The sequence below is a fragment of the Pseudophryne corroboree genome, chromosome 3 (genome assembly GCF_028390025.1).
Source record: "Pseudophryne corroboree isolate aPseCor3 chromosome 3, aPseCor3.hap2, whole genome shotgun sequence".
Lineage (NCBI taxonomy): Eukaryota > Metazoa > Chordata > Amphibia > Anura > Myobatrachidae > Pseudophryne > Pseudophryne corroboree.
The window spans coordinates 423954433-424026521 of NC_086446.1; the positions used below are offsets into that span (position 1 = coordinate 423954433).

General features: G+C 45.1%; 1 long non-coding RNA gene across 1 annotated transcript; it reads left to right on the forward strand.

Moving 5' to 3' along the window:
• The first annotated feature begins 1323 nt into the window (after window positions 1-1323).
• On the forward strand, window positions 1324-35022 carry LOC135057855 (uncharacterized). The gene is made up of 5 exons (XR_010244417.1): window positions 1324-1409; window positions 2121-2225; window positions 4515-4582; window positions 9403-9680; window positions 34948-35022. It is a non-coding gene; the product is annotated as an uncharacterized LOC135057855 (long non-coding RNA).
• The last annotated feature ends 37067 nt before the right edge of the window (window positions 35023-72089 follow it).

A 72089-nucleotide genomic window follows, 5' to 3' on the forward strand; every position in this document is an offset into this window, starting at 1 on the left:
GTTTGCTCCTAATTGTAAATGAGGCTCAGTATGAGGTCAAAGGGAAAGAAAGAAGATAGAAATGAGACTACCTAAACAGAGTGAAAAGGGAAGCTAAGAGACAAAGAAAAAGATGCATATAAAAAATAGAAAAAAGATTGTGGAGCAAGAAAAAAAAAATGATTATCAGGAGGGAATAGCAGGCACAAAACAGAAGAAACAAAACCAATCTTCATGAAAAAGGATTAATGAAGAAGGAAAGATGTGACATGAGTGTGCTAGCAGAGGATGTGTACGATTATTCTGCATGGGTTAAATGCAAGTCATTCCTATATTAGTCCCATGGCTCTAATTGCCTCTCTCCTCCTGTGGTCTGCAAGAGGTAATGAACTTGGGGTTGTAGAAATGAGCCAGGGACCCTCGCTGTCTACTGTTTAGAGGGAATAAATGCTAATTAGCAAGGATTGAAGAGGCGCAGGCAGAAGGAGGGGGTTAAGAGATTTGTTTTCTTGAGTCTTTGGGAAATACCAGATCATTAATTTGCTTTATGATTAGTGTAAAGGGATTGACACACTAACCTCTTTTTATATTATCCCGGAGGGATGTGTGGGTGAGAAGCAGATTTCGATCCTTACTTGAACATTGACAGTGCCATTTACCTCTTTAATACTGAAATATTGGCAAAGCTGCATGGCCTGCATGTTAATACCTGCAATGTTAATAGTGATTATTACAGTAAACTTGTACAGACAGACACCTGCTATTATGTTAACAATGTAGACTATTCAATTGCTTTTTCAACCACTCTTGCACCCAATCTCCGTCACTTTAGAGGGTTTGATGTTTAATTGTTGTGCCGGCGGGTGCAAGTAGCTGGGCACCCTGTAACTGGGTGTGCTGCGTTTGGTTGTCAAAAAGTCTGACTTTTCACTGATTTCTGCTCGCCACCTTAGGAGGGTGCGAACAGAAATCATGGGAGCTTGCGGCACTCATGCCCGGTTGGCAGAACAACCTGAATTGCTCTGTCAGGTGCCATGTACCCAAAAAACAATTGAATTCCCACAATTTGTCTGAATGAATGTTATGTCAGTTTGAAATCAGTATTGGGTACAGGGTCAGTGTTTAAGATGTGTCAGTCCAATACTTCTGTATCTCTTTGAATATATATAATAGTCAATAGCAACTCTAATTACTATATAGCATATCTAATACATTAAACTTTGCGGTATATGTGGACATCTTCAAAACACTTGATAGAAGATAACAAAAATAAAATCAGTATACTAAATTGTATTTGCTTAGAGTTATAGATTTTTACTTGCCACTTTTCACTCCTACAGATATAGAAGACGTGCTTGCCATAATGTAATGATGCCAAACTACAAGCTCAGTACACACCGCTAGACAGTGCCAACCTCTTGAAGACACTGGTATGCCAGACTGTATATTATTTTGAACACAAATAAACGTGCAGTGACAGCTTTCACACAACAGTACGAAGTACCGCAGTCATGTGTGTACACCACAGGTTCTCAAACTCGGTCCTCAGGACCCCACACGGTGCATGTTTTGCAGGTCTCCTCACAGAATCAAAAGTGAAATAATTAGCTCCACCTGTGGACCTTTTAAAATGTGTCTGTGAGTAATTAATACACCTGTGCACCTGCTGGGTTACCTGCAAAACATGCACTGTGTGGGGTCCTGAGGACCGAGTTTGAGAACCCCTGGTGTACACAATCCTACCATGCCAGCCTCTTCGGAGAAAAAAAATCCCATGCCAAACCACACTGCCAGATAAGGAGTAAATTAATAAATAACATGGTCAGTCTCTCATTTAAACTCTCATTTCCGCATTCATATATTGACGCAATGAGAAAAGTCCTGTCAGAAATATTGATGTTGTAACGACAGTTATTCTGTCATGGAAAAGAGCGAGAAGAAACTGATTAGCTGTAAATTAGTTAGCAGATAGCAGAGCAGAGGAGAGAGAAGGAACATAGAAGATAGCATTTTTTGAGCTTCATTAAAAAACATATTTTGTCGAAAGAGTTAAATCTGCTGCACTGCTGCAAAGCAACATAATTAACAGTCATTATTTTAAAATGTCATCTCATAATTGGAAAAATCTCTGTTGTGTTTAGATATGAGATCTGCGAAGGTATAAAAGTGAGAAGTTTTAATGTAAAAATAACCAACATTCTAATCTAAATGGAAAAGGACAACCCAAAATGAAAAAGGAAAGCAAGGTAAGAGATGTAAGGTAGCTGCCTAATATACAGGAATAATATCAGTCTGAAAGAAGGTAAATACAAGCAGAAGTATTTTGGAAAAATAATGAACAGGAAAAGGTGGTGTTTTCATTATCAATCATTAACAGGGACGTCAAGAAAGGGAGGGGAGTGGGTATAGATTACCCAAGTCTCTGTAAGGGCCCAGGAGTGCAAAGAAGGCATAACTAAGTCCCTCATTGATGCTTAATCAACCACCAATGGTACCATCGATGGTTAATCCACCAATGGTTATCCCTAGATGTAGGCAGTTGGGTTATAAGATAAATGTTGAGATACTTGGCTACATAGAAACATAGAATTTGACATCAGTTAAGAACCACCTGACCCATCAAGACTGCCCTTTAGGGTTAAGGTATTAATGCTATGGTATTAGGGTTAGATTTGGGGTTTGGATTAGGATAGTAGGGTTAGTATAGCCATTTAGGTTAGGGTATTAGGGATAAGGCAGTAGGGTTGGTGTAGGATATTAGGGTTAGGGGTTATGGTTAGGGCTAGGTTAGGATTGAGTTAGGATCAGGGTTTAGGGGTGTTAGGGTCAGGAAAAGGGTAGGGATGCTATGCACACCAGATTTACTGGTATTGTACCACATGTCTATTATGTGACCCAACATCCCAGAAATAAATGTTTTGCACCTTTAAAATGTAAGCTGTATTTATTTCTATTTTGTGAGAGGTCAAGGGACAGGGCTGTAGCTTGTTGCATTGTGTGATCTTGCTATATAAAGGGCTATTGTGGCTTTGAGTTTAGATATTCTCTGATTCTGAGAGTGGACTGACTTCTGTAACATCTTGTATGCTGTGGAGCAATAAACATCTACTCGCTTACAAAAATCTTCACCTGCTTTATCCTTTCACCAAAATTACGCAAATGCTGTTCCATTTTGTTGTTCTGCATTGATCCCAGTGTCTCCAAGCTCAAGTCCTCTGCCAGCTACCCTGCAGAGGGTGGCACTCGTTATACCGGCTGTTGGGATCCCGGCGCTCAGCATACTGGCGTCGGGATCCAGACCGCCGGTATGCCGACAACTTTTCTCCCTTTTGGGGTGTCCACGACACCCCTGGAGGGAGATTAAATGGCGTGGCATGTGTGCCCGTAGCGTGGTGAGCTCAGCGAGCCCAAAAGGGGCTCTTTTGCGCTCACCCCGGTGACTGTATGCTGGGCACCGGGATCCTGACAGCCGGCAATTCGTACTACACCCACTGCAGAGGCTGGTCAATGGTGATGGACTAGTGGGAATTAGCAGACACCACCTTGGAGGTGTTGCAGTAGAAGTTTGTGGTTCCAGGTGACAATCATAGGAGCCTATTGGGGGCAATAATTTACCCACTTACTGTACCGTGGGTTGAGTAACAGACAGTTACTGATGGTAATAGGGAATCACCTTTTTTTTTTTTTGTATAATCTGTTTTTATTGAAAGAGTAAAGAAGTACGTAACAGAGAATTAAGGAAGAGAATAAAAAAAAAATAAGGAGGCAGTCATCATGGCAAGGAAAAAGAATAGCAGTACCCAGCACAGTGAGCAATAAGAATTTACATATACAATCGAAACAGAAAGACATATTGAAGTTTGCAATCTAAGTATATTGTTAATACAACCAAAATCTGTCACAATACCTTTGAAAACTAAATGTACTTCAATTAAGAGAATAAAGTAGGACTAGAGAGGGGTTTGGGAAGAAAATGTAGAAAGAAGGATCAGAGGACAGAAGAAAGAGAATAGTGACCTAGACCAGGGAAAGTTTACGGTGAGTAGTTATATCAGGAGCTTCTAAGATACATTCCCTGAGTTCAATTCTGTCATTGAGAAAACATAATCTTTATAAGCTGAGGTAGATTTATAGTCTAGCCAAAGAAGCCATATGTCAATGAACTCAGACAATCTTTCTCTCGAGGCTATAAGGGTATCATCCATGTTCATATAGAAATTAATTCTAGAACCCCCGTGCTCCCTTTATTTGTGATTTAGTATATAATGATCATAACTTGTGTAGTGGTCCTTGATTGGGACCTTATGTTTTAGGGTTTTTTCCCGTATGGGTTTCCTATTACTTTCTCTTTTTCTGCATCTCTGTTCCTTTTTTCTTGCTGTTCCTTTTCTTCTTTCTTTTTTCTTCTTCCCTGGGATGGGTCTCCATTGATCCTCTTTCACACTTTAATATCACATGGCTCTTAAATTGTTTTCTGTAAATGTTAATGGGCTTAATTCTCACAAGAAACGTACAGTAACTTTGTCCGCCTGTAGGAGAGAAAGAGCAGATATTGTTTTCCTTCAGGAGACCCACTTCACTGGTACACACTCTCGACTTCAAGGTAAGCAGTTTACCCAAACCTTTTTTGCTTCTGATAACTGTAAGAAAAGGGGGGTGGCTATTTTGATTCACCGTAACATCCCATTTGTACATACTACAACCATAGCTGACCCTGTGGGCTGGTACATCATAGCGATCGGTACACTCCGCACGGAGATTCTAACACTTGTGTCAGTATACGCCCCTAATCAAGACCAATCATCTTTTTTCCGCACACTCTTTCTACGTCTCAATAGAGTAGCACAGGGCCACATTATTTTAGGTGGGGACTTTAATACCGTTATGGATCCTGTCTTAGATAAATCTAACCCACCAAAAAACAAGAAGGAAGCAACCCCAACTGAGGCCTCTCTCACGCTAACATCCTCCCTCAAACAGCTTAATCTACATGACACCTGGCATATTAAACATTCCACTGCTAGGGATTATGCCCCCTTCTCTGCACCACATCAACATTACTCTCGAATAGATATGGTCCAAGTGTCTCAATCACTCATGACACTGATCTCTGATGCAGGCATCTGATGCAGGTTCATGGACGGATCATGCAGGAGTTTATATTCTGGTAGAGCTCTACAGAACTCCTAATAGGACGCATAAATGGCGCTTAGACGACACTCTTCTTTCACATCCCTCCACTCTTTCAGACACTAAATCAACCCTGCAATTTTTTTTAAGGAAAATGTCTCCCCATAGGTCTCTCCTAGCCTTGTTTGGGAAGCAAACAAAGCCACTATTCATGGTCATTTCATGTACAAAGCTTCAGCCATTCGTAAAAAGGCGGCACAGTAAGTTTCCTCATTGGAATCTCAAATCTGTGCGCTTTTAGCCCAACATAAAAATGACCCGAGTGGCTCCCTACTTTACCAGATAGATAACCTCAGGGGTCAGTTAAATACTCTCTTGTCGCGACGTACGGCTGCTATATTACAGAAGCTACATCAAAAATTCTACGTTAAAGAAATTTATTCTAGAGAACCATAATCTTTGGGTAGGAGGGGTTGTGAATCTCCAGAAGATAGGAAGATTGCACAAGCTGCATTGCTCAAGTAGCAAAATAAAGACAGTTTATATTCGACAATGATATTGGTGAATGGTTCAACAGCCAAAAGAATGGGATGACAGTAACAGTAGTTTTAATTATATCTTGTGAGACAGCTATAACAGAATTCCAAAAGGGGCAAAGTCAGGGGCAATTCCACCAAATATGCAATAGGGAGCCAATAGCATTTTGACATCGCCAACATTTATCAGACACAGTTGGATACACAGCATGCAAAAGGGAGGGATGCCATTGCCTATACCATCTCACTAAAATTTTATATTGTGTTTCTCTCACTTGTACACAAATAGAGCTTTGGTGCGCTTTGAGGAATATAGCTTTCCATTCGGTGTCTGAGAGTGATATATTTAAAAAAAAAATTTCCAAGCTGAGATAAAGCAGGGGGGTGCCTGGGAAGTGGGGTTCTGTAAAATAACTTATATAAGGTGGAAACCGTATGCATTGGGCTACAGGGAGCGACACGAAAGTCTCTAAAATTATGTAAATTCTCGAGAGGCATGAAAGGCATTATCACCCCAGTTTAAGAAGTGTCTGACCTGTACGTATTTCCAGAAATCAAAATGTGGAATTTCTCAGTTTGTTCTAATATCTGAGAATTGTTTAACTCCCAATGATGTTACCAGCTTGACACCCCTGAAGAGTCCCTCCACCGCACATGCATGGAAGTGGGAAAAAGTAAAAGCAGGTATGAATTCCATGTTAGCAAGGAAAGAGGACAAAGGGCCGAATACAGAAGAAATGTGTGGCCAGCGATATGTTGTCTACCAGAAATAAAGGGGGTCTTTCCTAGTTGTTCGCTCGCAAGCGGATTTTAGCAGATTTGCTAATGCTAAGCCGCCGCCTACTGGGAGTGAATCTTAGCATCTTAAAATTGCGAACGATGTATTCGCAATATTGTGATTACACACCTCGTAGCAGTTTCTGAGTAGCTCCAGACTTACTCTGCATCTGCGATCATTTCACTGCTTGTCGTTCCTAATTTGACGTCACAAACACACCCAGCGTTCGCCCAGACACTCCCCCGTTTCTCCGGCCACTCCTGCGTTTTTTCCGGAAACGGTAGCGTTTTTTCCCACACGCCCATAAAACGGCCTGTTTCCGCCCAGTAACACCCATTTCCTGTCAATCACATTACGATCGCCAGAACGATGAAAATTCCTAAGTGCATAGCAAATTTACTTGGCGCAGTCGCAGTGCGGACATTGCGCATGCGCATTAAGCGGAAAATCGCTGCGATGCGAAGATTTTTACCGAGCGAACAACTCGGAATGACCCCCAAAGAGTAGGAGAGATAGTCGGGTGAACAAAAAGGGGTTTAGGAATCAAGGGGAGCCAAGGAAATATTTCTGAATATTATTGCATATATAGGGCTTCCAACTCTACCCACTGTTTAGATTCCCGATTTCTGGTCCAGTCCAAAATTCTGTTAAGTAATATTGCATGGTAGTACATTTTTATATCTGGCAGTTGAATACCACCGCAACAAACAGGTCTTGTAAGAACAACTCGGCTTATCTAAGGTCTCAGTCCAAAATTCTGTTAAGTAATATTGCATGGTAGTACATTTTTATATCTGGCAGTTGAATACCACCGCAACAAACAGGTCTTGTAAGAACAACTCGGCTTATCTAAGGTCTGCTGCAAAACCATATGAATTACTGTATTAACAATTACATGGACAGGAATCAAGAATCTGGAACTGTAATCGGCAAAGCCTGAAGTATATATAGAAGTTTAGGAAGAGAATTCATCTTGACAACATTCATCCTACCTAGCCAAAAGAGTTGCTTAAAATGCCACTTGTTATAGTCAGCCTTCATTACCTGAAGAAGTGGGCTGTAATGGGAATCACCTTTTAGCCCAAATCAAGTGAGATGAAACAAATTTGTGATCACCTGGCGTAGCAAGGTGCAGCTGGTCACACACATCCAATACCTCTCACAGATCCTGGAGATCCAGGATGCACCCTGGATGCCACCAAGACCCTCATCTACTCACTGGTCAACTCCAGACTTTACTACTTCAACCTCCTCCTAACTGGCCTCCCTGACTACAACCACCTTCCAATCAAATCTATCCTCCATTCTGCTGCCCTCCTACAAGGCATATCCTACCCTAACTCTGCGCATAATACCCTAACACTCACCCTTAAATTTAACCCCTAACACTAATACACTCACCCAGGGGGATATTAACAGAGGAGGGGGCCCGTGTGCAACTGGGAGCCCCTCCTCTCTCTTGCTGGCAGCAGGACAGCGTAATCAGTGTCACAGCGCCAGACAATAGTAGACTCTAGAGTGGTGCTAGAGTCTACTGCACATGTGAGGAACACAATTTGCCCAGTGATTTTGCAGTGCTGCCATAGCATCACTGGACTTTGGAGAGCTGAGTATTGAAAAAATGGGTTCAGGGGGCCCACACCGCACACACTGCACCCATTATATATATGCCACTGCCCTCACCCTTAATCCTAATAGCCTAACACTAGTACCCTAACCCTGCAGTCAGCTCTGTAATACTAAAATTGTACCGGTCCGTGGGACAGATGGCACCCTGCCCCCCAGTCCAGCCCACCCCTGGTTCTGAAACAGCTGGGCAGCAACCCCACCTCCCACATTGACCACCAAGCCCTACCCCTCACAGAAAGGAGTGCTCAAAAGAGAATTACCCAGCTCCCCTGCCCCAAAGTCAAACTTTGGGCATAGCTACCCACCTACCTTCAACCACCTCACAGAAAAGTGGCCAGATCCCCCTCATCCTGCCACTTCCTAGTAAAGTGGGCAGGATGAGGAGATTATACCCAGGATTTGCGGCTTTGCATGGTTTTCTGTAACACAGATTTCTTAAAGTACACTCAGGCTTTCTAGAGACCTGGGGGTACCGATGAAGCTGCTTAGCATTAAAATATAATATATAAGTTACCAACCTGCACTTTCACTAGGTTTCAATTCCAGACGTGGCACCAAAAATGCCTAGAATTGCAGCAGGCCAGGCAATGGTGCTCATCCCCTCCCTCCCAGTGAGTCACTGAGTCAGAATATGTCTGTTCCCAAAAGAACTACTCTGGAAGTGATTTTGCAGTATGTTGTTGCTGGGTAATAAGGTTTCAATTCTTGCTGCTTCAGTGATGAGCTCCAGCTATTCTTTCTATATTCCTTTCCTTGGCAAAGGGATACCTACATGAGGGTAAAGCATTTCTAGGCTGCAATATACTGTAGAGACAGACTGCTGAGACAGGAGAATAAACATGAGCCACAGAGGGGAAAGAGTGTCCAGAGACGAAGTAAGTGGAGATAATATAATAGAAAAGGAGAGGTAGTAGGTGCTTCATATCTACCAACTGCTCCTGTTAATGAATAAACCACAAAATAAAAGTTTAAATCAGCATACGATATAAATGCGAATAGTTAACATGTGAGCTGCGGTACAAAGAATATACTGTACTTTCTTCAGTTAGGCCAAAATGTTAACAATAGGGGTATATTCAGTAATGTTCAATATTGTGTTTGATTTTAAGGACAATTTGGGGGAGATTCAAATGTTTGAAAAGTCGGTTGGGTGTCTGTGTTATCCTGTCTATTAGATAGGAAAAAACAGACTCCCAACTGACTTTTCAAACATTTGAATCTCCCCCTTTAAATCCAATCAAATCAACATTCTTTTTCACTGTCCAAATCGATCACTTACTAACATTCAAATTTGGAATCCATTTCAAAATCAAATTTAATTATTATTATTTTTTTAAATCATGTAATTAGGACCTGTCACATAGAGCCGTTACAGTATAAAGAGACGCCCAGCTGAGCAATCGCAAAGGCAAAGCAACTGCATGCTCATTCCGAGCGCACATCCTTCGATAATCGTCAGCTCGATTATATCAATGGCCATGCGGCATGGCAGCCTGAACAGAGATGCCGAAGTGCAGATGCACCTGGCGAAATACTCCAAAAACGGTGGTGACAGACATGCTTTTTTGCCATCACTCCCTCGTCAACGCCCACAAACAGTACCTGACTGTTAATCACTCTACATAAAGGTATACACTGCAAGCGGCATAACTGTTAGAATTTGGCGCATGAGCAGTGTGAAGCGTATGCATGCACAATTTACCAATAATAGCTCAATTGCAAAAACATCGGTATAGTGTCCATCACCTCTACTTAATGTTATCTAGAGGCTAAAATTGCCTGTCTGTTATTTGTATATTATTTTGGGGATTTGTATGTGTCGATTTTGTGTTCGGTTTTATTTTTTCCTGATTTTCAAATCAAATGACAGTAAATCAGGGGATCCTATGTTTGTCGAGGTAAAAGTACCATGGTTTGCCAAGATTACATTTTGAATGGGGTTTGGTTTTACATTCAATTTTACATCTTTAAATTTCAAAATATAATGTTAATCGAATACAAAATTCAATTCGAACATTTAGTAAATATTAGAGATGAGCGGGTTCGGTTTCTCTGAATCCGAACCCGCACGAACTTCATGTTTTTTTTCACGGGTCCGAGCGACTCGGATCTTCCCGCCTTGCTCGGTTAACCCGAGCGCGCCCGAACGTCATCATGACGCTGTCGGATTCTCGCGAAACTCGGATTCTATATAAGGAGCCGCGCGTCGCCGCCATTTTCACACGTGCATTGAGATTGATAGGGAGAGGACGTGGCTGGCGTCCTCTCCATTTAGATTAGAAGAGAGAGAGAGAGAGAGATTGACCTGATTTACTGGAGCTTAGGAGTACTGTAGAAGTGTAGAGAGTGCAGAGTTTACTAGTGACTGACCACAGTGACCACCAGACAGTGCAGTTTTATTTAATATATCCGTTCTCTGCCTGAAAAAAACGATACACACAGTGACTCAGTCACATACCATATCTGTGTGCACTGCTCAGCCCAGTGTGCTGCATCATCTATGTATATATATCTGACTGTGCTCAGCTCACACAGCTTATAATTGTGGGGGAGACTGGGGAGCACTGCAGTGCCAGTTAATAGTTATAGGTTATAGCAGGAGCCAGGAGTACATATTATATTAAAATTAAACAGTGCACACTTTTGCTGCAGGAGTGCCACTGCCAGTGTGACTGACCAGTGACCTGACCACACTGACCACCAGTATAGTTAGTTAGTAGTATACTATATTGTGTGATTGCCTGAAAAAGTTAAACACTCGTCGTGTGACTTCACTTGTATGGTGTTTTTTTTTTTATTCTATAAAAAACTCATTCTGCTGACAGACAGTGTCCAGCAGGTCCGTCATTATATAATATATATACCTGTCCGGCTGCAGTAGTGATATATATATTTTTTTTATATCATTATTTATCATCCAGTCGCAGCAGACACAGTACGGTAGTTCACGGCTGTAGCTACCTCTGTGTCGGCACTCGGCAGTCTGTCCATAATTGTATACCACCTACCCGAGGTTTTTTTTTCTTTCTTCTTTATACATACATACTACTACATCTCTTTATCAACCAGTCTATATTAGCAGCAGACACAGTACGGTAGTTCACGGCTGTAGCTACCTCTGTGTCGGCACTCGGCAGTCCGTCCATAATTGTATACCACCTACCCGTGGTTTTTTTTTCTTTCTTCTTTATACATACATACTACTACATCTCTTTATCAACCAGTCTATATTAGCAGCAGACACAGTACAGTACGGTAGTTCACGGCTGTAGCTACCTCTGTGTCGGCACTCGGCAGTCCGTCCATAATTGTATACCACCTACCCGTGGTTTTTTTTTCTTTCTTCTTTATACATACATACTACTACATCTCTTTATCAACCAGTCTATATTAGCAGCAGACACAGTACAGTACGGTAGTTCACGGCTGTAGCTACCTCTGTGTCGGCACTCGGCAGTCCGTCCATAATTGTATACCACCTACCCGTGGTTTTTTTTTCTTTCTTCTTTATACATACATACTACTACATCTCTTTATCAACCAGTCTATATTAGCAGCAGACACAGTACGGTAGTTCACGGCTGTAGCTACCTCTGTGTCGGCACTCGGCAGTCCGTCCATAATTGTATACCACCTACCCGTGGTTTTTTTTTCTTTCTTCTTTATACATACATACTACTACATCTCTTTATCAACCAGTCTATATTAGCAGCAGACACAGTACGGTAGTTCACGGCTGTAGCTACCTCTGTGTCGGCACTCGGCAGTCCGTCCATAATTGTATACCACCTACCCGTGTTTTTTTTTCTTTCTTCTTTATACATACATACTACTACATCTCTTTATCAACCAGTCTATATTAGCAGCAGACACAGTACAGTACGGTAGTTCACGGCTGTAGCTACCTCTGTGTCGGCACTCGGCAGTCCGTCCATAATTGTATACCACCTACCCGTGGTTTTTTTTTCTTTCTTCTTTATACATACATACTACTACATCTCTTTATCAACCAGTCTATATTAGCAGCAGACACAGTACGGTAGTTCACGGCTGTAGCTACCTCTGTGTCGGCACTCGGCAGTCCGTCCATAATTGTATACCACCTACCCGTGGTTTTTTTTTCTTTCTTCTTTATACATACATACTACTACATCTCTTTATCAACCAGTCTATATTAGCAGCAGACACAGTACAGTACGGTAGTTCACGGCTGTAGCTACCTCTGTGTCGGCACTCGGCAGTCCGTCCATAATTGTATACCACCTACCCGTGGTTTTTTTTTCTTTCTTCTTTATACATACATACTACTACATCTCTTTATCAACCAGTCTATATTAGCAGCAGACACAGTACAGTACGGTAGTTCACGGCTGTAGCTACCTCTGTTTCGGCACTCGGCAGTCCGTCCATAATTGTATACCACCTACCCGTGGTTTTTTTTTCTTTCTTCTTTATACATACATACTACTACATCTCTTTATCAACCAGTCTATATTAGCAGCAGACACAGTACAGTACGGTAGTTCACGGCTGTAGCTACCTCTGTGTCGGCACTCGGCAGTCCGTCCATAATTGTATACCACCTACCCGTGGTTTTTTTTTCTTTCTTCTTTATACATACATACTACTACATCTCTTTATCAACCAGTCTATATTAGCAGCAGACACAGTACGGTAGTTCACGGCTGTAGCTACCTCTGTGTCGGCACTCGGCAGTCCGTCCATAATTGTATACCACCTACCCGTGGTTTTTTTTTCATTCTTCTTTATACATACATACTACTACATCTCTTTATCAACCAGTCTATATTAGCAGCAGACACAGTACAGTACGGTAGTTCACGGCTGTAGCTACCTCTGTGTCGGCACTCGGCAGTCCGTCCATAATTGTATACTAGTATCCATCCATCTCCATTGTTTACCTGAGGTGCCTTTTAGTTGTGCCTATTAAAATATGGAGAACAAAAATGTTGAGGTTCCAAAATTAGGGAAAGATCAAGATCCACTTCCACCTCGTGCTGAAGCTGCTGCCACTAGTCATGGCCGAGACGATGAAATGCCAGCAACGTCGTCTGCCAAGGCCGATGCCCAATGTCATAGTACAGAGCATGTCAAATCCAAAACACCAAATATCAGTAAAAAAAGGACTCCAAAACCTAAAATAAAATTGTCGGAGGAGAAGCGTAAACTTGCCAATATGCCATTTACCACACGGAGTCGCAAGGAACGGCTGAGGCCCTGGCCTCTGTTCATGGCTAGTGGTTCAGCTTCACATGAGGATGGAGGCACTCAGCCTCTCGCTAGAAAAATGAAAAGACTCAAGCTGGCAAAAGCAGTAGCACCGCAAAGAACTGTGCGTTCTTCGAAATCCCAAATCCACAAGGAGAGTCCAATTGTGTCGGTTGCGATGCCTGACCTTCCCAACACTGGACGTGAAGAGCATGCGCCTTCCACCATTTGCACGCCCCCTGCAAGTGCTGGAAGGAGCACCCGCAGTCCAGTTCCTGATAGTCAGATTGAAGATGTCAGTGTTGAAGTACACCAGGATGAGGAGGATATGGGTGTTGCTGGCGCTGGGGAGGAAATTGACCAGGAGGATTCTGATGGTGAGGTGGTTTGTTTAAGTCAGGCACCCGGGGAGACACCTGTTGTCCGTGGGAGGAATATGGCCGTTGACATGCTGGCGCTGCTGTTGTTGCTGCTGGGAGTCGATGGTCATCCCAGAGGGGAAGTCGTAAGACCACTTTTACTACTTCCACCAAGCAATTGACTGTCCAACAGTCCTTTGCGAGGAAGATGAAATATCACAGCAGTCATCCTACTGCAAAGCGGATAACTGAGGCCTTGGCATCCTGGGTGGTGAGAACCGTGGTTCCGGTATCCATCATAACTGCAGAGCCAACTAGAGACTTGTTGGAGGTACTGTGTCCCCGGTACCAAATACCATCTAGGTTCCATTTCTCTAGGCAGGCGATACCGAAAATTTACACAGACCTCAGAAAAAGAGTCACCAGTGTCCTAAAAAATGCAGCTGTACCCAATGTCCACTTAACCACGGACATGTGGACAAGTGGAGCAGGGCAGGGTCAGGACTATATGACTGTGACAGCCCACTGGGTAGATGTATGGACTCCCGCCGCAAGAACAGCAGCGGCGGCACCAGTAGCAGCATCTCGCAAACGCCAACTCTTTCCTAGGCAGGCTACGCTTTGTATCACCGGTTTCCAGAATACGCACACAGCTGAAAACCTCTTACGGCAACTGAGGAAGATTATCGCGGAATGGCTTACCCCAATTGGACTCTCCTGTGGATTTGTGGCATCGGACAACGCCAGCAATATTGTGTGTGCATTAAATATGGGCAAATTCCAGCACGTCCCATGTTTTGCACATACCTTGAATTTGGTGGTGCAGAATTATTTAAAAAACGACAGGGGCGTGCAAGAGATGCTGTCGGTGGCCAGAAGAATTGCGGGACACTTTCGGCGTACAGGCACCACGTACAGAAGACTGGAGCACCACCAAAAACTACTGAACCTGCCCTGCCATCATCTGAAGCAAGAAGTGGTAACGAGGTGGAATTCAACCCTCTATATGCTTCAGAGGTTGGAGGAGCAGCAAAAGGCCATTCAAGCCTATACAATTGAGCACGATATAGGAGGTGGAATGCACCTGTCTCAAGCGCAGTGGAGAATGATTTCAACGTTGTGCAAGGTTCTGCTGCCCTTTGAACTTGCCACACGTGAAGTCAGTTCAGACACTGCCAGCCTGAGTCAGGTCATTCCCCTCATCAGGCTTTTGCAGAAGAAGCTGGAGACATTGAAGGAGGAGCTAACACAGAGCGATTCCGCTAGGCATGTGGGACTTGTGGATGGAGCCCTTAATTCGCTTAACAAGGATTCACGGGTGGTCAATCTGTTGAAATCAGAGCACTACATTTTGGCCACCGTGCTCGATCCTAGATTTAAAGCCTACCTTGGATCTCTCTTTCCGGCAGACACAAGTCTGCTGGGGTTGAAAGACCTGCTGGTGAGAAAATTGTCAAGTCAAGCGGAACGCGACCTGTCAACATCTCCTCCTTCACATTCTCCCGCAACTGGGGGTGCGAGGAAAAGGCTCAGAATTCCGAGCCCACCCGCTGGCGGTGATGCAGGGCAGTCTGGAGCGACTGCTGATGCTGACATCTGGTCCGGACTGAAGGACCTGACAACGATTACGGACATGTCGTCTACTGTCACTGCATATGATTCTCTCACCATTGAAAGAATGGTGGAGGATTATATGAGTGACCGCATCCAAGTAGGCACGTCACACAGTCCATACTTATACTGGCAGGAAAAAGAGGCAATTTGGAGGCCATTGCACAAACTGGCTTTATTCTACCTAAGTTGCCCTCCCACAAGTGTGTACTCCGAAAGAGTGTTTAGTGCCGCCGCTCACCTTGTCAGCAATCGGCGTACGAGGTTACATCCAGAAAATGTGGAGAAGATGATGTTCATTAAAATGAATTATAATCAATTCCTCCGCGGAGACATTGACCAGCAGCAATTGCCTCCACAAAGTACACAGGGAGCTGAGATGGTGGATTCCAGTGGGGACGAATTGATAATCTGTGAGGAGGGGGATGTACACGGTGATATATCGGAGGATGATGATGAGGTGGACATCTTGCCTCTGTAGAGCCAGTTTGTGCAAGGAGAGATTAATTGCTTCTTTTTTTGGGGGGGTCCAAACCAACCCGTCATATCAGTCACAGTCGTGTGGCAGACCCTGTCACTGAAATGATGGGTTAGTTAAAGTGTGCATGTCCTGTTTTGTTTATACAACATAAGGGTGGGTGGGAGGGCCCAAGGAGAATTCCATCTTGCACCTCTTTTTTCTTTTATTTTTCTTTGCGTCATGTGCTGTTTGGGGAGGGTTTTTTGGAAGGGACATCCTGCATGACACTGCAGTGCCACTCCTAAATGGGCCCGGTGTTTGTGTCGGCCACTAGGGTCGCTTATGTTACTCACACAGTCAGCTACCTCATTGCGCCTCTTTTTTTCTTTGCGTCATGTGCTGTTTGGGGAGTGTTTTTTGGAAGGGCCATCCTGCGTGACACTGCAGTGCCACTCCTAGATGGGCCCGGTGTTTGTGTCGGCCACTAGGGTCGCTAATCTTACTCACACAGCTACCTCATTGCGCCTCTTATTTTCTTTGCGTCATGTGCTGTTTGGGGAGGGTTTTTTGGAAGGGACATCCTGCGTGACACTGCAGTGACACTCCTAAATGGGCCCGGTGTTTGTGTCGGCCACTAGGGTCGCTAATCTTACTCACACAGCTACCTCATTGCGCCTCTTTTTTTCTTTGCGTCATGTGCTGTTTGGGGAGGGTTTTTTGGAAGGGACATCCTGCGTGACACTGCAGTGCCACTCCTAGATGGGCCCGGTGTTTGTGTCGGCCACTAGGGTCGCTTATCTTACTCACACAGTCAGCTACCTCATTGCGCCTCTTTTTTTCTTTGCGTCATGTGCTGTTTGGGGAGTGTTTTTTGGAAGGGCCATCCTGCGTGACACTGCAGTGCCACTCCTAGATGGGCCCGGTGTTTGTGTCGGCCACTAGGGTCGCTAATCTTACTCACACAGCTACCTCATTGCGCCTCTTATTTTCTTTGCGTCATGTGCTGTTTGGGGAGGGTTTTTTGGAAGGGACATCCTGCGTGACACTGCAGTGACACTCCTAAATGGGCCCGGTGTTTGTGTCGGCCACTAGGGTCGCTAATCTTACTCACACAGCTACCTCATTGCGCCTCTTTTTTTCTTTGCGTCATGTGCTGTTTGGGGAGGGTTTTTTGGAAGGGACATCCTGCGTGACACTGCAGTGCCACTCCTAGATGGGCCCGGTGTTTGTGTCGGCCACTAGGGTCGCTAATCTTACTCACACAGCTACCTCATTGCGCCTCTTATTTTCTTTGCGTCATGTGCTGTTTGGGGAGGGTTTTTTGGAAGGGACATCCTGCGTGACACTGCAGTGACACTCCTAAATGGGCCCGGTGTTTGTGTCGGCCACTAGGGTCGCTAATCTTACTCACACAGCTACCTCATTGCGCCTCTTTTTTTCTTTGCGTCATGTGCTGTTTGGGGAGGGTTTTTTGGAAGGGACATCCTGCGTGACACTGCAGTGCCACTCCTAGATGGGCCCGGTGTTTGTGTCGGCCACTAGGGTCGCTTATCTTACTCACACAGTCAGCTACCTCATTGCTCCTCTTTTTTTCTTTGCGTCATGTGCTGTTTGGGGAGTGTTTTTTGGAAGGGCCATCCTGCGTGACACTGCAGTGCCACTCCTAGATGGGCCCGGTGTTTGTGTCGGCCACTAGGGTCGCTAATCTTACTCACACAGCTACCTCATTGCGCCTCTTATTTTCTTTGCGTCATGTGCTGTTTGGGGAGGGTTTTTTGGAAGGGACATCCTGCGTGACACTGCAGTGACACTCCTAAATGGGCCCGGTGTTTGTGTCGGCCACTAGGGTCGCTAATCTTACTCACACAGCTACCTCATTGCGCCTCTTTTTTTCTTTGCGTCATGTGCTGTTTGGGGAGGGTTTTTTGGAAGGGACATCCTGCGTGACACTGCAGTGACACTCCTAAATGGGCCAGGTGTTTGTGTCGGCCACTAGGGTCGCTTATCTTACTCACACAGTCAGCTACCTCATTGCGCCTCTTATTTTCTTTGTGTCATGTGCTGTTTGGGGAGGGTTTTTTGGAAGGGACATCCTGCGTGACACTGCAGTGACACTCCTAAATGGGCCCGGTGTTTGTGTCGGCCACTAGGGTCGCTAATCTTACTCACACAGCTACCTCATTGCGCCTCTTATTTTCTTTGCGTCATGTGCTGTTTGGGGAGTGTTTTTTGGAAGGGACATCCTGCGTGACACTGCAGTGACACTCCTAGATGGGCCCGGTGTTTGTGTCGGCCACTAGGGTCGCTAATCTTACTCACACAGCTACCTCATTGCGCCTCTTATTTTCTTTGCGTCATGTGCTGTTTGGGGAGGGTTTTTTGGAAGGGACATCCTGCGTGACACTGCAGTGACACTCCTAAATGGGCCCGGTGTTTGTGTCGGCCACTAGGGTCGCTAATCTTACTCACACAGCTACCTCATTGCGCCTCTTTTTTTCTTTGCGTCATGTGCTGTTTGGGGAGGGTTTTTTGGAAGGGACATCCTGCGTGACACTGCAGTGCCACTCCTAGATGGGCCCGGTGTTTGTGTCGGCCACTAGGGTCGCTAATCTTACTCACACAGCTACCTCATTGCGCCTCTTATTTTCTTTGCGTCATGTGCTGTTTGGGGAGGGTTTTTTGGAAGGGACATCCTGCGTGACACTGCAGTGACACTCCTAAATGGGCCCGGTGTTTGTGTCGGCCACTAGGGTCGCTAATCTTACTCACACAGCTACCTCATTGCGCCTCTTTTTTTCTTTGCGTCATGTGCTGTTTGGGGAGGGTTTTTTGGAAGGGACATCCTGCGTGACACTGCAGTGCCACTCCTAGATGGGCCCGGTGTTTGTGTCGGCCACTAGGGTCGCTAATCTTACTCACACAGCTACCTCATTGCGCCTCTTTTTTTCTTTGCGTCATGTGCTGTTTGGGGAGGGTTTTTTGGAAGGGACATCCTGCGTGACACTGCAGTGCCACTCCTAGATGGGCCCGGTGTTTGTGTCGGCCACTAGGGTCGCTTATCTTACTCACACAGTCAGCTACCTCATTGCGCCTCTTTTTTTCTTTGCGTCATGTGCTGTTTGGGGAGTGTTTTTTGGAAGGGCCATCCTGCGTGACACTGCAGTGCCACTCCTAGATGGGCCCGGTGTTTGTGTCGGCCACTAGGGTCGCTTATCTTACTCACACAGTCAGCTACCTCATTGCGCCTCTTTTTTTCTTTGCGTCATGTGCTGTTTGGGGAGTGTTTTTTGGAAGGGCCATCCTGCGTGACACTGCAGTGCCACTCCTAGATGGGCCCGGTGTTTGTGTCGGCCACTAGGGTCGCTAATCTTACTCACACAGCTACCTCATTGCGCCTCTTATTTTCTTTGCGTCATGTGCTGTTTGGGGAGGGTTTTTTGGAAGGGACATCCTGCGTGACACTGCAGTGACACTCCTAAATGGGCCCGGTGTTTGTGTCGGCCACTAGGGTCGCTAATCTTACTCACACAGCTACCTCATTGCGCCTCTTTTTTTCTTTGCGTCATGTGCTGTTTGGGGAGGGTTTTTTGGAAGGGACATCCTGCGTGACACTGCAGTGCCACTCCTAGATGGGCCCGGTGTTTGTGTCGGCCACTAGGGTCGCTTATCTTACTCACACAGTCAGCTACCTCATTGCGCCTCTTTTTTTCTTTGCGTCATGTGCTGTTTGGGGAGTGTTTTTTGGAAGGGCCATCCTGCGTGACACTGCAGTGCCACTCCTAGATGGGCCCGGTGTTTGTGTCGGCCACTAGGGTCGCTAATCTTACTCACACAGCTACCTCATTGCGCCTCTTTTTTTCTTTGCGTCATGTGCTGTTTGGGGAGGGTTTTTTGGAAGGGACATCCTGCGTGACACTGCAGTGCCACTCCTAGATGGGCCCGGTGTTTGTGTCGGCCACTAGGGTCGCTAATCTTACTCACACAGCTACCTCATTGCGCCTCTTATTTTCTTTGCGTCATGTGCTGTTTGGGGAGGGTTTTTTGGAAGGGACATCCTGCGTGACACTGCAGTGACACTCCTAAATGGGCCCGGTGTTTGTGTCGGCCACTAGGGTCGCTAATCTTACTCACACAGCTACCTCATTGCGCCTCTTTTTTTCTTTGCGTCATGTGCTGTTTGGGGAGGGTTTTTTGGAAGGGACATCCTGCGTGACACTGCAGTGCCACTCCTAGATGGGCCCGGTGTTTGTGTCGGCCACTAGGGTCGCTAATCTTACTCACACAGCTACCTCATTGCGCCTCTTATTTTCTTTGCGTCATGTGCTGTTTGGGGAGGGTTTTTTGGAAGGGACATCCTGCGTGACACTGCAGTGACACTCCTAAATGGGCCCGGTGTTTGTGTCGGCCACTAGGGTCGCTAATCTTACTCACACAGCTACCTCATTGCGCCTCTTTTTTTCTTTGCGTCATGTGCTGTTTGGGGAGGGTTTTTTGGAAGGGACATCCTGCGTGACACTGCAGTGCCACTCCTAGATGGGCCCGGTGTTTGTGTCGGCCACTAGGGTCGCTTATCTTACTCACACAGTCAGCTACCTCATTGCGCCTCTTTTTTTCTTTGCGTCATGTGCTGTTTGGGGAGTGTTTTTTGGAAGGGCCATCCTGCGTGACACTGCAGTGCCACTCCTAGATGGGCCCGGTGTTTGTGTCGGCCACTAGGGTCGCTAATCTTACTCACACAGCTACCTCATTGCGCCTCTTATTTTCTTTGCGTCATGTGCTATTTGGGGAGGGTTTTTTGGAAGGGACATCCTGCGTGACACTGCAGTGACACTCCTAAATGGGCCCGGTGTTTGTGTCGGCCACTAGGGTCGCTAATCTTACTCACACAGCTACCTCATTGCGCCTCTTTTTTTCTTTGCGTCATGTGCTGTTTGGGGAGGGTTTTTTGGAAGGGACATCCTGCGTGACACTGCAGTGACACTCCTAAATGGGCCAGGTGTTTGTGTCGGCCACTAGGGTCGCTTATCTTACTCACACAGTCAGCTACCTCATTGCGCCTCTTATTTTCTTTGTGTCATGTGCTGTTTGGGGAGGGTTTTTTGGAAGGGACATCCTGCGTGACACTGCAGTGACACTCCTAAATGGGCCCGGTGTTTGTGTCGGCCACTAGGGTCGCTAATCTTACTCACACAGCTACCTCATTGCGCCTCTTATTTTCTTTGCGTCATGTGCTGTTTGGGGAGGGTTTTTTGGAAGGGACATCCTGCGTGACACTGCAGTGACACTCCTAGATGGGCCCGGTGTTTGTGTCGGCCACTAGGGTCGCTAATCTTACTCACACAGCTACCTCATTGCGCCTCTTATTTTCTTTGCGTCATGTGCTGTTTGGGGAGGGTTTTTTGGAAGGGACATCCTGCGTGACACTGCAGTGACACTCCTAAATGGGCCCGGTGTTTGTGTCGGCCACTAGGGTCGCTAATCTTACTCACACAGCTACCTCATTGCGCCTCTTTTTTTCTTTGCGTCATGTGCTGTTTGGGGAGGGTTTTTTGGAAGGGACATCCTGCGTGACACTGCAGTGCCACTCCTAGATGGGCCCGGTGTTTGTGTCGGCCACTAGGGTCGCTAATCTTACTCACACAGCTACCTCATTGCGCCTCTTATTTTCTTTGCGTCATGTGCTGTTTGGGGAGGGTTTTTTGGAAGGGACATCCTGCGTGACACTGCAGTGACACTCCTAAATGGGCCCGGTGTTTGTGTCGGCCACTAGGGTCGCTAATCTTACTCACACAGCTACCTCATTGCGCCTCTTTTTTTCTTTGCGTCATGTGCTGTTTGGGGAGGGTTTTTTGGAAGGGACATCCTGCGTGACACTGCAGTGCCACTCCTAGATGGGCCCGGTGTTTGTGTCGGCCACTAGGGTCGCTAATCTTACTCACACAGCTACCTCATTGCGCCTCTTTTTTTCTTTGCGTCATGTGCTGTTTGGGGAGGGTTTTTTGGAAGGGACATCCTGCGTGACACTGCAGTGCCACTCCTAGATGGGCCCGGTGTTTGTGTCGGCCACTAGGGTCGCTTATCTTACTCACACAGTCAGCTACCTCATTGCGCCTCTTTTTTTCTTTGCGTCATGTGCTGTTTGGGGAGTGTTTTTTGGAAGGGCCATCCTGCGTGACACTGCAGTGCCACTCCTAGATGGGCCCGGTGTTTGTGTCGGCCACTAGGGTCGCTTATCTTACTCACACAGTCAGCTACCTCATTGCGCCTCTTTTTTTCTTTGCGTCATGTGCTGTTTGGGGAGTGTTTTTTGGAAGGGCCATCCTGCGTGACACTGCAGTGCCACTCCTAGATGGGCCCGGTGTTTGTGTCGGCCACTAGGGTCGCTAATCTTACTCACACAGCTACCTCATTGCGCCTCTTATTTTCTTTGCGTCATGTGCTGTTTGGGGAGGGTTTTTTGGAAGGGACATCCTGCGTGACACTGCAGTGACACTCCTAAATGGGCCCGGTGTTTGTGTCGGCCACTAGGGTCGCTAATCTTACTCACACAGCTACCTCATTGCGCCTCTTTTTTTCTTTGCGTCATGTGCTGTTTGGGGAGGGTTTTTTGGAAGGGACATCCTGCGTGACACTGCAGTGCCACTCCTAGATGGGCCCGGTGTTTGTGTCGGCCACTAGGGTCGCTTATCTTACTCACACAGTCAGCTACCTCATTGCGCCTCTTTTTTTCTTTGCGTCATGTGCTGTTTGGGGAGTGTTTTTTGGAAGGGCCATCCTGCGTGACACTGCAGTGCCACTCCTAGATGGGCCCGGTGTTTGTGTCGGCCACTAGGGTCGCTAATCTTACTCACACAGCTACCTCATTGGGCCTCTTATTTTCTTTGCGTCATGTGCTGTTTGGGGAGGGTTTTTTGGAAGGGACATCCTGCGTGACACTGCAGTGACACTCCTAAATGGGCCAGGTGTTTGTGTCGGCCACTAGGGTCGCTTATCTTACTCACACAGTCAGCTACCTCATTGCGCCTCTTATTTTCTTTGTGTCATGTGCTGTTTGGGGAGGGTTTTTTGGAAGGGACATCCTGCGTGACACTGCAGTGACACTCCTAAATGGGCCCGGTGTTTGTGTCGGCCACTAGGGTCGCTAATCTTACTCACACAGCTACCTCATTGCGCCTCTTATTTTCTTTGCGTCATGTGCTGTTTGGGGAGGGTTTTTTGGAAGGGACATCCTGCGTGACACTGCAGTGACACTCCTAGATGGGCCCGGTGTTTGTGTCGGCCACTAGGGTCGCTAATCTTACTCACACAGCTACCTCATTGCGCCTCTTATTTTCTTTGCGTCATGTGCTGTTTGGGGAGGGTTTTTTGGAAGGGACATCCTGCGTGACACTGCAGTGACACTCCTAAATGGGCCCGGTGTTTGTGTCGGCCACTAGGGTCGCTAATCTTACTCACACAGCTACCTCATTGCGCCTCTTTTTTTCTTTGCGTCATGTGCTGTTTGGGGAGGGTTTTTTGGAAGGGACATCCTGCGTGACACTGCAGTGCCACTCCTAGATGGGCCCGGTGTTTGTGTCGGCCACTAGGGTCGCTAATCTTACTCACACAGCTACCTCATTGCGCCTCTTATTTTCTTTGCGTCATGTGCTGTTTGGGGAGGGTTTTTTGGAAGGGACATCCTGCGTGACACTGCAGTGACACTCCTAAATGGGCCCGGTGTTTGTGTCGGCCACTAGGGTCGCTAATCTTACTCACACAGCTACCTCATTGCGCCTCTTTTTTTCTTTGCGTCATGTGCTGTTTGGGGAGGGTTTTTTGGAAGGGACATCCTGCGTGACACTGCAGTGCCACTCCTAGATGGGCCCAGTGTTTGTGTCGGCCACTAGGGTCGCTTATCTTACTCACACAGTCAGCTACCTCATTGCGCCTCTTTTTTTCTTTGCGTCATGTGCTGTTTGGGGAGTGTTTTTTGGAAGGGCCATCCTGCGTGACACTGCAGTGCCACTCCTAGATGGGCCCGGTGTTTGTGTCGGCCACTAGGGTCGCTAATCTTACTCACACAGCTACCTCATTGCGCCTCTTATTTTCTTTGCGTCATGTGCTGTTTGGGGAGGGTTTTTTGGAAGGGACATCCTGCGTGACACTGCAGTGACACTCCTAAATGGGCCCGGTGTTTGTGTCGGCCACTAGGGTCGCTAATCTTACTCACACAGCTACCTCATTGCGCCTCTTTTTTTCTTTGCGTCATGTGCTGTTTGGGGAGGGTTTTTTGGAAGGGACATCCTGCGTGACACTGCAGTGCCACTCCTAGATGGGCCCGGTGTTTGTGTCGGCCACTAGGGTCGCTTATCTTACTCACACATTCAGCTACCTCATTGCGCCTCTTTTTTTCTTTGCGTCATGTGCTGTTTGGGGAGTGTTTTTTGGAAGGGCCATCCTGCGTGACACTGCAGTGCCACTCCTAGATGGGCCCGGTGTTTGTGTCGGCCACTAGGGTCGCTAATCTTACTCACACAGCTACCTCATTGCGCCTCTTATTTTCTTTGCGTCATGTGCTGTTTGGGGAGGGTTTTTTGGAAGGGACATCCTGCGTGACACTGCAGTGACACTCCTAAATGGGCCAGGTGTTTGTGTCGGCCACTAGGGTCGCTTATCTTACTCACACAGTCAGCTACCTCATTGCGCCTCTTATTTTCTTTGCGTCATGTGCTGTTTGGGGAGGGTTTTTTGGAAGGGACATCCTGCGTGACACTGCAGTGACACTCCTAAATGGGCCCGGTGTTTGTGTCGGCCACTAGGGTCGCTAATCTTACTCACACAGCTACCTCATTGCGCCTCTTTTTTTCTTTGCGTCATGTGCTGTTTGGGGAGGGTTTTTTGGAAGGGACATCCTGCGTGACACTGCAGTGCCACTCCTAGATGGGCCCGGTGTTTGTGTCGGCCACTAGGGTCGCTAATCTTACTCACACAGCTACCTCATTGCGCCTCTTTTTTTCTTTGCGTCATGTGCTGTTTGGGGAGGGTTTTTTGGAAGGGACATCCTGCGTGACACTGCAGTGCCACTCCTAGATGGGCCCGGTGTTTGTGTCGGCCACTAGGGTCGCTTATCTTACTCACACAGTCAGCTACCTCATTGCGCCTCTTTTTTTCTTTGCGTCATGTGCTGTTTGGGGAGTGTTTTTTGGAAGGGCCATCCTGCGTGACACTGCAGTGCCACTCCTAGATGGGCCCGGTGTTTGTGTCGGCCACTAGGGTCGCTTATCTTACTCACACAGTCAGCTACCTCATTGCGCCTCTTTTTTTCTTTGCGTCATGTGCTGTTTGGGGAGTGTTTTTTGGAAGGGCCATCCTGCGTGACACTGCAGTGCCACTCCTAGATGGGCCCGGTGTTTGTGTCGGCCACTAGGGTCGCTAATCTTACTCACACAGCTACATCATTGCGCCTCTTATTTTCTTTGCGTCATGTGCTGTTTGGGGAGGGTTTTTTGGAAGGGACATCCTGCGTGACACTGCAGTGACACTCCTAAATGGGCCCGGTGTTTGTGTCGGCCACTAGGGTCGCTAATCTTACTCACACAGCTACCTCATTGCGCCTCTTTTTTTCTTTGCGTCATGTGCTGTTTGGGGAGGGTTTTTTGGAAGGGACATCCTGCGTGACACTGCAGTGCCACTCCTAGATGGGCCCGGTGTTTGTGTCGGCCACTAGGGTCGCTTATCTTACTCACACAGTCAGCTACCTCATTGCGCCTCTTTTTTTCTTTGCGTCATGTGCTGTTTGGGGAGTGTTTTTTGGAAGGGCCATCCTGCGTGACACTGCAGTGCCACTCCTAGATGGGCCCGGTGTTTGTGTCGGCCACTAGGGTCGCTAATCTTACTCACACAGCTACCTCATTGCGCCTCTTATTTTCTTTGCGTCATGTGCTGTTTGGGGAGGGTTTTTTGGAAGGGACATCCTGCGTGACACTGCAGTGACACTCCTAAATGGGCCAGGTGTTTGTGTCGGCCACTAGGGTCGCTTATCTTACTCACACAGTCAGCTACCTCATTGCGCCTCTTATTTTCTTTGTGTCATGTGCTGTTTGGGGAGGGTTTTTTGGAAGGGACATCCTGCGTGACACTGCAGTGACACTCCTAAATGGGCCCGGTGTTTGTGTCGGCCACTAGGGTCGCTAATCTTACTCACACAGCTACCTCATTGCGCCTCTTATTTTCTTTGCGTCATGTGCTGTTTGGGGAGGGTTTTTTGGAAGGGACATCCTGCGTGACACTGCAGTGACACTCCTAGATGGGCCCGGTGTTTGTGTCGGCCACTAGGGTCGCTAATCTTACTCACACAGCTACCTCATTGCGCCTCTTATTTTCTTTGCGTCATGTGCTGTTTGGGGAGGGTTTTTTGGAAGGGACATCCTGCGTGACACTGCAGTGACACTCCTAAATGGGCCCGGTGTTTGTGTCGGCCACTAGGGTCGCTAATCTTACTCACACAGCTACCTCATTGCGCCTCTTTTTTTCTTTGCGTCATGTGCTGTTTGGGGAGGGTTTTTTGGAAGGGACATCCTGCGTGACACTGCAGTGCCACTCCTAGATGGGCCCGGTGTTTGTGTCGGCCACTAGGGTCGCTAATCTTACTCACACAGCTACCTCATTGCGCCTCTTATTTTCTTTGCGTCATGTGCTGTTTGGGGAGGGTTTTTTGGAAGGGACATCCTGCGTGACACTGCAGTGACACTCCTAAATGGGCCCGGTGTTTGTGTCGGCCACTAGGGTCGCTAATCTTACTCACACAGCTACCTCATTGCGCCTCTTTTTTTCTTTGCGTCATGTGCTGTTTGGGGAGGGTTTTTTGGAAGGGACGTCCTGCGTGACACTGCAGTGCCACTCCTAGATGGGCCCAGTGTTTGTGTCGGCCACTAGGGTCGCTTATCTTACTCACACAGTCAGCTACCTCATTGCGCCTCTTTTTTTCTTTGCGTCATGTGCTGTTTGGGGAGTGTTTTTTGGAAGGGCCATCCTGCGTGACACTGCAGTGCCACTCCTAGATGGGCCCGGTGTTTGTGTCGGCCACTAGGGTCGCTAATCTTACTCACACAGCTACCTCATTGCGCCTCTTATTTTCTTTGCGTCATGTGCTGTTTGGGGAGGGTTTTTTGGAAGGGACATCCTGCGTGACACTGCAGTGACACTCCTAAATGGGCCCGGTGTTTGTGTCGGCCACTAGGGTCGCTAATCTTACTCACACAGCTACCTCATTGCGCCTCTTTTTTTCTTTGCGTCATGTGCTGTTTGGGGAGGGTTTTTTGGAAGGGACATCCTGCGTGACACTGCAGTGCCACTCCTAGATGGGCCCGGTGTTTGTGTCGGCCACTAGGGTCGCTTATCTTACTCACACATTCAGCTACCTCATTGCGCCTCTTTTTTTCTTTGCGTCATGTGCTGTTTGAGGAGTGTTTTTTGGAAGGGCCATCCTGCGTGACACTGCAGTGCCACTCCTAGATGGGCCCGGTGTTTGTGTCGGCCACTAGGGTCGCTAATCTTACTCACACAGCTACCTCATTGCGCCTCTTATTTTCTTTGCGTCATGTGCTGTTTGGGGAGGGTTTTTTGGAAGGGACATCCTGCGTGACACTGCAGTGACACTCCTAAATGGGCCAGGTGTTTGTGTCGGCCACTAGGGTCGCTTATCTTACTCACACAGTCAGCTACCTCATTGCGCCTCTTATTTTCTTTGCGTCATGTGCTGTTTGGGGAGGGTTTTTTGGAAGGGACATCCTGCGTGACACTGCAGTGACACTCCTAAATGGGCCCGGTGTTTGTGTCGGCCACTAGGGTCGCTAATCTTACTCACACAGCTACCTCATTGCGCCTCTTATTTTCTTTGCGTCATGTGCTGTTTGGGGAGGGTTTTTTGGAAGGGACATCCTGCGTGACACTGCAGTGACACTCCTAGATGGGCCCGGTGTTTGTGTCGGCCACTAGGGTCGCTAATCTTACTCACACAGCTACCTCATTGCGCCTCTTATTTTCTTTGCGTCATGTGCTGTTTGGGGAGGGTTTTTTGGAAGGGACATCCTGCGTGACACTGCAGTGACACTCCTAAATGGGCCCGGTGTTTGTGTCGGCCACTAGGGTCGCTTATCTTACTCACACAGTCAGCTACCTCATTGCGCCTCTTTTTTTCTTTGCGTCATGTGCTGTTTGGGGAGGGTTTTTTGGAAGGGCCATCCTGCGTGACACTGCAGTGCCACTCCTAGATGGGCCCGGTGTTTGTGTCGGCCACTAGGGTCGCTTATCTTACTCACACAGTCAGCTACCTCATTGCGCCTCTTTTTTTCTTTGCGTCATGTGCTGTTTGGGGAGGGTTTTTTGGAAGGGACATCCTGCGTGACACTGCAGTGCCACTCCTAGATGGGCCAGGTGTTTGTGTCGGCCACTAGGGTCGCTTAGCTTAGTCATCCAGCGACCTCGGTGCAAATTTTAGGACTAAAAATAATATTGTGAGGTGTGAGGTATTCAGAATAGACTGAAAATGAGTGGAAATTATGGTTTTTGAGTTTAATAATAATATGGGATCAAAATGACCCCCAAATTCTATGATTTAAGCTGTTTTTTAGGTTTTTTTGAAAAAAACACCCGAATCCAAAACACACCCGAATCCGACAAAAAAAATTCGGTGAGGTTTTGCCAAAACGCGGTCGAACCCAAAACACGGCCGCGGAACCGAACCCAAAACCAAAACACAAAACCCGAAAAATTTCAGGCGCTCATCTCTAGTAAATATACCCCTTAATGTGTGCAAATAAAAATTAGTGATGTGCACAGGAAATTTTTCGGGTTTTGTGTTTTGGTTTTGGATTCGGTTCCGCAGCCGTGTTTTGGATTCGGACGCGTTTTGGCAAAACCTCTCTGAAATTTTTTTGTCGGACTCGGGTGTGTTTTGGATTCGGGTGTTTTTTTACAAAAAACCCTCAAAAACAGCTTAAATCATAGAATTTTGGGGTCATTTTGATCCCATAGTATTATTAACCTCAATAACCATAATTTCCACTCATTTCCAGTCTATTCTGAACACCTCACAATATTATTTTTAGTCCTAAAATTTGAACCGAGGTCGCTGGATGACTAAGCTAAGCGACCCAAGTGGCCGACACAAACACCTGGCCCATCTAGGAGTGGCACTGCAGTGTCAGACAGGATGGCAGTTCCAAAAAATAGTCCCCAAACAGCACATGATGCAAAGAAAAAAAGAAGCGCAATGAGGTAGCTGTGTGACTAAGCTAAGCGACCCAAGTGGCTGACACAAAGACCTGGCCCATCTAGGAGTGGCACTGCAGTGTCAGACAGGATGGCACTTCCAAAAAATAGTCCCTAAACAGCACATGATGCAAAGAAAAAAGAGGCGCAATGAGGTCGCTGGATGACTAAGCTAAGCGACCCAAGTGGCCGACACAAACACCTGGCCCATCTAGGAGTGGCACTGCAGTGTCAGACAGGATGGCAGATTTAAAAAATAGTCCCCAAACAGCACATGATGCAAAGAAAAAAAGCGGTGCACCAAGGTCGCTGGATGGCTAAGCTAAGCGACACAAGTGGCCGACACAAACACCTGGCCCATCTAGTAGTGGCACTGCAGTGTCAGACAGGATGGCAGATTTAAAAAATAGTCCCCAAACAGCACATGATGCAAAGAAAAAAAGAGGTGCACCAAGGTCGCTGGATGGCTAAGCTAAGCGACACAAGTAGCCGACACAAACACCTGGCCCATCTAGGAGTGGCACTGCAGTGTCAGACAGGATGGCAGATTTAAAAAATAGTCCCCAAACAGCACATGATGCAAAGAAAAAAAGAGGTGCACCAAGGTCGCTGGATGGCTAAGCTAAGCGACACAAGTGGCCGACACAAACACCTGGCCCATCTAGGAGTGGCACTGCAGTGTCAAACAGGATGGCAGGTTTAAAAAATAGTCCTCAAACAGCACATGGTGCAAAGAAAAAAAGAGGTGCACCAAGGTCGCTGGATGGCTAAGCTAAGCGACACAAGTGGCCGACACAAACACCTGGCCCATCTAGGAGTGGCACTGCAGTGTCAGACAGGATGGCAGATTTAAAAAATAGTCCACAAACAGCACATGATGCAAAGAAAAAAAGAGGTGCACCAAGGTCGCTGGATGGCTAAGCTAAGCGACACAAGTGGCCGACACAAACACCTGGCCCATCTAGGAGTGGCACTGCAGTATCAGACAGGATGGCAGATTTAAAAAAATAGTCCCCAAACAGCACATGATGCAAAGAAAAATGAAAGGAAAAAGAGGTGCAAGATGGAATTGTCCTTGGGCCCTCTCCCACCCACCCTTATGTTGTATAAATAGGACATGCACACTTTAACGAACCCATCATTTCAGCGACAGGGTCTGCCACACGACTGTGACTGAAATGACTGGTTGGTTTGGGCCCCCACCAAAAAAGAAGCAATCAATCTCTCCTTGCACAAACTGGCTCTCCAGAGGCAAGATGTCCACCTCCTCCTCATCGTCCGATTCCTCACCCCTTTCACTGTGTACATCCCCCTCCTCACAGATTATTAATTCGCCCCCACTGGAATCCACCATCTCAGGTCCCTGTGTACTTTCTGGAGGCAATTGCTGGTGAATGTCTCCACGGAGGAATTGATTATAATTCATTTTGATGAACATCATCTTCTCCACATTTTCTGGAAGTAACCTCGTACGCCGATTGTTGACAAGGTGAGCGGCTGCACTAAACACTCTTTCAGAGTACACACTGGAGGGGGGGGGGCAACTTAGGTAAAATTAAGCCAGTTTCTGCAAGGGCCTCCAAATTGCCTCTTTTTCCTGCCAGTATACGTACGGACTGTCGGACGTGCCTACTTGGATGCGGTCACTCATATAATCCTCCACCATTCTTTCAATGGTGACAGAATCATATGCAGTGACAGTAGACGATATGTCAGTAATCGTTGGCAGGTCCTTCAGTCCGGACCAGATGTCAGCACTCGCTCCAGACTGCCCTGCATCACCGCCAGCGGGTGGGCTCGGAATTATTAGCCTTTTCCTCGCAGCCCCAGTTGCGGGAGAATGTGAAGGAGGAGCTGTTGACGGGTCACGTTCCGCTTGACTTGACAATTTTCTCACCAGCAGGTCTTTGAACCTCTGCAGACTTGTGTCTGCCGGAAAGAGAGATACAACGTAGATTTTAAATCTAGGATCGAGCACGGTGGCCAAAATGTAGTGCTCTGATTTCAACAGATTGACCACCCGTGAATCCTGGTTAAGCGAATTAAGGGCTCCATCCACAAGTCCCACATGCCTAGCAGAATCACTCTGTTTTAGCTCCTCCTTCAATGTCTCCAGCTTCTTCTGCAAAAGCCTGATGAGGGGAATGACCTGACTCAGGCTGGCAGTGTCTGAACTGACTTCACGTGTGGCAAGTTCAAAGGGTTGCAGAACCTTGCACAACGTTGAAATCATTCTCCACTGCGCTTGAGTCAGGTGCATTCCCCCTCCTTTGCCTATATCGTGGGCAGATGTATAGGCTTGAATGGCCTTTTGCTGCTCCTCCATCCTCTGAAGCATATAGAGGGTTGAATTCCACCTCGTTACCACCTCTTGCTTCAGATGATGGCAGGGCAGGTTCAGGAGTGTTTGCTGGTGCTCCAGTCTTCGGCACGCGGTGGCTGAATGCCGAAAGTGGCCCGCAATTCTTCGGGCCACCGACAGCATCTCTTGCACGCCCCTGTCGTTTTTTTAATAATTCTGCACCACCAAATTCAATGTATGTGCAAAACATGGTACGTGCTGGAATTTGCCCAGATGTAATGCACGCACAATATTGGTGGCGTTGTCCGATGTCACAAATCCCCAGGAGAGTCCAATTGGGGTAAGCCATTCTGCGATGATGTTCCTCAGTTTCCGTAAGAGGTTGTCAGCTGTGTGCCTCTTATGGAAAGCGGTGATACAAAGCGTAGCCTGCCTAGGAACGAGTTGGCGTTTGCGAGATGCTGCTACTGGTGCCGCCGCTGCTGTTCTTGCTGCGGGAGGCAATACATCTACCCAGTGGGCTGTCACAGTCATATAGTCCTGAGTCTGCCCTGCTCCACTTGTCAACATGTCCGTGGTTAAGTGGACATTGGGTACAACTGCATTTTTTAGGACACTGGTGACTCTTTTTCTGTCGTCTGTGTACATTTTCGGTATCGCCTGCCTAGAGAAATGGAACCTAGATGGTATTTGGTACCGAGGACACAGTACCTCAATCAAGTCTCTAGTTGCCTGTGAATTAACGGTGGATACCGGAAATACGTTTCTCACCACCCAGGCTGCCAAGGCCTGAGTTATCTGCTTTGCAGCAGGATGACTGCTGTGATATTTCATCTTCCTCGCAAAGGACTTTTGGACAGTCAATTGCTTACTGGAAGTAGTACAAGTGGTCTTCCGACTTCCCCTCTGGGTTGAAGATCGACTCCCAGCAGCAACAACAGCAGCGCCAGCAGCAGTAGGCATTACACTCAAGGATGCATCAGAGCAATCCCAGGCAGGAGAGGACTCGTCAGACTTGACAGTGACATGGCCTGCAGGACTAAAGGCTTTCCTGTCTAAGGAGGAAATTGACACTGAGGGAGTTGGTGGTGTGGTTTGCAGGAGCTTGGTTACAAGAGGAAGGGATTTAGTGGTCAGTGGACTGCTTCCGCTGTCATCCAAAGTTTTTTAACTTGTCACTGACTTCTGATGAATGCGGTCCAGGTGACGTATAAGGGAGGATGTTCCTAGGGGGTTAACGTCCTTACCCCTACTTATTACAGCTTGACAAAGGCAACACACGGCTTGACACCAGTTGTCCGCATTTCTGTTGAAATAATTCCACACCGAAGAGGTGATTTTTTTTTGTATTTTGACCAGGCATGTCAATGGCCATATTCGTCCCACGGACAACAGGTGTCTCCCCGGGTGCCTGACTTAAACAAACCACCTCACCATCAGAATCCTCCTTGTCAATTTCCTCCCCAGCGCCAGCAACACCCATATCCTCATCCTGGTGTTCTTCAACAGTGACATCTTCAATTTGACTATCAGGAACTGGACTGCGGGTGCTCCTTCCAGCATTTGCAGGGGGCGTGCAAATGGTGGAAGGCGCAACCTCTTCCCGTCCAGTGTTGGGAAGGTCAGGCATCGCAAAGAACACAATTGGACTCTCCTTGGGGATTTGTGATTTAGAAGAACGCACAGTTCTTTGCTGTGCTTTTGCCAGCTTAACTCTTTTAAGTTTTCTAGCAGGAGGATGAGTGCTTCCATCCTCAGGTGAAGCTGAACCACTAGCCTTGAACATAGGCCAACGCCTCAGCCGTTCCTTGCCACTCCGTGTCGTAAATGGCACATTGGCAAGTTTACGCTTCTCCTCAGACGATTTTGATTTAGATTTTTGGGTCATTTTACTGAGCTTTATTTTTTGGGATTTTACATGGTCTCTATTATGACATTGGGCATCGGCCTTGGCAGACGACGTTGATGGCATTTCATCGTCTCGGCCATGACTAGTGGCAGCAGCTTCAGCACGAGGTGGAAGTGGATCTTGATCTTTCCCTATTTTACCCTCCACATTTTTGTTCTCCATTTTTTAATGTGTGGAATTATATGCCAGTAATATATCAATAGCAATGGCCTACTACTATACATACTGCGCACAACTGAAATGCACCACAGGTATGGATGGATAGTATACTTGACGACACAGAGGTAGGTAGAGCAGTGACCTACTGTACCGTACTGCTATATAGTATATACTGGTGGTCAGCAAACTGTGCAAAACTGAAATGTAACACAGGTATGGATGGATAGTATACTTGATGACACAGAGGTAGGTAAAGCAGTGGCCTACTGTACCGTACTGCTATATATTATATACTGGTGGACAGCAAACTGTGCAAAACTGAAATGCACCACAGGTATGGATGGATAGTATACTTGACGACACAGAGGTAGGTAAAGCAGTGGCCTACTGTACCGTACTGCTATATAGTATATACTGGTGGTCAGCAAACTGTGCAAAACTGAAATGCACCACAGGTATGGATGGATAGTACACTTGACGACACAGAGGTAGGTAGAGCAGTGGCCTACTGTACCGTACTGCTATATAGTATATACTGGTGGACAGCAAACTGTGCAAAACTGAAATGCACCACAGGTATGGATGGATACTAGTATACTTGACGACACAGAGGTAGGTAGAGCAGTGGCCTACTGTACCGTACTGCTATATAGTATATACTGGTGGTCAGCAAACTGTGCAAAACTGAAATGCACCACAGGTATGGATGGATAGTATACTTGATGACACAGAGGTAGGTAGAGCAGTGGACTACTGTACCGTACTGCTATATATATATAGTTATACTGGTGGTCAGCAAAATTCTGCGCTGTCCTCCTACTATATCCTACAATGCAGCACAGATATGGAGTGTTTTTCAGGCAGAGAACGTATAATACTGGTGGTCACTGGTCACTGGTCAGCAAAACTCTGCACTGTCCTCCTACTATATAATACTGCTGGTCCCCAGTCCCCACAATAAACCAATTAGCACACTGAGCACAGATATTTGCAGCACACTGAGCACAGTCAGATATGGAGCGTTTTTCAGGCAGAGAACGTAGATATTTGCACTTGCAGCACACTGAGCACAGATATTTGCAGCACAATTTGCAGCCCACTAAACATAGAAACTGAGACGACGCCAGCCACGTCCTCTCACAATCATCTCCAATGCACGAGTGAAAAATGGCGGCGACGCGCGGCTCCTTATATAGAATACGAATCTCGCGAGAATCCGACCGCGGGATGATGACGTTCGGGCGCGTTCGGGTTAACCGAGCAAGGCGGGAGGATCCGAGTCTGCCTCGGACCCGTGTAAAATGGATGAAGTTCGGGGGGGTTCGGATCCCGAGGATCCGAACCCGCTCATCACTAAAAAAATATCAGTCCAAACTGTCTCCTATAATCACTTGACATAACTTTACGAGGAAACTAGGAATTAGTGATATTGCCACCTCCTAATTGATAGGTGGAATGTTCATTCTGCTCACTGGCTGCCTCCGCTTTGTATTTTTGTATAAATCTTTCCTTATTCCCAATACCACTTACAGAGCATTTTTATAGACAAAAAAATAATCAAACAACAAAACCCAATAGTCAGTTGATGGTGATCTCATCCTTTTTCTCTTTACAGAATGAAAGTGTAGAATTCTCTTCATTGATTGCGCTTTTTTTTTTACATATTATTCTTCGTTCTTTGGTGTTTTCATTATGCATTAACATTATACTGTTACTTCTTGTGTAACCAGCTTATAGTATAATGGCACTTAAAAATAAAAAAAATTATTGTACTGTATACATCTTAGACATATCATAATTTATTTTCTCTGTGAATTCATTACTTGACATGGTCTGATGTGTCTTTACGAGAACAAAAGGGTCAATTGTGAATTTAGGTGAACCAACACAATCGCTAAATTGAATGTCTCAGAGATGAAAATGTGGCTCAGCAGCAACATTCATTACTTAAATCCGCTCTTCAAACCTCCATCAAAACAGGACATTAATAGATTCAGCTGGTATACCAGGCCGCTGTAAATTCCATGTGTTAGAGGAAAAGGGAGGCACTGAAAAATGAATTGCATCAGCCTTGGTTCTTTAGATGATAAAATGTAATTATCATGTTAATAAAAGCTATAAACAATTAAAATCAGTGCACAGAATAAAAAACAGGCACATAGCCTGGTTGTTCAGGACACCTGCATTTAGTATGGGTGGCTGTAATACAGCACAGTGAGGGTATTTTTTTTAGATACAATTAATACTAACAGCATTTTAATATATCTTTAACAGTGTTTGCTGATAAACTCAAATAAAATCATGCTGCCCATTCAAATATCTGTTTCCACCAACACAAAAAACTTTCTGCACCCACACTGCGCCAGACCTCTACACCGTCTAAGACATTGGTGCCATAACCTATTCTAACACTTATATTCCCCTGCGCTGCTATAATACCGTACCCTATGCACCTACTGTATGTACTGCTACCTTGATCAAAACATTTATAGGCCTTTAACCTACTCTATCCCTTACATGCCCCAATCCTGCTCTATCACGTATGCACTGCTGCCAGGCTGAAACATGTATGCGTTTTTGTCTCATTCAGATTCAGACACCTACATGTCTATCCTGCTCAAACACTTGTGTACTGCTACCTTGATCAAAACATTTATAGGCCTATAACCTACTCCATCCCTTACATGCCCCAATCCTGCTCTATCACGTATGCACTGCTGCCAGGCTGAAACATGTATGCGTTTTTGTCTCATTCAGATTCAGACACCTACATGTCTACCCTGCTCCAACACTTGTGTACTGCTACCATGATCAAACATTTGTACACTCATATCAAACACTATGGTACTATATACATCACTATCAACTTCAAAGCAATATGTACTTAATGACCTTAGGAGGTCATTCCGAGTTGTTCGCTCGCAAGGCAATTTTAGCAGTATTGCACACGCTAAGCCGCCGCCTACTGCGAGTGAATCTTAGCTTCTTAAAATTGCGAACGAAAGATTCGCAACATTGCGATAAGACATCTCGTAGCAGTTTCTGAGTAGCTTCAGACTTACTCGGCATCTGCGATCAGTTCAGTGCTTGTCGTTCCTGGTTTGACGTCACAAACACACCCAGCGTTCGCCCAGACACTCCTCCGTTTCTCCAGCCACTCCCGCGTTTTTTCCGGAAACGGCAGCGTTTTTTCCCACACGCCCATAAAACGGCCTGTTTCCGCCCAGTAACACCCATTTCCTGTCAATCACACTACGATCGCCTGAGCGATGAAAAAGCCGTGAGTAAAAATCCTAACTTCTTAGCAAATTTACTTGGCGCAGTCGCAGTGCGGACAGTGCGCATGCGCACTAAGCGGAAAATCGCTGCGATGCGAAGAAATTTACCGAGCGAACGACTCGGAATGACCACCTTAATGAGCTACAATTTACATACCTGCAACACATGTTAATCCATGCACCTGAAATAGTGCAGCATACACAGTGCTGTATGCTGTATAGTATATGTCTTTAACATGCCCTTACTCTACTTTGATAGCTATATGGCTAACATGCCTCATCCATCACATACATTTCTTCAAGTACCTCCAATATGTGCCCTGTTCCTGCATTTCATGGTGAGTCAGTAGTGTGCATTCATGTAGAAATAACATTATTTCACTATTTATCTTCTCACCATTAAAAGGTTAAATGTAGAGCTGGCAGTTTGGGCCAGCCCTGTATTGTGCCTGGCAGTGAAGGGCACAGGGATATAAATTAGTGTCTCGGCCAGGGGCAGAGGAACATTTTATGTGTGTGCACGTGTTCAATCAATAGGGCTGAAATGGGCCATAAATCACAGTCTGCAACTATCCTCTAGTTCCTCTGCTGGTGGTTAAGAGAGACGGGGACTGGAAAGAGTTATAGGCAACAATTTTATGGGGTAATATGAGGCATTAGATGGAGGAAGCAATCTGAGTTTATATTTAGAGATTGCGCAGTTTCAGGGAAGAGCTATATATAAACAATTAGGACAGAACTAGGAAAGGGATGTTTGAAGCAAATGCTTACAATTTACAGAGCAGTTTATAAGTAGCTCATATGATATGTATTGTGGAGACTTTCCATGTAGGCAACACATGGTGCCACGGGAGTAGAGCTTCAAATCCTGGAAAGTACATCCTCTCGTTGGTAGGGTATCATGGGACCTATAGTTCCACAGCAGCTGGAGAGTTACAGGTTGCTTAAGCCTGCCTTAAGTGACCTACTAAATGATGCACATTAGCATATGTTTTAGATCCCTACTAACGATGAAAGATAGGTGAATGATCCTGTTGTTCTAAAATGTATAGCTGTAAACATATTGCTTATTGAGGAGTCCAGTGTGGCATGTAACAGGTTAATGATTGTTGATGTCCGTAGCTACCCAGGCTGAGTTAACCTGCAGGCCTGCTGTTGTACAGCTGTTAGGATAATGCTGTAGAGCGGTGTGTAAATTCTGCTGGCTCAGACACATTTTAGTGAGTCCCATAAGCCCAGACAGCCCCTTTATAGCCGTTCAATAACTGGAATGAAGCGCGCACATTTTTCTCCCTTCACATTAAAGACACATCTGTATCTCTTGGCTGCTGTAGGCGAAGTGCCTGGTCCGCACACTCATGCCATAAGCTAGGGTTATGACTGCAGATGGTTATACAGACTCATAGTCTTGGATTTTGTATGTACGGTACACAAATATACATGGTCATATCATATGTAGGTGGGTAAGGTCGTACAAGCACCTCGATATCAATTTCAGTGTGACATGTAGAAACAAATCACAGAAAAGTTACTGAGCCAGAAAACATCTATGGTAAGTGATCACTACTAGGTATTACAGAACAGATATCTTGTCCAGTCTGTTAGGGGATTAGTGACAGACATACAGATGGGCACCTTTATGGTTGGGTAGCGGACTTGCTGTTACTAAGACATGTGCGGTACGTTAGAGGAAGATGTTATTACGCTGAATAACAAGGCCATCTAATCTTGTTAATTATGTTAATCACCTGAGCTGAGACACATCAGATTAGACTGCTAGGAAACAGCGGAGAGGAAGTGGTGGGGAGGGGGTAACAGCAGCAGCAATTTGTCTATCTCATGTACAGGGTGACATTGCACTAAGGGTTTGTGGGATATGCACAAACAAGTCATTACTGAGCAGATACACAGCTTAATTTATGGTAAAAAATCCTACACATTGGAGAAATTGGTTAATAGTATTATGGGGTGCAGACAAAAATGGCACTACAGCAGCAATGGCTGGGCATACCACTATCATTAGGGATGCCATAATATCCCTTTAATCTGGCACTTGATTTACACAGGTTCTGTGGATGATTGTAATGCTGGCTTGACATTAGTCAGCCACAGAACTTGTGTAATTCATAGGTGTCCCGGATTAAATAGATATTATGGCAACCCTATGATGCATTAGCACACAAAGCGAGAGCTAAGTCTTTACTAATCAGTATTTATATTGCTAAAGATGGAGTATCCCAACATATGTGCATTTAAACTCTTGCAATATATATATTACGATTATATCATGTTATGTCGGACATATAATAATCTATGAAGAGTGGATAGATATTATACACAAACTCACAATTCTCTGCAATGTGCTGCGGAGTGACTCAGGAACGAGCGGTGAAGGCACTATGCAGTGATATATCTATCTACAATCAATTTTTCCTCACACCCCGTGGAGTTGCACATGAAAATGAGTGGCGACTCCTTAACGTAACAAGCAATATTGTGCATCTTCATACAATGCGTGATGTCTGGCGGCACATCAAAGTCTGACGGTCATATTCAATTAGTCGAGTATACACCGCGGCTAATTTACGGCATGACTGAAACACTGCACACTGGCCCTCATTCCGAGTTGATCGGTCGCAAGGCGAATTTAGCAGAGTTACACACGCTAAGCCGCCGCCTACTGGGAGTGAATCTTAGCTTCTTAAAATTGCGACCGATGTATTCGCAATATTGCGATTACTAACTACTTAGCAGTTTCAGAGTAGCTTCAGACTTACTCTGCCTGTGCGATCATTTCAGTGCTTGTCGTTCCTGGTTGACGTCACAAACACACCCAGCGTTCGCCCAGGCACTCCCACCGTTTCCCCGGCCACTCCTGCGTTTTTTCCGGAAACGGTAGCGTTTTCAGCCACACGCCCCTGAAACGCCGTGTTTCCGCCCAGTAACACCCATTTCCTGTCAATCACATTACGATCGCCGGAGCGAAGAAAAAGCCGTGAGTAAAATTACTTTCTTCATAGTAAAGTTACTTGGCGCAGTCGCAGTGCGAACATTGCGCATGCGTACTAAGCGGATTTTCACTGCGATGCGATGAAAAATACCGAGCGAACAACTCGGAATGAGGGCCACTAATCCCCTGAAGAAGTATTTTTCCTCACAGCCTCAAGAGCTGCAAGGAAAATCTGTGTTAAATGCACCCCTCTGCACTTAATGCGCGGCAACCCTTTAGATTCCGCATTTTAGTTGGAATCAGTGGGTTTACGCACGTTACCAGGGGCTTTAACACTTGAGGAAAAGGCAAAATAATTGAATAGCTCCAGGCATTAAACCGGAGCTTTCCCTGTGCCTATGCCTTTAAGTATTCTTTGTATACAGGGCTGGTGCAAGGTTTCTCAAAACCCTAGGCAAAACTTCTGCCTACTGCCCCTTCCCCCTACCCGCCCTTCAGGCGAAAGACATGCTGCTGCTCTCCCCCACCCCCAGTCTGTTGCATGGCTGCTCTCTTCTCCTCATCTCCCCAGTCTGTGTGGGTGCCTGCAGCTCTCACCCCCCCCCCACTCTATTAAATGTCTGCTGTTCTATCTCCTCCACATCTGTGTGCGTGCTGCTGCTCATCCCCCCCCCCCCCCACCAGACTGTGTGCATGACTGCTGCTCTGCTGCTCTCACCCGCTTTCCTTATCAAATGCAGAGAGTGCACTGTGCAGCCACCTTACCTGTGGGATGCGATGCAGAGTTGGGACTGAGTAGTCTGCGAAAGAGCCTGCAATGAAGAGCAGCGCCACATGTCACCCCCAGCCAGGACTCCAGGAGCTGTCAAAGAAACTTCTTGTGCCAGGTGGAGGCGGAGCTGGAGGCTGCAATACGGGAGCTTGCCAGTTGCGACTACTGTAAGATACGAGTGCCGGGGGATTGCGACGACTGTGAGGTAGGACCATGCTACCTTTTTCAGGCAGCTGTAGAAGGCCGCCCCCTCAGGATCCGGCGCCCCTAGGCAGCTGCCTAAAGCTGCCTAGTGGAAGCTCCGGCCCTGTTTGTATATAGTGCAAGGGCATCCATTGCCAGATTTACAAGTGCAATGCAACAATCATGAATGTCAAGAGAACTACGCATTATACTGTATGTTCTTTGAGTGGCTCTTTCTCCTCTAAATATTACATTAATAATGTGGATCCCAATCACCTGTGTTCTATTACAAGTATATATTTAGTGCAATGAAGCTATTCCTCATTAAGGCCTAATTGCCTACTCTGTAATGTTGGACAAATATAATAACATACTGAATGTTGCAATAAGAATGAAAAAATACAGTTTCTGACATTTGTTTTAGTGATTGCACCTTACAGTGTTACATTTTGGTTCTGTATTAGGAGATATGACTTTGGATCACTCTGTGCCCTTTCTCCCACATAAGCATTTCCCACAATGATGACCTAGATGTGAAGATAGAGGGTAATTACAGATGCTGATGAATGTCATTATCACAAGAATAGGGTTGTAGAGAAGATGAACTGAATACCATTGGAGTTATGCTCAGAATCCGCCGATCAGCTCATGTCAGTGAGTCATATGCAGTCCGTGAGACTGCACTGGCTTCACTGTGACTGGCTATGACTTCCTATTTGAAGTCCTACCTGCCAGTTACAGACACTTCAGGCAGTCCCATTGGGAGGTGTGATTAGCAGAGAGTTAGCTTCCTACAGGAAATCACTCTCTGCCTTTCGTACAGCTCTAGCCAGCTTCTATGGACTGCAGCCGATGCAGTCCATAGAAGCCTGGGTTTTGCGCATGCGCAGTACTGTCACTGATACTGCGCATGCCCGGTCCCAGCTTCTATCAACTACATTGTTCAGGTGCCGGAACGTGGCCAGCGGCAGGGACCCGGCAGCACGGTCAGCGGCAGCCCCCCTACTCCACCCTGGTAGGAGCCACCGGTGCTGCTAATGCTAGTGAGTTCAACTGTCATTGCTCTTGCTATTTCTCATCCTCTTGTGGAGATGTCCTCTGGCTTCTAGATGGAAGTAGCTGCCCTCTGCTGTGGAGAAATTGGGGACCTGGCTCTGTTTCCTGCAACCAGTGTTCCAGGCAACACTACTACACCTGGCTGGCTTGTGAAAGTAAAATACTTCTCCAGAACCTGATGAAGAAAGAGATTCAGTTAAGGTAAATGTTGAAAGTCAGTCATAAATACCAGCAGCTGATTGTCTATGTTCATTTTTCATGTCATGGCTCAAAAATTTCAGTTTACAATGGCTGCATTAATATTGGTGGCTGGAAATGCTTCAGCGTGTACTGGAAATGTTTCAGTATGTACAGTAACTGCAAGCTTTAAGTATCCACACACTTTCCACACAAAACATTACAATTGTTACTCTGCTACCTTATGTATTTAGTGTTCCCTTCACTTAATTTCAAGCCAATTTAGGGGAAGCTAGCATTACTCTTTCTTAGTGTCAGACTGAGACATGAAGGTCCCACAGGAGGAATGCAGTGGTAGGGGCCCATGTTTAGGGGAGTGGCCAGTACAGAGGCTTGTCTAGCCATTAGAGAGCGCATGGTCTGGGCTCCTTGATCTATCTATCTATCTATCTATCTATCTATCTATCTATCTATCTATCTATCTATCTATCTATCCATCCATCCATCCATCCATCCATCCATCCATCCATCCATCCATCCATCCATCCATCCATCCATCCATCCATCCATCCATCCATCCATCCATCCATCCATCCATCCATCCATCCATCCATCCATCCATCCATCCATCCATCCATCCATCCATCCATCCATCTATCTAATACTTCTAGTGCATGCAAGATAATGTAAGATTAATAACTGCGTTTCACTGTAAAAAATACACTATAGTCCTGTGCAGTATAAGGTAACATATCATATCTATAATGTATAATTCAAGTGCAAAGTCTGGAACCTGATCCCTAGAGGAGGGGGTGGGGGCCCCAGGTAGTGGGGCCAACCGGGATTTTCCCATGAACCCAGGGAAGGACTGGGACTGTTTTTCAGCACTGGCATTTCTATGCATGTGTGCATGAAAGGGGGCGCAGCCACTGAGTTCATGGCATGCCCCCATATTTCTTTGAAACAGGCACTTCATGCAGGACGTGGGGCAAAATGGATAGCCAGAATCTGCACTGCTCGCAGCCTTTCTAGCTCTCTGTGTGACTGGACTGGCCCACCAGACCACCGGCCCTTCTGGCATATGCCAGACATGCCATATGGGTAGTCCGGCCCTGCCTATACCCCTCTGGGCCATCATGTAATTGTATCATTGCATCAAATGTGTTTGTGTCATGACCCACTGAATGTATATCACTGTGTAATAATATGTAAGCTCTATTTAAAGAATAATAACAATAACAACAACAACAATAATAATAATAATAATAATAATAATAATAACAACATAATTTGTCATTAGGTTACTGGTTAGAGATTGCATTAAAATAACGAGTATTTCTACAGCTTATAGACATCCATTCACCTCAGTTTTGTGGGACTTAATCTGCAGTCTTTAGCTTTCCTGCTGCATACAGCTAGGGTTACTACCTCATCCCTTTAATTCTGGACACATATTAATTACATAGGTTCTGTGGCTGATTAAAACCAGGTAAAATGGAGTCTTGAAGTCAGCCAGCCACAGAACCTGTGTAATTAATATGTATCCAGAATTAAAGGGATGAGGAGATAACCCTACATACACCCCACCATGGAGACTGTTACTGCTACATGGTTATTTCTGTAGAACAATACCCAGGAGATACTGCACAACCCAGGAAAAAAACCTGGTACGCAGTGATCAAGACGTGGTCTGTGATCTCTATGGAGATAGTAGAAAGCAATACATGACTGACAGGGCCTATGGCGAAGAATTTGGGAATAGGATTCCATCTCATACAACTAGGTAAACCTACAATGTTACTACAGCAGTACACTGGAATTGGAACTTAAAGTGTTATTTCTAATACATATGGTAACAGCAGTTTTGTTGTAGTTTGGAAACCAAAGAATCAAACAAGCTAGTTCATGTACAAAACCACAGTTTTTGATCCCCAAATGCTGTCACCACTGCAAAGCTGAATTTTTTGTTCTTAAGTGCAGAGCAGCGGTTTCGACCGGGAAAAACAATTTAGTCTCACCATTTAGTACATTTAACCCAGAGACAAAAGAGACCATGGGGGTAATTCCAAGTTGATCGCAGCAGGATTTTTGTTAGCAAATGGGCAAAACCATGTGCACTGCAGGGGAGGCAGATTTAACATGTGCAGAGAGAGTTAGATTTGGGTGTGGTGTGTTCAATCTGCAATCTAATTTGCAGTGTAAAAATAAAGCAGCCAGTATTTACCCTGCACAGAAACAAAATAACCCACCCAAATCTAACTCTCTCTGCAAATGTTATATCTGCCCCCCCTGCAGTGCACATGGTTTTGCCCATTTGCTAACAAAAATCCTGCTGCGATCAACTTGGAATTACCCCCCATGAACAGATAGGCACAAGTAGGACTTGTTAATTCTACAAATAACAAGGGTATATTAAGAGAGATGTGTAAATATCATACTGCATAACCATAAAACCTACTTTTTCATAACCTACTTATTCAAATCTACTTCTTGAGGTACGTATACCACATAGTCCATAACAAAACAAATAACTCTGCAATCCACTTGACTGTTTCTCAAATGGAATATACAGTGACAAGAACACTGGCATAGTGTTTGAGTTCTGAGGTATATTTGTCCCAGGTTTCTGACCTACATGTTTTAAAACACCAGGAAAATGTTTTGTTGTTGTGTTGCTAAGGGGTGTTGGGCTGTGGTAAAAGCCACCTAAGGGTTTCTGGGGTTATGGATGGAGAGTGAGGATACATTTATATGGTGTTTATTTTGATATCTTATTATTTTACTGTTCTGCATAATAAAACTGTCTGAGGCCATAGATACACATTCACAAAGTGTACTAGGGTAAAGTACACAAAATAGTACAAACACTAGTACGGATGGTGTAATGGTTAGCATTACTGCCTCACATCACTGAGGTCATGGGTTTGATTCCCACCTTGGCCCTAACTGTGTGGAGTTTGTATATTCTCCCTGTACGTGCGTGGGTTTCCTCCAGGTACTCCGGTTTCCTCCCACAATCCAGAAATATACTGGTAGGTTAATTGGATCCCAACAAAATTAACCCTAGTGTGTAATGTGTCTGTGTGTACATGTGATAGGGAAAAATAGATTGTAAGCTCCACTGGGGCAGGGACTGATGTGAATGGCCAAATATTCTCTGTAAAAGCGCTGTGGAATATTTGTGCGCTATATAAATAACTGGTAATAAATAAATAATATATATATTTTGTTTCTATTTTTAACTTGCAACTTAGTTTAAACTGTGTGGAGTCACAAAGCTTATATATGCAGATGAACAAAGTGCAATAGGGTATAGTGCACCAAACAGTACAAACAATAGAAATATTTATGACACACAATACAAATACAGCAGCATGCCCTCTATGCACTGACTATATACAGAGCACAGCCACTTGTAAGTCTGGAGTGTGGACAGTGGACACAGCACAGCCAATACAGCAGAGTACAGCACAGCATACGGCAGCATGCCTGAGAGTGAAATGGCGTAGAGTCCTGGCCGTGACGCCTTAAATAGAATCCAAAACCCACGAGAATATGGTAATCTAAGTAGAATCCGAGCAGAGGCGGGAAAACCCATCTGCTGCTTGGGAATACTCAGATCCCAGAAGTTTGGAGTGGCTCAGATTCCAAGGAATCCAAACCGCTCATTTCTACTATATACTAGAGATGTGTGGCAGGCACTTTTCGGGTATTCTGTTTTGGTTTTAGATCTTGATCTCCATTCGTGTTTTGGATCTGGATTGGTTTTACCAAAACCACCCTTTCGAGTTTTTGTTTTGGTTTTGGATCTGGATTTTTTTTTTAAACATAAAATCAGCTAAAATCACAGAATGTGGGGGTCTATTTGATACTACAGTATTATTAACCTCAATAACATTCATTTCCACTCAGTTCCAGTCAATTCTGACACCTCACACCTTACAATATTGTTTTTAGGCCAAAAGGTAGCACCGAGGTAGTTGGATGACTAAACTAAGCGACACAAGTGGGTGGCATAAACATGTGGCCCATCTAGGAGTGGCACTGCAGTGGCAGACAGGGTGGCAGTTTTAAAAACTAGGCCACAAAGAGCACATAATGTAAAGAGAAAAAAAAGAGGTGCAAGATGGAATTGTCTTTGGGTTCTCCCACCCACCCTTATGTTATTTAAATAGGACATGCACAGTTTAATAAAGCCATAATTTCAGCGACAGGTGGTCCCCCTGGAAAAAGCTCGCCAAGTTCTGCGAATCATATCTAGCTACAAACATACCACCTCCATATTTGATGACTTTTCACATTATGAGATGAGGCAAGAGGAAGTGGACAGTGTCAAGATGGTGATTAAAAATTATAGAGGCACAGGAATCAGGAACAACACACAGGCTTTCAAGTCCACTTCCTTGGTGTGGAACGGAGAGGACTGTAACCAAGCAATTATATTGTAACCAAGCAATTATATAACTACCACATTACTAGACAAACTGAAAAACTAGGGGCCAAAGCCTCCAAATTTGTACCCCCTTCTCTATTTTCAGGGATTAAGATAATCTCGGATTTAAGGCTGGGATGCAAATAAACTGGTGGATACCACAAGATAAAGATTGGATATTTTCCCCTCCACAGAGTCTGAAGACTTATTTTGTGAAAATCTCGTGGGTTTCTTTTTCCCCATTTTTTATTGCATTTTTATTTTTGTTTTTAACAGCTCCCAGTTAAATGCATGCAAGCATACCTGTGTGTCTTGTTTATTTTATTTATATTTAATTTTTAAATAAAGCAGCCACTTAGATGTTTTAGCAGCCCCTCGTGAGCCCCCACAGTAGACCTGGATAGGACAAATTGAGTTTAGGTGGGTTCGGTACAGTACTAAGCAGGACTTTCCAGTGATTTTTTTGTTATTCAACCCCTGCCCTAGTGGAGCTTACTACTCTAGTCAAAACTCATTTCATATTACAAGTAGGACTCAGCCTGGCAAGCCAGACATCTTCCTGGCTTTAAGCCACTATGAGACTCCATACTGGGCCCTTATTCAGTAACTGTTTGTGCCTCACAGGAGCTCCTGGCCATCTAGTGCTGCAGTGCAATGGAGAGCTGATGCAATGCAAGATCACTGAAACTCTGTTTTTCTAACACCGTGAGGTCTTGCGATAACCCTATGCAGTTCTTACATTGTACAATTATTAAGGTGAAAACATTTACAAAATAAAGGAACAGAACCTTGTACAATAAATGCACATCTTGTAAATAATCCCAAAATGTGGAACATTAATAATAAATCAAAATTAAGGTTGACTAATTGGAGCCATTCATTTGAGTTCCTAACATGAAATAATTGAGAAGAACCTCTCTCTAATGCTGGGTAAACAGTGCACACTAGAAGATATATCTATTAGAGATGAACGGGTTCAGACTGGGCACCCCTGAAATTATATGGCAGACATATAGACATAGGTGTGTTTGGAAAATCTAGTTTTCTTCGGCAGTTGCAAGGGAATATGAAGTAGGAGATGTTGCCATTTCATATTCCGCTGAATTATGATTCTGTCTCTTCTGAGCCTGACTGACTTTGTCCTCAAATGTGGTCTCTCCCCACTTTATTGAAAAGCACTTCATCAAAATTGCAATTTCCATTTCCACTTGGAATTATATGGCAGCGCGTCTGGACTTATACACCAGTTAGGCAGCACCCCTGGACTTATACAGCAGATAGGCAACACCCCTGGACTTATACAGCATAGGCAGCACCCCTGGAGAATTACACAGCACAGCACAGCAGACAGACAACAGCACCCCTGGACTTAAACAACAGTAGGGCAGCACCCCTGGACTAATAGGGCATAGGGGCAGCACTCCATGTAAGGCAGCAACCCTGGAATAATGTGGCAGACAAAGAAAAGACGTGCAAGATGGAATTGTCCTTGGGCCCTCCCACCCACCCTTATGTTGTATAAACAGGACATGCACACTTTAACAAACCAATCATTTCTCTTGCATCCATAAGGGAGACTTAGTACGATGGGGTATAGATGGGGTCCAAACAAGCCAGTGCACTTTAAATTTCTTCACTGGGTGTGCTGGCTCCTCTCCTCTATGCCCCCTCCCACAGGCAGTTTAGAAAAAAGTGCCCTCAGGAGAGGATGCACATCTCTGCAGCACCAGACAGTTTTCTTTAGTTTATTTTAAATATTTATTTTCAGTATGCTGTTTGGACAACACCATACCTGCACCGTGGGAGTTAGGGGGGGGGGGCAGTCACTGGCCTTGTGAGGTGTCAGAGCCGCTTCCCCGCTGCAGGACCACCATCCTGAGAGGTTGTTTGCTTAGCGGGGCACTGCACCTTAGCTGTAGCAATCGCAGCATGCCGCACACTCCTAACACTAGCCTGAAGATAACTACAGTGGTGAGTACAAACCGGGGGCCCCGCTTGTGCCTTCCTCTGCTTACTGCAGCAGCAGCAGGCTCACACAGCTCCTCCTGACACTCAACACATGCTGGAAAACTGGTACAGGATGTAGCAAAGGGGGAGAGCTGCTATTGTACACAATCTGTGTCCTATGCAGGACAGAAATCATAAGTTTTCACTGTGATAAAATAAGCTGAGAGCCTCACTGGGGCTGTGTAGCTGGGGTGTGCTGGTCTTCTCTCTCTATATATCTCCCTCTCACATACAGTAAGGGCAGGCTTGATAAGTATCACTGTCTGTGTGTATGTGTATGTCATTGTGATTTACTGTGAACATGGGTAAACACAAACGATGCAGTGTATGCCACACCAGATTCTCTTCCTTATCATCTGATTCTGTTTCATGTGAACAATGCAGCCAATCTTCACAACTCAGTGAGGGGGCTGGGGGGAAGTTAAGAGCCTTCCAAAATATGATGTCAAATATGTCATCACAACTCACTGCTACTGTTCAAAAAACTCAGCTACTACAACAGGCTGTTGCAGACTTAGCTGCCAGGGCAGATGATACACAGCCCCCTCTCTCACTCAGGACCACAAAGCGTGGTTTACCTGCTCTATTCTCTGATTCAGATGAGGATGTACAGGACGATGGGGAGGACTTGGATCCCATTAATTGGGATTCCACTTCTGCTCTGGGTATTGAACTCCTCATTCTGGCTATACGGGAAATGTTAAAACTCCCTCTAGAGGATGCTGCATCACAGCAGTAGTTTTTCTTTACACAGAACAAGCCTAATGTCAATTTCCCTGATTCTGCAGAGTTAGATGACCTGTTTAAGTTAGCCTGGAAAAATCCAGACAAAAAAATTGTCCAAAAGATTTTTGCACACTTTCCCATTTGCTCCTGAAGGTAGGAAATTCTGGGCAGAACCCCTGGGGTTGATGTATCAGTCTCTCGACTGTCAAAAAAGGTGGTGCTACCTGCCCCGGGCTCCTTAACCATAAAGGATCCTGGGGACAGAAAAATAGAGCCTACACTAAAGTCTGTCTACACAGCAGCAGGTGTATCGCAAAGGCCGGTCATAGCGGGTTGCTGGATGACCCATGCCATTCACACATGGGCTTCTCAAATTCAGGAGTGCCTCTCCGGGGATATGCCTCTGGTCTCTGCGGTGACTCTCCTGAAGCACATTGAGGCGTCCTGTGTGACTTGCTCAAAGAGATGGGCAATATTAATGCTAGGACCTCTGCCATGGCAGTGTCGGCACGCAGGGCCTTGTGGTTGTGGCAATAGATGGTGGACGCTGAGTCCAAACGCAGTGTGGAAGCTCTCCCCTTTTCTTAGGAATGGCTCTTTGGGGTTGAGTTGGATACGTGGATTTCTAAATTTACTGCTAAGAAATCCAAATTTCTCCCCTTTGGGGCTGCTGCCAGGATACCTGGTAAGGGACCTCATTTCTCAGGGCTACAAGCTGGAGTTCGACGGTGCTCCTCCCCAACGATTTTTCAAATCAAGCTTGTCAGCTTTGGAGGATATGCAAGTTACGTTGCAACAGGCCATCCAAAAGTTGGTCCAGTCCCACGTCATTGTTCCAGTTCCAATACAACAATCGGGAAAGGGTTATTACTCCAACCTGTTTGTGAAACCGAAGCTGGACGGTTCATTAAGACTCATTTTGTATCCAAAGTCATTGAACCATTATCTCAGTGTTTTCAAATTCAAGATGGAATCCTTAAGAGCAGTGATTGCGGGCCTGGAAGAACAGGAATTCATGGTTTCCCTGGATATCAAGGATACCTTCCTTCATATTTCAATTTGGACACCTCACCAGGCTTATCTGAGGTTTTCACTACTGGACAATCACTACCAGTTCCAGGCACTACCCTTTGGCCTGTCCACAGCTCCGAGGGTATTCACAAAGGTAATGGCGGAGATGATGTTCCAGCTTCAGGTCTAGGGAGTCAATATTGTCCCTTACCTAGATGATCTCCGGATAAAAGCAAGATCCAGGGAGCTTTTATTGCTCCATATCGACTGCACTATCCAACTTCTGTCACGCCATGGGTGGATTCTCAATTTACAGAAGTCCCACCTGGAGCCAACACAGCGGCTCCTGTTCCTGGGCATGTTACTGGATACTGTGGCCCAAAAGGTGTTCCTCCCGGAGGACAAGGTGAGAACACTTCAGTAGATGGTCTGCATGGTACTCCGACCTGCTCGAGTATCTATCCATCTTTGCATAAGATTGTTGGGGTTCCATGCCAGAACTTTTCAATTTGATCTCCTGAGCAAGTGGTCCAGATCACATCTACAGATCCATCGGATGATACGGCTGTCACCTCAGGCCAGGATTTCCCTCCTGTGGTGGCTGCAGTCCTCCAATCTCCTGGATGGCCGGAGTTTCAGGATTCAGGATTGGATCCTCCTCATGACGGATGCGAGCCTGAGAGGATGGGGAGCTGCCACCCAAGGGCCTCAGTTCCATGGCAGGTGGTCAGCCCACAAAGCCCTCCTTCTGATTAACATTCTGGAACTTCGGGCGATCTACAATGCTCTGCTTCAGGCCTCTCCTCTACTCAAGGATCACACGATGCAAGTACAGTTAGACAACGCCACAGCAGTGGCGTACATCAATCGGCAAGGAGGGACAAAAACCATAGCCTGCATGCAAGAGGTGTCAAAGATACTCCTCTGGGTGGAAAGAAATGCATGAGCAATGTCAGCAATCTTCCAATCTTCATACCGGGAGTGGACAACTGGGAAGCGGACTTCCTGAGTCATCACGATCTCCACCCGGGGGAGTGGGGGCTCCATTATCAGGTGTTGCATCAGATCATCAACCGGTGGGGCTGCCCACAAATAGACTTGATGGCTTCTCGACACAACAAGAAGCTTCACTGATATTGCTCACGAACCAGGGACCCTCAGGCAAGGGCAGTAGATGCACTGATATCAGCGTGTGCTTACCGGCTGGTCTACCTGTTTCCTCCAATTCTGTTGCTCCCAAGGGTGCTCAAGCGAATCAGAAATCAAGGAGTCCAGGCAATTCTGATTGCCCTGGTTTGACCTTGGATGGTGTGGTAGGTGGATCTTCTGGACATGTCCGTTGAAGACCCTTGGCCTCTACCACTAAGAAGAGATCTTCTTCAACAAGGACCGTTCGTCTACCTTGACTTATAGCAACTTCATTTGACGGCATGGAGGTTGAATGGAACATTCTAGCTCACAAGGCCCTTTCCAAAGAGTCTTTACTGCCATGGTTCAGGCCAGGAAACCTGTGACGTCAAAACACTATCATCATATCTGGAGAAGATATGTCTCTTGGTGTGAGGAATGCTCGTATACACCTGCGGAGTTCCACTTGGTACGCTTCCTCCATTTCCTGCAAGCTGGTGTGGATAAGGGCTTATGCCTGGGTTCCATTAAGGTCCAGATTTTGGGCCCTCTCCATTCTCTTCCAGAAAAAATTGGCAGTATTGCCAGAAGTGCAGACCTTCTTGCATGGAGTACTTCACATTTAACCTCCTTTTGTGCTGCCCACGGCACCCTGAGACTTGAATGTAGTGTGGGAATTTCTACAGTCCTCCTGGTTTGAACCTCTTATGACGGTAGAAGACAAGTACCTCGCATGGAGGATGGTGATGGTACTGGCCCTGGCTTCTGCTAGAAGTGTCTCAGAAATGGGAGCCTTATCGTGTAAAAGTCCATACTTGGTCTTTTACAAGGACAGAGCGGAGCTCAGGACTAGGCAGCAGTTCCTGCTGAAGGGTGTCTCTGCTTTTCACTTGAATCAATCTATTGTGGTTCTGTCAAGTTCTGGCACTTCTGCTCCTCCAGAGACATTGGATGCTGTGTGAGCCTTGAAGATTTATGTCAAGCGAATGGCTCAGATCAGAAAGACGTTTGTGCTCTATGATGCGCAGAAAAAGGGTTGTCCTGCTTCGAAGCAGTCTATTGCTCGTTGGCTTAGACTTATTATTCAACAGGCCTATGTGTCGGCAGCCTTACCTGTTCCTAAGTCTCTGAATGCCCTCTCTACCAGATCAGTGGGCTCTTCCTGGGCAGCTGCCTGTGGAGTCTTGGCCTTGCAACTATGCCCAGCTGCTACCTGGTCGGGTAAGAACACTTTTGTGAAATTCTACAAGTTTGATATCCTGGCCAAAGAGGATACCCAGTTCAAACAGGTGATTCTGCAGCAGTCTCCGCACATTCCTGCCCATTCTGGAAGCTTTGGGACATCCCCATCATACTAAGTCTCCCCATTATACCTTATTGATGCTAGAGAAAATAAGATTTTAATTACCTACCGGTAAATCCTTTTCTCATAGTCCATAAGGGATATTGAGCGCCCGCCTCAGTGCGTTGACCTTTCTGCAGGTTCTCTTGTATGGTTACCTGTTTAGCTGCTGCTGTTTGTTGTTTCCAGCCATTGCTGGTTGTTTTATTTTCGTGGTATGCTGGTGTGTAAATCTCACTGCTTATTTTTGTTATGTTCCTTCTCTCAAGTATGTCCTTTCTCCTTCTGCACTGTTTTACCTATAACTGCCTGTGGGAGGGGGCATAGAAGGGAGGAGCCAGCACACCTAGTGAAGAAATTTACAGGGCACCAGATCCTTTGGACCCCGTCTATACCCCATCATACTAAGTCTCCCCAATATCCCTTATGGACTACGAGAAAAGGATTTACCGGTAGGTAATTAAAATCCTATTTTCAGCAACAGGGTCTGCCACCCGACTGTGGCTGAAATGATTACTTTGTTTGGGTCCCCACCGAAAAAGAAGCAATTAATCTCTCCTTGCACAAACTGTCTCTAGAGAGGCAAGATGTCGCCCTCATCCTCATCCTCCAATTCCTCACCCCCTTCAGTGTTTACATCCTCATCCTCACAGAGAAATAATTCCACACTGGAGAGGTGGATTTTTTTTGTATTTTGACCAGGCATGACAATGGACTTTTTCATCCCATGGACAACAACTGTCTTCACTGGTGCCTTATTCAAAGTAAACCACATCACCATCAGACAGGGCCAGTATACATTTATTTTCACAGCATCCCTGTAATTTTACAGCATACAAGACAAGGCTAGTGTACCTTTATTTTCACAGCACCCCAGTATTTTTGAGCAAACAGGACAGGGCCAGTGTACATTTATTTTCACAGCACCCCTGTATTATTACTGCATACAACACAGGGCTAGTTTACATTTATTTTGACAGCACCCCTGTATTTTTACAGCATACAAGACAGGGCCAGCACCCCTGTATTTTAACAACATCCCTGTATTTTTACAGCATACAAACAGGGCCAGTGTACATTTATTTTCACAGCACTCCTGTATTTTTACAGCATATAAGACAGGACCAGTGTATATTTATTTTCAAAGCACCCCTGTAATTTTACAGCATACAAGACAGGGCCAGTGTACCTTTATTTTCACAGCACCCCTGTAATTTTACAGCATACCAGACAGGGACAGTGTACCTTTACAACACCCCTGTATTTTTTTACAGCATACAGGACAGTGCCCCTTTACAGCACAGTGACAGGACAGCAACACTCATGTACAGCTGCAGCACCCCAAACAGCACAGGACACCACATGACAGCACCCCATAACAGCACAGGATACCACAGTAACAGGACAGCAACACCCATGTACAGTTGCAGCACCCCTAACAGCACAGGACACCACAGTCACAGGACAGCACCTCTAACAGCACAGGATACCACAGTAACAGGACAGCAACACCCATGTACAGTTGCAGCACCCCTAACAGCACAGGACACCACAGTCACAGGACAGCACCTCTAACAGCACAGGATACCACAGTGACAGGACATCACCCCTAACAGCACACAGGAAAGCAGCACTAAAGAGCACACACTGACCGCACCTGACGCCACCACCCACAGAGAGACAGAGGTCTGTCTACCTCATTATCCAAGTCTGGAGTGAAAACGGCAGCAACAAGCGGCTCCTTATATGGAATCCAAAACCCGTGAGAATCTGACGGGATGATGACAATTACAGTATTATTAACCTCAATTACATTAATTTACACTAATATCCAGTCAGCTTATAATATTGTTTTTATCCAGTTTGGGCTAAAAGGTTGCACCAAGGTAGCTGGATGACTAAGCTAAGCAACAGAAGTGGCTGGCACAACCACCTGGCACATTTTGGAGTGGCACTGCAGTGTCAGACATGATGGCAGTTTTAGAAACTATGCCCAAAAAATGCTCCAAAGAGCACATAATGCAAATAAATTAGTTGCAAGATGGAATTGTCCTTGGGCCCTCCCACCCATTCTTATGTTATATATATTAAACAGGACATGCACAGTTTAACAAACCAATCATTTCAGCGACAGGGATCGTCACTTGTGGCTGAAATGATTGGTTTGCTTGGGCCCCCACAAAACAATTTTTTAGAAGGACTTCCTCCGTTAAGCAATTAATCTGAGGATATTTATGATGATGTCTTAATTACATTATAATCTTGTATAATAAATTTCATGTCTTCGCCGCAAATTACATAACATGGAGGAGGTGCCTAGATGGCAGGATTGGGATAAAAATAATCCCACACCCAAGAGGTGGCTTTTTTTATTTTATGCCCAGGCTTCGCAATGGCTTTCTTTTTGTCATGGTAAACAACTGCAGCCACTCTTGACTGATTTACACAAACAATATGATCACCAATATCCTCACTGTCAGATAGTAGACACATATCCCCCTCATCCTGTTCCACTTCCACACACGAATCCTCAATTTGTATGATGTCCTCATCATCAGATTCATCACCCTCCTCATCAGATTCATCACCATATTTAGTTGTACTGTTCCCCACATGTGCAGATGGTTCAGAAATGGTGGAAGGAGGTTAAAGAGGCTTCTCTATGAGGACAGTGTGAGAAATGTCAGACTCACACATATCTGATGTGGACACCCCTAAACGTTCCTCAGGAATGTCTGATGTTTCTGATTCTGAATGTGCAGTTTGTCTTACTGCCTCTGCAGCTAACTTTCCTTTTGAATTTTTTTTTCTTTACCACTCTAAAATTAAATGATTTTACATACCCTGACTATACCCTAGCATACCCTACATGCCCTGGGCATCTGCCTTAGCAGATTAAGTTGACGGACTTGCATTGTCAATGTCATGACTGGTGGCAGCAGCTTCAGTATTACTAGTAGCCTCTATTTCTATCAACACATAGTGGGGTTGACCTTCACCGACAGCGTCACACAAATGAGTCAGAAATGTATATAATAATTACACACTTCGGTTGACTTCACCAATAGCGTCGCACAAATGAGTCAGAAATGTATATAAGAATAATTACACACTGTGGTTTACTTTACCGACATCGTTGCACAATACGTACATGATTAGGAAATACAATACTGCTGTCTGACCGGCAGTGTCACAGTACTTAAGAAAATAAAATTAAAATTGTATAGTACACTGGGTTACAGCACAAACAAACAATATATATATACAGGTTGAGTATCCCATATCCAAATATTCCGAAATACGGAATATTCCGAAATACTGACTTTTTTGAGTGAGAGTGAGAGAGTGAAACCTTTGTTTTCTGATGGCTCAATGTTCACAAACTTTGTTTAATACACAAAGTTATTAAAAATATTGTATTAAATGACCTTCAGGCTGTGTGTATAAGGTGTATATGAAACATAAATGAATTGTGTGAATGTAAACACACTTTGGTTAATGCACAAAGTTATAAAAAATATTGGCCCTCATTCCGAGTTGTTCGCTCGGTATTTTTCATCGCATCGCAGTGAAAATCCGCTTAGTACGCATGCGCAATGTTCGCACTGCGACTGCGCCAAGTAACTTTACTATGAAGAAAGTATTTTTACTCACGGCTTTTTCTTCGCTCCGGCGATCGTAATGTGATTGACAGGAAATGGGTGTTACTGGGCGGAAACACGGCGTTTCAGGGGCGTGTGGCTGAAAACGCTACCGTTTCCGGAAAAAACGCAGGAGTGGCCGGAGAAACGGTGGGAGTGCCTGGGCGAACGCTGGGTGTGTTTATGACGTCAACCAGGAACGACAAGCACTGAAATGATCGCACAGGCAGAGTAAGTCTGGAGCTACTCTGAAACTGCTAAGTAGTTAGTAATCGCAATATTGCGAATACATCGGTCGCAATTTTAAGAAGCTAAGATTCACTCCCAGTAGGCGGCGGCTTAGCGTGTGTAACTCTGCTAAATTCGCCTTGCGACCGATCAACTCGGAATGAGGGCCATTGGCTAAAATTGGCTAAAATGACCTTCAGGCTGTGTGTATAAGGTGTATATGTAACATAAATGCATTCTGTGCTTAGACTTAGGTCCCATCACCTTGATATCTCACTATGGTATGCAATTATTCCAAAATACGGAAAAATCCCATATCCAAAATACCTCTGGTCCCAAGCATTTTGGATAAGGGATACTCAACCTGTATTTTCAGAGTTTTAGGCTTTTGGTTTTTATCTTTTATTATTTTAATTTTACACTGGGGCAGAGCTCCTGGATGGATGGACAGATCACCCCTTTCAGATACAGCAGACTAAGAGAGCACCCCTTTTTCAGATACAGCAGATAGAGAGCACCCCTTTTTCAGATACAGTAGAGAGCACCCTTTTTTCAGATACAGCAGACAGAGAGAGCACCCCTTTTTCAGATACAGCAGACATAGAGAGCACCCCTTTTTCAGATACAGCAAACAGAGAGCACCCTTTTTTCAGATAAAGCAGACAGAGAGCACCCATTTTTCAGATACAGCAGAGAGCACCCTTTTTTCAGATACAGCAGACAGACAGAGAACCCTTTTTAAGATACAGCAGACAGAGAGAGTACCCCTTTTTCAGATACAGCACACAAGGCACACCCGCCTGCCGCACACCACATCACGCTACCCAGTACTGAGACAGACACGTCCTTCCAGTAAACTCTCTAATGCAGGAGGGAAGATGGCGCCGATGCACGAGGACTTATATAGAATTCAAAACTCGCGAGAATCCGACAGCGGGATGATGATGTTTTGCCTCGAGGCGGGCTGGAAAACCCGAGCTGGGCTCAGATCCCGGCTCGGATTGGCACATTCGGGTGGGTCCGGTTCTCAGAGAACCAAACTCACTCATTTCTACTAAATATTGCCAAAATGATGTTGGAAGGGCAGCCCACTCCTTGTTATTGAACACGTATCTCAGATGCAGGACAGGATTGAGGCCATGGTGCACATTATCAAGCATGTGAAACAGGCCCAACAAGCTCAACAGAGGGTGTATAACTGGAACCCCTGGGTACATATGATTCTCCCTGGGGACAGAGGGCATAATTCAGCATGAATTGCCATTCAGAGAAATTGCAGTATTCTGTGAGTAGAAAGGCGCGGCCCTGACAGGAACAAAACCACCACGTGCAAGTTTGCGAATACATTGCAGATCCATTTGCAGATGCATATGAAAATTCCGGAAACGTTGAAGATTTTTTTCCATCTGAGTAAATGTAAGTAGGTCTAAGGTAAAGTACAGTAGGTCTAAAGCTGCCACTAATATGCGACTGAGATGGCCTGGAAGAGGTCTGCGCTGATGTCAGAGACCCTCCCCAAAAGCACCTTGGCACACCTGTGTTTTACTTTTTTCTGACACACCCATAAAACGTCAGTTGAGAGGCTGTCTCCAAAGAGGTTAAAAATATGTTAGAATTCGCTTTTATAAAACTGTGTAACAGTGAGTGGTCAATCCCCATAGTTCTAATGTTAAATCAAATGGGAGCCTATGCTTCTGTAATGCTTTCTGTAAACTGAACGCAGTGTCCAAGACAGATGCTAACCCCATGCCCCATGTGGATGAGTTGATGGAAATGCTAGGAACAACCAAAAATCTCAAATCAAAAACAGGTACCAGCCTTTTTGAGATCACAGGCTATTACCTATGTTTAATTCCTAGTTTTGTCACCATAGCGGTTCCATTATCAGACTTTACCAAAAGGAAACAGTTAAATATTATGAAATGGAACCCCAAGTCAGAAAAATAGTTTCAGGCTTTAAAAGTGGCATTATGTACTGTATATAACCAGTGTTAGATTTTTTTAATAGAATTTGGGGTACAGATGGACGCCTCAGAGGCAGGAGTAGGTGTCGTATTGTCCCAAAACAGAGATGGTGAGGAGCACCCCATAATTTTACATAAGTATAAAATTCAATGAAGATGAAAAAAGTTACGCCATTGTGGAAAATGAAGCATTGCCCATTATGTCGGCATTAGACACTTTAAGATATTACTTCTTCTCAGTTTAAACTGGTGACAGATCCATTAAAACGGATACAATATGTGTAAATTAAGGCCAAAACGCCCAGGTTACGAGATGGTTTTTAGTATTGCAAGATTTACAATTGAACATAGGCCTGGTATTGGTTGGGTATGGGTTACCGGCAGCCGGGTTACCGGCAGCCGGGATCCCTGCGATCAGCATCCCAACACCGGAATCCAGGCTGCAGAATGCCGGCAGGTGGGTGAGCGCAATGAAGCCCCTTGCGGGCTTGGTGGTGAGCGTAGGTTCTATTCCCATTTCTATGGGTGTCGTGGACTATTCCCACTCGTGGGACTATTCCCACTCGTGGGGAGTGGGAATAGTCCTTGAAAGTCGGCATGCCAACTGTTGGGATTGAGAGCTTGCGGGATGTCGGGATCGGTATTATGACTGGCAGTCTCCTGACCGCCGGTCACATAACTACATCCCCCTGGTACACAGCTCTTCAATGTAGATGCATTGTCTTGTATCTTTTATTTAGGGACTACAAATCTTCTTCTCCCCTAGGATGATACGGGGAAGGGGGAGGGAATGTGTGACAAGAACATTGGAATAGTGTTTGAGGGCAGGTATATTTGTCCCAGGTTTCTGACTTACATGTTTTAAAAACCATAGGAAAATGTATGAGTTGTGTTGCTAAGAGCTTTTGGGCTGGTAAATGCAGCCTAAGGCTCCTGGGGTAATGGATGGAGAGAGTAATTTAGAGTAAACTGACACCTGGATAGTGTACTATGGGAACTATGGTATTTGTCAAAGTAGTTTTAAAGTCATTCCTTATAAAGAAAAACCCAGATGCTTTTAGATGACAGCTGCATTATTTAAGAATAGAAGCTACAGTATTTACAGTATTACGAAGCCACCACTGCATGTAATGTATCAAAGAAATCTGCGGCAGCTTCTCTGTCTTCAGTCCCCAAAGCATTCTATGGAGATCGTGAGAATGGCCAGCATTAGCAATTGTAGCTTATAGGCTACATTTTCCAATTTTTTTATATTTGGATCCCTCTCTCTGACATCCTATTCTTACACATGTGTTGCTCAGTGGCTACACACATGCAGTAGCCAAACTGGGTTGGAACCTGGCAATAAAATTATAGCATAAGCTTTCAATTATTTACTCATCGCCAGGACGAGCAAATAATAAATCAGGTTGAAAAATAAATCCTTATTTCCGCAATAGGAAATTATAGTTAATGGGATGCAATTTCACAACTTCACCATTTGTGTGTACTCAACTCTTATGTAATTGACACTTACTGTAATTTATGATGCCCTTAATGTAAAGTCACCAGCCTTATAACACTACCAACTCCCTTTTCCACTCTGTTTTCTCTTGTGCATTGGTTTATGTTAAAACAAAATAATAGTACAGCAAAGGATGAAACACACAATAAAAAAAAAAAAAAAACAAGAAGCAAGGCCATAATAATAAAAGAAAGAAATAGACACAGGTAAGATGAAAGAAAATTAGAAAAAAATGCATAAAGAAATTCCCAGGCCTGCACCTCCAAAAGACAATGATAAATGGAGTGAATGTAATGTAGACCAGAATCAATGAACCATGAGAGCATCAGTTTCACAGAATCGCATCACAGCAGGAAAGGACGTCACCCATGAAGAGGAAAATGAAGGCTGTTGACTCTTGTGGAGCAAACATCAGAGTTTAAATTATGTAAATTAGGCAACTGAGAGTCAAATTAATGCTTTCTGTATGGCAGTCATAACAGTCCTCTCTGTATTTTATGGTGGTCACTTAGCATTGTGCTAATTTCGCCTACTTCTGTGCTGGCAGGGCCACTTTAAGTTCCCAATCCACCCCTGTATGTGGTATCAGTGGGCAAGATTCAAATGTTACTCCCTCCCTCCCGCAACCTATCGCGCCTGCCAGCGGTATTCTAATGTTATTGCTGATGGGTGCAACAACTTAATTTCAGCTCGCTACCCCCTGAAGTAGCGAGCCGAAATCTGTGTAAAGAGACCTGTTTGGGCGCCCGAACGGGTCTATTCATGACCGCACCCATTACTTTAGTCCGGGTTTACGTGCTTGATGCGCCTAAACCAGACTGTAATGATCAGCGTGATAACGGGGCACATTTGAATTTCACCCCTCTATCTACCATCACTTTTGACGAGAGGTAGTGGGTGTGATATGATTTGAATCTGACCCAATGCATTCATCACAATCTGTCTTTTCAGATTTTGTGTGTTCTTTGTTTACATTGACATTTCAATGTAAGTAATGTTTTTGTACATACATTTTTTTAAAGCATGTATTACGACCACAAACTTCTGTTTTATTAAAAAAAAAATTATATTAAATTTTTATTACATTTTTATTAAAGTTACACACAAATATTAAGATAGAAAATAAAAAAAAAGGACAATAACAGAACAGAACTAATAAAGACAAGGGGGAGGAAGGGTACATATCAGGAAAATCATAATACAACAATGGAAGTAGAATACAATGAAGGAAAGGAAGTCTGCATCATTTAGCAATTTAAGGTCTTGTGTGAGCCAAGAGATCGCAGTACAGATAGGTCAGATAAGTCAGCCGAGGCACCAGATACACCAGCTTGGCCTGATCTCTCCTTATATAGGGACCATTTATACCATTTCTTACTAATAGAGGAAGCCCTCGAGGAGCAAATACCCTCCGCTGTTTCAAAAACATAATGTTGATGAACTCTATTTTCTATCATCAATATATTGGGGACAACCGCCGACTTCCACTTGTGAGCAATAGCGGCCTTAGAGGCTATAAGAATATGGCCCAAAAGGTATCTATCATAACTAGACAACTCACCAGAGTAATAATGGAAAAGTGCCAAGAGGGGGTCAGCTATAATAACCACTCCTAGTATATTAGAAATGAGAAGAAACACCTCACTCCAAAGTGACTGGATTGCCGGACATAACCAAAAAATATGAAGGATATCTCCTACCATCCCACAATTCCTCCAGCAGCTAGAGGAGACATCAGGCCAAATCTTATGCAGTCGCTCCGGTGTAAAATATACTCTATGAACCAATTTATAGTACATTTCAGAATGATTCACATATTTAGAAATTTTGAAACAAGATTGAAATATATCTTTCCATATACGTTCGGTGAAAACCTTAGGGAGGTCTTTTTCCCATTTAGTCTGTGAGGGGAATACCCCATGGCGGGATTCAGTTACAAGATGTTGGTACCTTCTAGAGATGCCACCTCTATTACCTCTGGGCACTAGAAGAGACATCAATACTTTAGGGAGACCAGTGTGGTGGACTCGATTGGGAAGGCAACCTTGAAGCCAGTGCCGCAGTTGCAGATACTTGTGAAAATCTTGTTTAGGTATGTGAAATTGTTTCTGGAGTAGGGAAAAGGGGACTAAAACACCTTCTCGGAGGACATCTTGTAGAGTGGAGAGGCCTAGGTCCTGCCAATGATGTAGGTGTAAATCAGGGATCAATAGGGCTATAGCATGGAGAGGCAACTGAGGGGAGGGCAGAGCGCCAGCTGGGAGAGATCTAGTCACAGTTCGCCATGCAGACAACGTTGCTTGGACCGCAGAACAATCAGCAACTCTAGGAGGAACTAAAATAGTGGGCAACCAGAGCAAGTCCGGTAGAGTAAAGGGAAATACAGCATTCTGTTCTAAGGATACCCATGGTTTAAAAGTGCTCTGGGTGAGCGAATCCCTGATCTGAGTGAGTAAACAAGCAGTATGGTACCTCTCCAAATCCGGATACGCCACTCCACCTGCACACTTCGGAGCAATTAAAGTGGATTTCGCTATCCTCGGCTTTGAACCCCCCATATATATTTAGATAATAAACGATTAAACTTATTACAAATAACTTTAGGGAAGGGCCTGGGGATAGGTCGGAAAAGGTACATCAATTTTGGTAAGAGTACCATTTTCGCAGCTGCCACCCGCCCAACCCAGGAGACCTCTTGCATCATCCAATCTTTAATAAACAGTTCAAATGCCCGAAAGAGCGGATCGTAGTTACACCCCAATAGATGCCTATCCCTGGTTATATGTACACCCAAATATTTAAGTAATCTAAGTTGCCACGCGTATTTATAATCATTCTTTAGACATCCAAGCGCGCTATCAGAAATATTCAGAGGGAGGGCCTCAGTCTTAGTAGTATTCAGCTTATAGTAGGAGACCGCCGCATAGGTATCCAGGAGAGAATGCAAATGTGGTAGAGACGATTCAGGTTCTCTAAGGCATACTAAAATGTCGTCAGCAAAAAGACAGACTTTATGCGGCATTCCCCCCACAACTGGGCCCACAATTGAGTCTAATACCCTAATCCGCTCAGCCAGAGGCTCAACAGCCAAAACAAAAATCAGAGGTGATAAGGGACAACCCTGACGAGTACCATTAGTAATATTAAATGTAGAGGAATTGCAACCATTGGTGAAAACTGAAGCCGACGGCGAGGAGTACAAAGCCAAAATGGAGTCGAGTATCCTGCCCGAAAACCCAAAACGGCGCAGGGTAGCCCGTAAGTAGTCCCAATGAAGTCTATCGAATGCTTTTTCTGCATCTAAAGAAAGGACTAAGAGAGGTTTGCCCTGGACCTGGCAGTGTTCAATCAAATTAATAACCCTGCATGTGTTGTCTGACGCTTGCCTTCCCAGAACAAAGCCCACCTGGTCAGGATTAATCAGACTAGGCAAAAGAGGGGATACCCTATTCGCAACCATTTTAGCAAACAATTTAAGGTCAGTGTTCAGCAATGCTATTGGACGGTAATTCTGAACTACTGTGGGTGATTTGCTTGGTTTAGGGATAGTAACTATCCGGGCCTCTAACATCTCCTTCGGGAAACAAGTGGAGCCAGAGGCTTAATTAAAGACTGACGTTAAAAGGGGGGCAAGGGTCGATTTAAACGTCTTATAAAAGTTGGAGGGGTACCCATCAGGGCCAGGAGCCTTATCCGTGGGACAGGAATCTATGGCTGCCTCGACTTCTCCGAGTAACCAGGGAGAGCTAAGGGACTCACAAGTCTTAGGATCAATAGCGGGGAGAGATAACCCATCCAAAAACCCATTAATATCCGCCGGAGTAGGCTGAGGGGTACCCGGGTCATCTTTGAGGTCATATAGTCTCGAATAATATTCGGCAAACGTATTAGCTATCTCAACCGGGTCCGTAACTTTAACGCCAGTAGACGTATGGATAGCATGTATACGTTCTTTAGCTCTACGCCCCCTCAGTTTATGCGCCAGCAAACGCCCCGCTCTATTACCAAGAATATAATATTTTTGATTAAGCCGCTGCAGATTGCGGTGAACTTCTGCCAAGGCAAACGTATTTACCTTTTCACGGGCAGCAAGGAGTTGCTTAAAGAGGGATTTGTTAGCAGGGGTAATTTTATGTGCAGATTCCAGTCGGGAGACCTCTCTTTCAGCTGAAGCGTATCTATCTCATTAATCACGTTTAAGTCTAGCCGCTATTTGGATTGCAGAGCCTCTAACCACGGCTTTCAAAGAACACCAATGGGTGAAAATGGATGTATACTTGGGGTAATTAGTAGCAAGATATAGATCCAGAGATTGCAGGATGGCCTCGTGAGCCTCCGGGCGAGCAAGAAGGTGTGAACCCAGTCTCCAGGGACCATGGGGGACTACCCGTTTACTGATATCCCAAACTACGACAAGTGGCGAGTGATCCGACCAAGACATTGGTAATATATCAACCTTACTTATAGATGCTAACGTCCACTTATCCACCAATGCCAAGTCTATTCTAGAGTACGAGCTATGGACATGGGAATAGAAAGTGTAGTCTCATACTGTAGGATGCTTGGACCTCCATACATCATACAACGCATACTCAGCTAGCAGTTGACCAAATTTGCCTGAGGGATCCTGGGTTAGACTCCTACGAAGGGTTCGGGTTGGACGGGAGCGGTCAATATTAGGATCTAACACCATATTAAAGTCTCCAAGAATCAAAAGTGCACCTCTGGAATGATCCTGGGGAGTCCTACAAAAGGTTCTAAAAAATGAGATTTGTTTGGTATTTGGGGCATAGCAAGAAACCAGAGTGGTCTCTACATTATCTAACTGACCTACTAAAATTAAATATCTCCCGTCAGGGTTTTCCTATTTAGAATATAAAACAAACGGGCAGTGCTGCGCTATAAGAAGAGCCACGCCAGCTTTCTTGGCGGGTCCATTAGCAGTATAACAATGAGGGTAACGTGAATTAGTAAAGAGGGGGGGATTCTGACTCTGAAAGTGTGTTTCCTGCACCGCGACCACATGCGCCCTAAGCTTATGAAAATAATTTAAGGCCAATCTCCGCTTTTGGGGGGAGTTAAGCCCTTTAGCATTAATAGAGACTATGTGCACCATATTCTACTACAAGTAGAGCTGTCGACTCTGCAGACCAACTTCCGTGCATAAACCGACATACCTGATAAGGAGAGGATAACACAACAAAAAAACAGGCGGGAAAACATAGGGAAAATAGAAGAGACAAATCTAAATTGATCTCTCTTGAGATCATAACCAGTCGCCATAGTGTGGCGGCTGTGTAGGCTAAAGGGTGGGTAGTGGCATATCTCCTATCCGCCATCCTACACTTGCACTTTAAAATAACGAACACGAGAACATCTTAATAATACGAAAACAGATGAACACACAGATATTTGAGCAAAACATTGAGAGCAGATAAGGCGGAGCAAAGCGCTCCAGCATGGTAACACAACATAGTAACCAAAACACTAGAATCAACCCAGCGACTCTCACTACATATCAGAATTCCCAGCAGGTCGACATTAATAATAAACTGCTATGTCTGAGGAGGCGTCAGGCAAAACTTTTGAAACACAGAGCCATTAATAAAACAAATTGTGCAAACAGTAAATCACACCTGAAACATGGATAAGTCTGGAGATTGCTGATAAAAGGGGTAAAACCATACAGTACAACTTAACAAAAATGTATAAGCATCATAACCGCACATGCTATCCAGCGCCTCCCCAAACACACCACATCCTCCAAAAATTCTGAGAAGGGCATAAACAATTTTGAAACAGCAAAATAACTATATCCGGAGAGTCACTGGAGTCATAACAACAGAAATACAGCAACCATGTATACTGCACAACCCAGAGATGGTACTCTCACTCCACCGAGGACCAGTCCAGCTGAAGTCAACGGGGGGAGGAGTCCGTAGAGGGTCCCACAATGTTCCATGATTTAAGCAATTTCGCCCCAACATCAGCAGTAGAAATAGAGACAGTGGAGCCGTCTCGAGAAATCAACAACTTATTAGGAAAACCCCAACGATAAGGGATATTAGCCTTTCTGAGGTCAGCAGTGATGGGATGAAACGATCGTCGTTTATAGAAGGTGGCTGCAGACAAATCCCCAAAGAGTTGAAGTCCTCGAAGGGCAGAAGATGTGTCAGACATCGGTCTAAATGCTTTCAATAAGGCCTCTTTGACGTGGAAATAGTGCATTTTCATTAGGACTTCTCTAGGGGCGTCGTCTGGAACCGCTCTGGCCTTTGGCAACCGATGTATCCGATCAATAAGGAAATTCGCAGAGGGGGACTGAGGCAATAGAGCTTTAAATAAGGCCACTGCATAATCATGTAAACTGCTGTGTGACACAGATTCGGGAACACCATGCAGTTTAAGGTTGCCACGTCGCGATCTATCCTCCAAATCCGTGACCTTGTCCTGTAAAAGTTTCACCTCCGCTTCTAACGCATCATGAGAGTCCAGTAGGCCATTATGTGACCCAACGACTTCCTCCATTTTAGTTTCCAAATAATCAGTGCGGCCACCCAGGTCATCTATAGATTGTGGACATGCTGTTAAGGTGGTACGGAATTCGGCCGCTACCTCTTCCTTAAAACGAGACAAACGTAGCTTCATAGTGCCCACAGTGAGGGCATCTCCATCCCCGACTTTGTCCAGAGTCGAAGTGTCTGTAAATGCAGAAGAGGGCGCCGCCATAGGGGGAGGAGTCTGAAGAACTGCGTCCGTAGTGGGGGTCACGGTGGTTTTAGGACGGGACGTTTGCGGAGATGACTTGAAAAATGAAAGCTGCGAGACAGGTTTTGAAGATTTGCTGCGTCGAGAAGGCATAATAAGGCACAAAGGAAAACAGCACAACGTTTCCAAACACAGAAGATAGAAAAATCTGAAGGCTCCACTGTCCCGAGGACTAGTAAGACATCTCATAGATAATGACAAGGGTAGGAGATAACACTCGTATTACATTGGCATGGACAGGGCTGACAAGGCTATGAGACTAGCCATTCTCCTATGTATGCAGAAGAGACACCAGGGGGAGATCCAGCCCATTAAATGCTTCTCAGTGAGAATCTATCGTAAAATCAAGGAGATTATTAATTTGAATATTATACTGTGTACTTGTACTAAGATCTTGAGGGGGACCACAGCTTCGCAAAGGACTCCCAAGGACACCAGCAATCTCCCAGCCGGTTCCAACCTCTGAGGGCCAACAGCAAGAAGGGACAGAAAATACAACACCTCTACCCAGCAATCTGTGTGCTCCCCAGATCCCAGCTCCAACAGAGGATGGCCGGCACTGAGGTAACAGGGGAGAGGGAGGCTGCAGCAAGCGGGCACCTCCGTTATCTTAACATTTGGGGCTGACACTGGGCAGCGGGAAGGCGGGAGCAGAGACTGCCGCGGCCCGTGCAGATGCCGCAGAAGCCGCCCAGCTCAGTGGCTGTAGCCGCGTCCGGCCGCGCAGGCTGGGGACGCGTCAATCAGCGGGCGCCGGGAGCAGTCAGGCGGCAGGACGGGCAGCAACCGCCACGGACCAGAGGTGAGAGAATGAGCTGGGGGAGCCACACAGGGGATCCACAGCGGAAGAGGCTTCAGATCGGGTTGCGGGTGAGGGCGGCGCCAGTCACTTGGAGGCATCCAAAAAATCCAGTACCCGGCTTGGGAAGGGAAGATAGGCCGCAACCTGCAGAGGGGTAGGAGACCCCTCCCGGCTCTGCAAACCTGTCTAGTAGTGGGAGGGAAGGTGCTCAGGAGCCGGGGAAGTATGTTGGGAGAAGGTATGAGAAGGAGAGGCACTATAGGGACATGTATTAGGGCTTTTGTGGCCAGAGCTGTGCAGAAGCACGTCCTGTCCTAATGGCTGCTTAGCCACGCCCCCTGTTTTATAATTTTTATTAGGAAAGCTTTATGATTCATTAAGGTTTATACTTGGAACAAAAATTATTTGGGGGTTCAAGAACTTTTGTGGTTTAAAATTTTTAAAGTTAAAGGAGGGATGTACAACAGTAATTTTTATGCTTATTTTGCATTTATGCACTATTGAGTGATATGCTTGTGTCACGTTGTGGTTGGAGCACATACATACTATTGTCCTCAGATGTGTACAGACTTTAAACTGTATATAGTTGCATTTAGTTAACATAGTAACATAAGTTACATAACATATAATAACATAGTAATTGGGGTTGAATAGAGGCAAATTGCCCATCGTGTTCAACCTGTATTAAGTTGTGATGATTCTACATACCCGCTGAATAATGTTTTAGAACTAGTTAACTACTATAACTCATGTTACCTCCAAATTAACCACGTTGATATTTTAAATATTATAACCTTGGATATCATTTTCATTCAGAAATGTATCCATTCTTTGTTTAAATCCAATTACGAGTCCACCATTACCACCTTCCCTGGCAGGGAATTCCACATCCTAACAGTGAAGAACCCTTTCCTCCGTTGCGTTCTGAACTTTTTCTCCTCCAGCCGCAGCGAGTGCCCACGTGTCCTAAACTGTGTTCTTTTAATAAATAATTCCTCTGATAACTCTTTGTGATGTCCCTTTACATATTTGAAGATATTAATAATATCTCCTCCTAGACGCCTCTTTTCTAGTGTATACGTATTCAATCTAGTAAGCCTTTCCTTATAATCCAGTCCCTTTAGGCTTTTAATCAATTTAGTAGCTCGCCTTTGAACCCTTTTGAGTTCACTGATGTCTTTTTTATACAATGGTGCCCAAAACTGAACACAATATTCCAGGTGTGGACGTACCAAAGCTTTATACAGCGGCAGGATTACATCTGAGTCCCTTGTCTCAATTCCCCTTTTTATGTACGCTAGCACCTTACTTGCCTTCTTTACTGCATTTTGACATTGTGTATGGTTATTAAGCCTATTATCAATGAATACCCCCAAGTCTTTTTCCAACTGTTTCCCCTAGGCGTTCCCCATTTAATATGTAGATTGCGAGTTTGTTTTTAGTCCCAAAATGCATAACCTTGCATTTGTCTGTATTAAACCTCATTTTCCATTTAGACGCTCAGAGTTCAAGTTTAGATAGATCATTCTGCAAGGACTCCACATCCAATTCTGAATGCATTACCTTACACAGTTTAGTATCATCTGCAAAGATTGACACTGTGCTTTCCAGGCCTATTTCTAGGTCATTGATAAATATATTGAACAGTAGTGGTCCGAGTACGGACCCTTGTGGTATTCCGCTGACTACTCGGGACCAGGTTGAGGACTTCCCGTTGACCACTACTCACTGTACCCTGCTATCCAACCAGTTGCTTATCCATGTGCAAATAGTTTTTCCTAGGCCATGCTCCTTTAATTTGATCATCAGTCTCCTGTGAGGCACTGTATCGAAGGCTTTTGCAAAATCTAGGAAGACCACATCCACTGATTTTCCTTGATCAAGATTATTGCTCACTTCCTCATAGAAGCTAATTAAGTTAGTCTAACATGACCTGTCCCTCCCAAATCCATGCTGGTTCTTGCTAATAATCCTAGCTGACTGTAGATACTCCTGTATGCTGTCCCTTAGAATTCCTTCCAATATTTTCCCCACTATAGATGTCAAACTAACTGGTCTGTAGTTTCCCCAAAGATTTTTGGATCCTTTTTTAAATAATGGCACTACCTCAGCTATACGCCAATCCCTCGGTACCATGCCTGATCTAATTGAACAATTGAAAATCAAGTATAGAGGCCGTGCTAATTGTGAACTAAGCTCCATAAGAACCCTCGGGTGAAGTCCATCAGGACCAGGTGATTTATTAATCTTAATTTTGCTTAGCCTCTTCCGGATTACTTCTTCGCTTAAACAAGTTTCTAACCATGAATCATTACTGTCACAATTGTTATGCTCTACTCCCACCATAAGTTCTTCTCTGGTGAATACTGATGAAAAGAATTTGTTCAGTATTTCTGCTTTTATTTCGTCATCATTTATCAATTCTCCTAATTCATCTTTTAATGGGCCTATATTCTCCTTTTTTAACCTTTTACAGTTTATGTATTTAAAAAACTTTTTAGGATTGGTTTTACTCTCTATAGCGATTTGCTTTTCATTTTCCATCTTAGCTGCTCTTATTGCTTTTTTGCTTTTCTTATTACACTCCTTGTAATATTTGAAAGACTCCTCCTTTCCATTAGATTTAAATGCTTTGAAAGCCCACTTTTTTTTAATCAATTTCTGCCTTAACCTTCTTGTTAAGCCACATCGGTTTGAGTTTGACTCCTGCGTTTACTGCCCATGGGAATAAAGTTATGAATATTGCTATCCAGCAACCCTTTTAAAACATCCCACATTTCCGAAGTATTCTTGTTATTAAACAGAACCTCCCACTCTATGTCGATAAGTGCACATCTAAGCATACTGTAATTGGCCATCCTAAAGTTAAAGGTTTTGGTTGAACCCCTGTAGCTATGTTTCCTGAAACTGATTTCAAATGTGATCATATTGTGATCACTGTTACCCAAAGTCTCCCCCACTTTAGTGTTTGATATAATGTCCACATTATTAGTAAATACTAGATCCAGGGTAGTTTTACCCTAGTTGGTTCCTCGACTAATTGAGACAAGTAGTGATCCTTAAACATATTTAAGAACCTGTTGCCCCTCGCTTTAGCACATGACTCGTTACTCCAGTTTATATCCAGGAGATTGAAGTCCCCAATCACAAGGATGTCCCCCAATCCTGCAGCCATTTTGATTTGCTGTAAGAGTTGTTCTTCCTCATGTATGCTAATATCTGGCTGTTTGTATCACATGCCTATGACTAGTATTTTTGCATCAATACCCCCATTTGAGATTTCAACCCATAGTGACTCCACATTTTCGCCAGTCTCCTCATAGAAAACCTCCTTTAGGTATGGTTTAAGTGATGGTTTAACATAAAGACATACACCTCCTCCTCTTTTGTTTGTCCTGTCTCTCCTGAAAAGAGAATACCCCTCCAAGTTTGCAACCCAGTCGTGAGAGTCGTCCCACCATGTTTCCGTAATACCTATAATGTCATACTCAGCCTTTGATGCTAACAATCCCAATTCCCCCCATTTTACCTGCTAGACTTCTTGCATTTGCAAGCATGCATTTTAGTTTATCGGTTCATTTATTTTTTTTTTTTTTTTAAAGATATCCCATCCTGGTTTACTAGTGCTTCCCTAGAGTTACTGATACAGACCATCCTTCTCACTCCCTCTCCAACCCCACCGAACTTAGTATTGCCCACCTTACTTTTCTCTTTGGTCAACCCAATGTTCCCACCTAAATTCACTGCCCTGACATAATTATTTTCTCTTAAGTTCCATACAACATTTTCTATAGTCTGTAATGATGACACATAATTGTTATTATTTGTTTTAACTATTTTCATTTCTTGCACATTGTGTGTCTTTTATGACTTCTTGACATCAGATGTTAAACTTTAAAAGTGCAATGTAAAAGTATTTTTTGTTTATATGTATTGGGTAAAAATGTTACATACTATGCTCATTTATTCAAGCAACTAAACAATTGGAGGATCAGTCTTACTGGGACCAGAATAGGTAATCCTTCATAACATGGACATAGAGAGACTACACAGTGAAAACATACAACACAGTGTCACTTACTGGTCCGCCACTATAGCTTCCAATCAGCACTTAGCATGTGGTTGTTGTCTTACTGCAATAAAATAAATGTGTACAGAGAACTTGGTTAAAAACCAATGCATATGAATATCTTGAAAAACAGCCAGGGCATCTGAGATACAATATTTCATCAACCCGCAGGCAATGACTGTAAGGTATATTGCCTCCATAAAATGCTTCCAGTTGGATGTGATGGGTGGATCAACGATTAGGATTTATCAATACTAACATTCCCAAATCATTTGCAAAATGAAATTACTTTTTTTATATATTTCCTTACATTTTTGGAATCTCTCTTGAGGTCTGAGTACTGCAGATGTAACAATAAATCTCTGAAGGCAGTGTCAGTAATAAGTTTGGGGTATTTCTTCAGGTTATGTTGGAGATATGTATTTTATTTATTCAAAATGGTCACAGGAAACAAATGATTGATTTATTGCACCTTAGGGACATGACTAGATATTAGGCGTGCTAAGTAAATGTTAATCATGCAATAATTATACTCTTGTAACCAATGATGATAAAGCTCTATATACTAGCACCATAAGCCAGGCTGCAAACATACAAAACTTGTTCTTTTAGACCAAGTCATCATTACTGGGCACACACAGATTGACTTCTTAGATAAAATTATCAACTTAATTGAGAACAAGAATAATGTTTGGTTCGACAGACAGTTCTTTATGTGG